At 38.3% G+C, this 72,089-nt stretch overlaps 4 protein-coding genes and 1 pseudogene across 6 annotated transcripts in view; all 5 read right to left on the reverse strand.

The window, feature by feature from the left end:
- Positions 1-18,204: 18,204 nt before the first annotated feature.
- Positions 18,205-29,036, reverse strand: LOC146682514 (uncharacterized). The gene is made up of 13 exons (XM_085446945.1): positions 28,823-29,036; positions 27,465-27,728; positions 26,827-27,105; positions 25,770-26,069; positions 25,106-25,207; positions 24,968-24,985; positions 23,268-23,410; positions 23,082-23,191; positions 21,582-21,724; positions 20,776-21,036; positions 20,315-20,593; positions 20,040-20,193; positions 18,205-18,296 (listed from the first exon to the last, which is right to left on the reverse strand). The coding sequence occupies exons 1-13, from the start codon at positions 28,884-28,886 to the stop codon at positions 18,281-18,283; spliced, it is 2,133 nt and encodes a 710-aa protein (XP_085303071.1). The 5' UTR covers positions 28,887-29,036; the 3' UTR covers positions 18,205-18,280.
- Positions 29,037-31,202: 2,166 nt separating this feature from the next.
- Positions 31,203-35,688, reverse strand: LOC146682515 (major histocompatibility complex class I-related protein 1-like). Its single transcript, XM_085446946.1, has 5 exons — positions 35,643-35,688; positions 34,331-34,600; positions 33,548-33,826; positions 32,660-33,080; positions 31,203-31,227 (listed from the first exon to the last, which is right to left on the reverse strand). Exons 1-5 carry the CDS (start codon positions 35,686-35,688, stop codon positions 31,203-31,205), a joined length of 1,041 nt encoding a protein of 346 aa, XP_085303072.1.
- Positions 35,689-39,784: 4,096 nt separating this feature from the next.
- LOC146682516 (stonustoxin subunit beta-like) lies at positions 39,785-45,255 on the reverse strand (annotated as a pseudogene). The gene is made up of 6 exons (XR_014917745.1): positions 45,059-45,255; positions 44,271-44,768; positions 43,246-43,345; positions 40,787-42,208; positions 40,321-40,612; positions 39,785-39,866 (listed from the first exon to the last, which is right to left on the reverse strand). The product of XR_014917745.1 is annotated as a stonustoxin subunit beta-like (transcript).
- Positions 45,256-49,968: 4,713 nt separating this feature from the next.
- Positions 49,969-53,873, reverse strand: LOC146682517 (major histocompatibility complex class I-related protein 1-like). Of its 2 annotated transcripts, XM_085446237.1 has the most exons (6): positions 53,653-53,873; positions 52,450-52,710; positions 52,050-52,328; positions 51,632-51,934; positions 51,138-51,239; positions 49,969-50,746 (listed from the first exon to the last, which is right to left on the reverse strand). In XM_085446237.1, exons 1-6 carry the CDS (start codon positions 53,723-53,725, stop codon positions 50,697-50,699), a joined length of 1,068 nt encoding a protein of 355 aa, XP_085302363.1. In that variant the 5' UTR covers positions 53,726-53,873; the 3' UTR covers positions 49,969-50,696. The 2 variants fall into 2 exon arrangements, with proteins under 2 accessions (XP_085302363.1, XP_085302364.1); XM_085446238.1 differs by lacking the exon at positions 52,450-52,710.
- Positions 53,874-63,260: 9,387 nt separating this feature from the next.
- Positions 63,261-72,089, reverse strand: part of LOC146682518 (major histocompatibility complex class I-related protein 1-like) — a 10,871-nt gene continuing 2,042 nt past the window's right edge. The window contains exons 2-5 of the mRNA XM_085446947.1: positions 66,781-67,053; positions 66,151-66,429; positions 64,671-65,000; positions 63,261-63,520 (exon numbers count right to left, since the gene is read on the reverse strand). Coding sequence (XP_085303073.1) covers positions 63,261-63,520; positions 64,671-65,000; positions 66,151-66,429; positions 66,781-67,053 — 1,142 coding nt within the window. The remainder of the gene's footprint in view (positions 63,521-64,670; positions 65,001-66,150; positions 66,430-66,780; positions 67,054-72,089) is intronic.

Below are 72,089 nucleotides of genomic sequence, written 5' to 3' on the forward strand. Positions count from 1 at the left end.
GCAGGACAGTGACGGACCAACAATGACCATCGGGCAGCAAAAAGGGCGTGCCAGAAACAGGAGGAGTAACTGAGGTCAGGAGGCACCTCAGAATGGACAAAACACCAGGAGAAAATAAGCTGAAGGCACAGGTGTCGGGGCTCGGCCAGGAGCCGACCTCTGAGAAGAGCCGAACAGCAAAGCCGCAAAAGGCCGTGGAGCAAAGCAAGGAAAACATCAATGGACTTGAATCTGAAGTGGACGGAAAAGATTGTGAGGTTTCTGCCCTCAGTAAGAGCTCAAGGCATCAGAGCAGAAAACTGAGCGTGGCTCAGGAGGAGCTGGCTGATTATCGAAACCATCAGACTTGGAGTCCCAGACACACGACTTGAAATCAGGCTCAGGACCTCAGCAAGGAGATGAGAATAAAGCAGAACAAGCAGCAGTGACAGCAGCTGAACTTTGACCTGAACAAAATCTTGAATTGGCTGGGAGAAACAGAGGAAGAGCTGGAGCAGCAGCGTAGACTGGAGCTTGACACTGACATCCAGACGATTGAGCTGCGTATCAAAACCCTGAAGGAGCTACAGAAGCAAAAGGGTCAAGCTAAGGAGGAGGGCAGGACCCCAGGGCACGCTTCAGGCCGTGGTTTACCCAGAACACCAGAACAGGAAAGTGATGAACACAAACACCCACACAAACACATCCATCCACATGCACTGACTCAGAATGAAGAGAAACACACATATGCACAGATACACTCGTTGATTGAGTGAGAAATGACACACACACGTGCAAAAGGAAAAAATAAAAAAAAAACGAAATGCTGATTCAATTCACTGAAGAGTGATCCACACACACACACATTTACAAGCTTGTGCAATAAAGAGTGATACACACACGCTGATGCAATGAAGAATGCTTTACTAACAAATGCTGCACACGAACATCCAAATATGGAGTCGGGTACAACTATAAGAACTCATTGATTGTTTATTGGTTAAAATGTATTTCATGCCACACAGAGGGCATCTGTGTAGATGTAGGGGACAAGGTCTAAAGTAGTTTGGTTGTGAAAACAATGTCTGTGCGTGATGTCTGTTTATGGCTTAAGGCCTCCACTGAATTGTGTACTGTGCTTCACACAGCCTGATAAGGAGCAGTGGTACAGAGTGAAAATGATGAGTGAACGGTGTGAGTTTGATTTCGGAGAGAATATGAAATGGTTGTGTTGATTTGACTCAGTTGTTTAAGTTTCTGCCAAAGCAAAACATTTGTGTGTAACCAGTGTCTACTATTGAATTAAGTTGATCCAACATGTATTTGTCAGTGAAAAAAAAAGAAAGAAAAGGAGTTATGGTGCCTGTATGCCTACACAATATAGTGTGTGAAGTTTTAGTTGATTTTTGGGTTTTGTTTGACACTAGGTTGATTCTATCAGTGAGGTTTGGATTGTTCTCTTTCTCTAAGAGAGAGAAAGATGGTTTGAACTTTGGACATGTTTCCAATGGGCCCCAGTATCTGTTATTATATGAGTGTTTTATTGTTTACGTTTGTTTTTTCTTTTGTTACAGTGCACTGAGATAAGAACATCAGAGAGGTGTGATCCACCGGTGGTGACATTTTGGTATTTTGTGAGTTCCTGATTTAACAAATCAGCTCTTTAATCCAGGCCTGAGAGATTGAACTTTAAAGCGCTATAAAATATTCTTATTGAAAACAGTCGCAAAGTATTTTTTCTCCATGATTATAATGGGCTTGGGAGAAAATTCACTTATATGGGACACTGATCCTGAAGCCTAAAAGGATTGCAGCGAGTCAATCCAGTCCAAAGAAGGAAAAACAAACAAGGAACTGTTTCCTTTAAAATGATGACGTCATCTTGCTGGTGATGGAGCCTCGAATAGGCTGCGCGTGAGACTCCATTATCAGCAATATCTGGTATGAATGTGTGTGGAGGTATGCATGACTGGACTGTGATGGACTGACGACTAAAAGTTTAACTGACTTGATACTGAGACAAAAACGGTGCCGACTTTAGGATTATTGAATGTCCACAGACAATTCACCCAGCCTGTAAAAGAAGGGTGGATGTTTTGTCTTGCTTTGTTTTGTTTGCAAGAACAGAAGAATGACAGAGACTAAAGAGCTGTAGCTTCACAGCAGTGTGAACTGCAGACTTAACCCTTTGGTTGCTAATTTTGAGTTACTGATGTTTGCATTAAGAAAATTGTGTTTTAGTAGCTGTGTTTCAATTAATTTATCATATTATATGGTTGGGAATGTTAAATGCTAAAGTGAAGAAAAGGTTTGATTCCACTCATGACTGAACATGTTATTATTAACCATAGTGGGTCACTGTAAAAAGTCAATTAATTTTTTAGAGGTAAAGAACAAAAACAAACAAACAAACAAAAAAACCTCCACCGAGGTCTATGAATAACAGGGGAATGATAGACAGCCACACTCAAAATGGAGATATGTAATGATAAACACTGGTCCCCGTCTTTTGGGCGCTTTCTTGAAGTAGTCAACAATTTAAAAGTAAGATAAAATAACAGGGGCATGTGCTGAGGGGTGGTGCTGCACAAGAACAAGAGTAAAATAAAGAAAATATTGTTTTTAGTTTGGAGAAGTGCAAATTAAAATGTACCATTACACTCAGAGGATCAATATGAAGTTTAATATATGTTAATTTTGAATGAAGTACATGACTGGTGACTGTTCTGTCCTGAGCTTTTGTTTTTACAGCACCCGCTTGATCACACCAACAGTTTCTCGCCACCGAAGAGGGGTACTTGCAAAAAATAGAGAATGGGGAGGAATATCATCAAAACTGGAAAAAGGTAATCCCCAAAAGGGGGTGATAACGCCATAACTTTCACCTATGGTCAAATTCTTAAAATTTGACCCTGAACTTAAAAATTCTTCAAACATTTAGAGACAGAGTGGAGGCTTAGATAAACACATATCATAAACCACATAAGGCTGGAGCATTTGAATAAAAAAAAGTGAATTGATACACAGCAAAAAAAAAAAAATGTTGATCATATTAAGTATGTTTATTCAAGGGTGTAGAGAAGATTATTATTATTAAAGACAACAAATGAAATAACGAAAACTAGAAGTGGAAAAATTTGCATTAACGGTAATAAAATCAAAACAAAAAGGAAGACTAACTAAAACTGTAATGAATGTTCACAAAATTAACTAAAATTAACTGGATTTATAGCAAAATCTGTTTAGTTGCATTGATAAGTATTTTCATTTTTTCTTTTTCTTTTTTCTTTTTAAGATAAATCAAGTGTTGGGACGGTAAAATAAACACATTACAAAAACAAAATTGTTTTTAACTAATTTATTTAAATTTTATAACATGTGCACTACAGTGCACAAGGGGAGTTCATTGATCACGAATGTGAAATTAACAACATTCAAGAGCTATTTAAGAAGATTACATGTTCCACTGAAATTTTTGTAAGCAGGATATTAAAACTGATCTACAGTTTTATGATATTGTTATCATAAAACTGTAGATCAGGGATCAAATTAGAAGTCACTGACACTTCACTAGCTGTAAGCCATTGGTTCAGGAACAAGTGATTGCACTGGGCTTTCTATTTCACAAAAGTCAATTTATTTATGATATCTGAGGAAGTACTGTGATTTTTTTTTTTTTATTTGGAGACACAAAGGAACATTTGGCACTTCCCACATCTCACATATGTTTTACTGTTGCACCCAACCATCTACAACGGAAATGCCTTGGACTCTTAACTATTTCAGGCAAGTGGAGTGAACCATATTTTGCTACACTCTCATCGGACGGGGGCTTCCTTTTATTGATCTTTGGAGAGAGATCTCAATTACTGGTACTATTCAAGCCTTGTTCACATGTTTGTCCCAGGGTTCTCAGCCAAGAGGAGCTTAAACTCCAGATACTGTGAGTTCTTTTCACACATTGAGATCACTGATAACTTTTAGCAACGACGTGATCTTGTAGAAACAATTAGGTGTTATGGATTCAACTATAATTGCGACTCTTATTTTTTACTTTACTGAAAAAGATTTCTGCATTTTACCCATATTTTATTTTTAACTCAAAATCGAAAATTCTAGATTCTCCTACATGTTGGTTTTGCACCAAATAGGATGACAGATTTTAGGTGGCCCTGTGTTTTCCTCTATTACATCTGCCACTGCATCTCGATAATCTTTGTGTGGCTCTTAGTGGGTTCTCACCCTTCCCTACCTGGCTCACATGACTCTTATCTTTTGAAAAATCTATGTTTGAATCTCCCTCAATAATTCTGCTATGAATTCTCTCTGCCTTTGTCAAAAGTTGTCTATTAGGAAACAGTGAAACAAATATAAGTACAAAGTCCCAATGTGTAGAGCACACATTAATAAATTAGTCATGTTCTCTGTGAAACTAAATAAGCCTAATTCTTAAAGACCCCTCAAATTATTTACTAGATGTTTATTTTTTGAATAAAATAAAAATCTGAGTTTAACAAAACATTTTAAAGGTAAATATCAAGCTTACCTTTCTTTCTTCCATAAAATGTGCTTGTGGGCACGCCAGCCATTTTGAAAAGGTGGGAAAAACAATTGACAAGGCCACACCCCCACACATGTAATATAATTTTAAAGGTACTGTTGTCCTCTCTAAGAAACATCAGGACTTAGAGGAGTGACAAGTAGAGTATGAGAGCTACAAGCAAAAACTAAATGTGTACTACATTGCGCAAAAATGAATTACTGGGCCATCAGGGGGTTATGAGGGACATTTATGACACGAAAAATCCCACAAACCTTAAAGTGCACTTGAAAAGCTCACACAAGAAGGTTAACCTAGCTTACCTAGAAGACCTCATCAGGGGGAGCACTCTCCCCCTCCTTGAAGAGCTCCCCCACTCAACCCGCATCCCCCGAAAACAGCTAACCCCAGATAAGGCAGCGTGATGTATCCCGAGATAACAGGACTGGGACATCTAAATAAATGTGTGAAACAATCGCCTTCAAAAAGGTTATTAATCCACTTCAACCAAAATTAGGAACACTCGGTGCGGCAAGAATTAATAGCTATTAGTCTCAACACCCAAGGATAACCAGAAGAGCATGACTGATATGATGGAACTGAGATTTTGTTACACTTAATTTTTGCAAAACACAAATAAAACTAAATTGAAACTAAGGATTTTCAGAAAATAAAAACTAGACTAAACTAGCAAAGAATTGGTAAAAACTAATTACAACTGGTAAAAATTGAAAATCTGGAGTTGAAACTAAATAGAAAATAACAACTAATGAAAATGGCGAAACGTTTAAAACCCTGGTGCAGAGATTGGCAAATCTGACCAGGAAATGTATAAGATGGATTGTCAGGACAGTCAGCGTTAAAGCCACTTTCAGTCCATACTAGGATGGCATTGGACATCTTCGGGGCAGGAGAGGGTTGGTGTGACCGAGGTGTGGTTTGGCTTGTTGTATGTATATTTGAGATCATATGGCTCTGGATGGACCAGTTACCAGGGCATGGAAGGAGGACAGACTCATTAAAGGAGGAGAAGGAATTTCCTGGGATTGGAGATCCTCTGGGTGAGTGGTTGATTAAAAGCATGCATAAAATAGAAGTTATCTGTTGTTATTGATTGGTAATAGATTGATAATTGGCCACATTTACAGCTGTATTGACTTGTTGTGGACGTAGTCGACTTCAGGTTTAAACACTCTAATTAACAGGTTGAAAATAGTGACATTAAAGGAAGAGTATGCAGCGCCACCCTGTCAGACGCCAGTGATGATGGAGCTCACTGATGAATCAGGTGAGCTGGATTCATGGCTGATTCAAAACTAAGATCCCCCTGCTGTGGTTAGTAAGGGGAGAACAGGGGGAAATAAAATTAAGAGTAAAAGAGGCATTTACAAACGTTTATGGGTCAAGTGAAACGGGATAAAAGGGGGTGTTATACTGTTATTTTAATATCAGCATTATTATTGTAGGAGAATCATGCAACAAGCATTGCATCGATGATCGTTTATTGAAGCTTTTGACCTTGTACTAACATCTGTGTTCCTGTGATTGTTATAACCTCTGATGAATCTTTATTTACAGGTGTTAGGATAATGATATAATTTTTCATTGCAGGTGTAACCATGATCATTTTTATACATATTGCAACTTGTTGCTCATTGTAGAGTTGTGCTCAAGTTAATAAGGGTTAAAAGCTACAGTCAGCGCGAATGTCTGACTGATCTATTGAGGGAAAAGGCTTCGAGCATAGAAGGCCGCACGCGCTTACAAAACACTGATATCATGTTATTCTTTGTGATTTTTTTCTTCAATTATGTCTTTAAGTTTAGTTTAAGTAGTGGCAGTTAATTAAACGACATTTATTAAAATATTAAATACCTGAGTCAGAACATTACACGCGGATCACCTTAAGAGTCTGGGAAACTTTGTAGCTGCCTAACTTTTTTGAATGTTCTAGCTCCGTTGATTTGACACATTGGAATGTGTCAAAAAAGGGGGGGGGGGGAAGTGGAGCTTTAACATCAAACAAGGATTATTTGAACATTTTATAACTTCATTTGTGTCTTTAATACCTTAGGTATGGTAAAGCTTAAGCTAATAGCGGTCCGAGAAGACGGACCTTTTAGAGAATCAGTGAAAAAGTATAAATCATCACTTTCATGTTTAATCATTACTCATTGAAATGAACTGAGTAGCGTTTAGAAGATTTGTTAATTTCTTTGTCTTTTGTTAAAAAGAGGGGTTTCAATAATTTTCAGACATATCTTGCAAATGTGCTTATAACGAGTTGGCACTCGGCCTTTTGAAGGTCAGAAGCTTCGTTCGGCGTGACTGTCCGGACTGATAAAGTGTAGGAAATGCCTTGAGTGCAGAGGGCTAAATGCAAACACACTTACACACACATAGGATATGATTAGAATAAGTCCCTGGGACATTCTGAATGTTTTAGGCCAATTCTGAGTCACTAGAAGGTCAATAGATAACAACATTAGATTATTAGGGTTAGGAAGAGAGGTGTTTTGGTTTTCTGTCTCTTACAGGGAAAGGAACAGACACCAGACGAGGTCACAGATATGCGAGGATCCTCCGCAGCAGAGACAGACACAGTGACTGCCGAGACATCAACTGGGTCCAAGGGTCATGGCGTTTGGGCTCCAGCTAGTCACCACAAAAGGATGGATCCCATAAACACAGCAATAACCATGAAGGGTTTGGCGGAAATCCGGGAACACCAGACCAACGAAGTTCGAGAGGCTTTTGGGGAAAAAAAAGGGGGCACCTTCCTGTTCCTTTTTCTGGAGGATACACAGATCGTTGTTTGAAATCGGGGCAGAATAATCCCCTGATCTGTGCCACGACTGAAGGGTTGTCTAACCCCTAAGGTTGAAGAATGAAGAGCAGGGGATCACCCAACTGGACGACACTGGTAGCTGCAGCAATAAAATAAAGGCTAAAAGCTGTGGGAGACCTGGGGAGTGTCATCTGTACCCGCTATTGTTGGAATAATAGTTTTTCTAGCATCTGAACTGCGCAAACACAGAGGTCATCCCACATATGGTTCGCCCCTCAGGGGGACAAAGGACCTCAGGAGTGAGAAGAGATGAACCCGGCCACACTGAATTGAAGGGTGTTGGTGAGGTCATTATTCTAATGACCTCATCAGGGGGAATTGTTAGATTATAATATTATTTTATGCCATGCTATACCCCTAATTAAAGATTGTGAATTATTATGTAATTTTAGTTTGCATTATTCTCCTGAATTAGAAGAAGCTGATAACTATTGCATTAGTTAAACTGATGTGCATTATATTAAACTGTTGATTTATTGTGAATGAATGATATTGTTTTATGATGCATTATACTGCTGAGTTATAAGAAATACTGTTTGCAGAAAGTCATCGCCTTATTTGTCTGATTAAAAGAGAACAGAACATGCTGGAGTTTTCTGCCCCAGCTCAGCAGGAGCAGATAAACGGGGAGCCAAGGTCGTAGCTTAGGTGCTGTGTGAGAGAAAGCATGTGAATGTTTAGGTTTTATGATAAGGTGGAGACACCAGAGGCTATAAAAGTTTGAGCAATGCTCCACCATTTTGAGATTTTGAGGCTGTCTGCATTAGTGTCCATCTCCCACGCGTGTGATCATTAAAACCATCATTTGACTCAACCCGACCGGACCAGTGTTGTTATTGTGGTTTTTCTCTTGTCTCCATCCCCAATATTTTTGAACCTTAACACACTATAGATCAACTTACCTCAGAATATATAAAGCATATAAACAATTACAGCAATATGATGCAACAAACACAGCAGTACTAATAATCCTAAATACTCAAAGCTTCATAGAACTGAAACAAACATTTATTTTTAGTTCCATTCTGCTGCTGATACATACTTTAGGTTTCTGAATATTAAACTTGTTTCTGCCTTTCATAGTGTGTAACTTGAAGGCCCTGAGTACTTTCTCCTGCACTGAAAACACTGGGATGATAAAATTATTTGAACATTACCTAATGAGACTGATTCAGGACAGACAATTAGTTATTTTAAACTTTTCTAGCAGTCCTTCACAAACAGGAAACAGTCTGTCTATTCTCTCCATCTGTCAGCTGCTGCTGGCTCTTCCTCCTCCTCTTCCTCACACACTACTGAGTTTGTCCTGGTGGATCATCAGGGGTGCAAAGCCTCACAGATGATGTGCAGCAGTGGGTCCCTCAGTCTGTCCTCACTCTGGACACTTGCAGTTGTCACACATGGAAACCAAACGTGTGATAAGCTGCAGGATTCAAACACAAGTGTAACTTATAAATACATGTTCATATTACACAATCAGAGAGAAAGAAACAGAGAGATTGCAGGACAGACAGACAGGTGACAGTCTCAGGTATACACACTGCTACAAAACAGCACAAGAGAAGGAGGATTTAGTGTTTGTGTTATTACAAGTGCTAAACAAGAAGAGTTCCCAGATGGTACAGTGGACACATATGTGACTCCTGTGATTAAAGCATCTTTCTTTCAGCTTAACGAGTGAACCGTCAGCTCGTTCAAACACACATTAAAGTCTGTTTGGCTCGACACCACCGAATAGAGGCAGCAATATAACATAGCTAACATTAACAGTGCAGTGAATCCTGCTTGTACCGTGATATTCAGGACTGCAAACCGAGCAGCATCACTGACTTTCAGCTTGTTGTGTTTGTGGATATATGACTGACTTTAATTATCCATAAAATCATCACATTCTCTGTAAGATTAAGGTCAACTATTGAACGGCGTATATTTTAAAGTAAAGACTTTAAAACCAAGTGAACGCTGAAAGTACAAACATTGCTAATGTCACATAATTTTGCTGACATGTGGCCAACAGTAATGTTTTAATGTTCTTCGTTATTAACCCTTTAAAGCTGGTCGGAGCGGGCACGCTCTGTTTTGCGTAACTATTTTTAAATCCCTGTAGAACCAGTGTTCCAGATTAACTGGCGCTTAGATTAACTGGATTGGGTCGAACAGATGTGTGGCAGACTTGCGTTTCAGGAGCTGCTACCGACAAACCAGCAAAAAAAAAAAAAAAAATGCCAAATGTGTCATCTGTGACCAGAGGTGGGTAGTAACGAGTTACATTTACTCCGTTACATTTACTTGAGTAAGTTTTTGAAAAAAAAATTACTTTTAAAGTACCTTTTTTGCACTATACTTTTTACTTTTACTTGAGTACATTTGTAAAGAAGAAAAGGTACTTTTACTCCACTACATTTGCAAAATTCGACTCGTTACTTTTAAAAAAAAAAAATTTGTTTAACACATTAGATAACATGCCGCCAGTGGAGTTTCCGGTAACTTTTTTACCAATGAGATGTGGCCATGCAGTCACATGACCAGTTTGAAACTGTGGTGGGCAGAGCGGCCCAAGCGTTTCAAAGTAGGCACAAGGGTCTCCTCTGCTGCTTTCCTATTGTTCAGGTAAACTGCCAGTTACATTTTTCAGGCAAATTTGGGAAGTGATCTCAGACCTCTGATGCCGTCAGAATTCAGCCAGTAGCTTTCAATAAAAGGTTAAATGTATGAAAATAAGTAAGATGAAATATGAGTTATAGATATATAAAACCTCACTGCTGATGCCGAACGAAACCTGAAGAATATATCACAGTGTCAAAGTTACTAAACATTACTGTTAATGACTTTGCTTGTAACGTCTCTTCATGGATGAAGTGAATCTGAAAACACTCCCAGTATGATGCTTTAAAAGAAAGATGTCCAATCAAACAGAATTGCCTAGAATATGTAAAATGTTATAATGTTGTTGCTGTTTTTAGGACAAAAACAAGCTGTCTCAGTCACCATGTATTGATCAGCCCGATCAGTTTAAACCTGCTATCAGTCATCTCCTGCTATTCATTATCAGCTGCTTTCTATTTTCATGAACACACTCAGTTTCACTGCTCTCACTTCATCATTTTCCCCCTCCTGGTGTCAGAAAAATGATGAGTTTAAAAAACAGTTGAATGTATCAAAGTAGAGACAGCTCAATGACCCACTCACTCTCCATGGCCTCATTATAAATCACTTTAATGAAAATTCATGTGAGGGTAATACTCCTAACACCTTAATGTGGTGACTTTAATATAAGTACATTCTGAGTTGAAGTATCCCACATGTGAATAAAAATATTTTTAAAAGCCTCTGAATATGCGAGAGAAGCTCACAACCTGATGATGCCAGAAAGTTCAAACATTGATTTATAGTTGGTGTGAAGGAGCATCTTAATTCAAACAGAAAAGTGTTATTGGTGTGATGACTAATGAAGACAGGAAACCACAGAAACACAAAACCTTGTAATATGTAATGCTGAAGTTAAAGGTTATTTTGATCAGTGTTCTTTAGGGTTATTTAAAAGTATTTCCTTGGACATTAAAAGCAGTTTATAGAGTTAACCTGTAGGAAGACTCCATGTCCCTCAGGTTCGAATTAATCATCCCCTTTTGGGCTGCAAATGTACTGCACAAGGGCCACAGTAATAACAGAAATTCAGTTTGACTTCACCTCACACTGTCCTCATACATTTCCTGCACTGCCCTCACATACTTCTCTGCCACTCTTCACATCCTCATATTGTTTCTCTCTTGGCACAACAGAGTCATGTATAGAGTTACTTAGATAGTTTGGCCTACATAAACATAAACATAGACAAACAGAGCTGAAAAAAATTGAAGTTGGGCCTGTTCATACAATACAAACATCCAACTGAGTACTAATTTACAGGAAATGTACAGCAACCTGTGCACCAGTGGTCTATAAGACATTATCACGTTACATGTGGAGAAGTTTAATCAGTAGTATTTATAAAGTATAAAAACATTAAGCTGTGGAAGATATAAAATACAGCCAGAGTCAAACGGTCATTTTGAAGAGTGGGTGGCAGGGAATATGGAGAATATCATATGACACAAGTCACTCAAGAAAAGTGTGACTCACACAGAGAAGTGAAAACTGCTACAGAAACCCAGGGTCACGAGTAACTGTTAACTCATGTTCACAAGTAAACTACATAGTAGTCGTGTTTAAATGCTCACTGGTTGCATTTATCTAAATGTGCAGTGGAAGGTAAATTAAGTTTATAGATATAAATCCAGATTTATTCAAAAGGAGTAAAATGATAACTTTTTTCCTTAAAATAATAACTAATAATAACTTTTTTTAAATCTAGAAACACATAAAGTCATGACACTCATTCTAGATGCACAGTAGCACCTTTGGATATTTTGCTTTTGATCTGTCTTTTAAGGCTTTATGTCTGTTTTTATGGTATTTTAAGCATTTTAAATCACTTATAATATTTCTGTTTCTAAACTATATTGTTTTGTTTTTTTAATTTAGCTTTCAATTATGAGAGATAATAAATCTCATATCCATCACATCCAATGACAATAGCAAGTGTCTATTCTCTCTTGAGTGCAGGTATTTGAGTGTGAGTCCTCTTGTACTCCTGGTTTAACTGTCTGGTGCATTTAAAGGGTTAAAGCTGAATCCACTTCTTCCCACTTTCTACTCATATCTGTTTCCACTGTTTTGCTTTGTTTTTAGAAGTTTTTATTTCTTTCGCCTCGCTGTCCCTCGTATTATTCCCTTCATAAACTTTGGTAAGTGACAGCTTTCAGTGGTTCTCTGTTCTCATCTCTCTCTGATGATTTAATTGGATTAGGCTCCTGTGGTGGGGCGTGGTCTGCGGTGCCATGCAGGGAGGGCGGACGCACCTGCACGGCATCCTTAATCATGCCCGCCTAGTTAAAAACACGGGGACTCAGGGGTTTGGGTGTGTTGTGGTGTGACAAATATTGAATAAAATGGCTCAAACCTATGATCCCTGGACCCGCCGTGTCTCAGTCACACCACAGCTCCTTAAAAGGCTTTTTACAGCTCTTTAGTAATATAAAAAAGACTCTTGACAAAGTACACAATGAGCTTGAAATAAGGAGGTGTTTGCATAAAAAGAAGTCCTCTGACAAATCAGCACGTGGCATGTGAAGCCTACTCTAACCCTACTGCTGAAATAAATGTTACTTAAAACATTTATTTCACTGTATTGCGTCTTTTTATTTTTATCTTATTGATAGGTTTATAGCTTGTACCTATCCGCTGGAACGTTGAAGACAATATAATTACACTGCAAAGCAAGACACAAGTAGGCAAGCTTCTTCATGTTTCTCGTGCACGGGAGAGACCGAAGAGGCGCCGTTCCCTCGCCTGACCCGGTTGCTCTCGTCCGTTCTCCCGTACCACTGTTCTTTTATTGAGGTTACATGAATATACATAGGTTCATTAACATATGACGTCTACATACACACAAAGAGTATCTTGCCTGTGTGTGTGTGTGTGTGTGTGTGTGTGTGTGTGTGTGTGTGTGTGTGTGAGGTCAAGATGTGACCCTGTGAAGACTCCCCAAAGCTGGTGCCAGGACGTCTGGGTCCATCTAACAAAAGGCTCTTATACTTAAACAGATATATGTGTGCTTGCTATACCATAAATCAATAAGAAAAGATAAACTCTCCTAGGGAGTATGTGATTTATACCAAGGACACTCTAGAGGAATGAATGCACTCCCTTCTACACAGAGTTGTTACTTTAGGATGAAACATTCTTTCAATCTACAAATGATTATATACTTCTAAGCATATGTGAGTAAATGTTTCTAAGCATAAATGACAATCAACAATACAAAACCTATCACTTATACTTATACTTTTATTTAGTGTCACCTGCTACTGGATGCAGTCAAATCATGTTAGATATGTTATGATATGATATGATATCTTTATCTTTATGATATCTACCAGATTATTTACTGTTTTTAGTCAATGAACCCAAATCTACATCGTCAATCCAAGATGGCGCCAGTGTGCACGGCATGCTGTCTGGTATTATACTCTCTCTGTGCTGCCATGATGTCTTTGCGCTACTTATCTATGATGAAACTCTTTGAATCTTTGGCCGTTGAATCACAAAACGCCTGATTTGAAATGGAAACCAGAGAATTTTCCTCCGCTTCCAACAGACATTTCTGACTACATACGCCGCCTACCATTTACCCTTCCATACAGGAAACACTTAACTAGATGGGGTAAACGGGGTTATATCCATGTTTGCATCAAGGCTTACCTAAATTCACATGAAGTGATTAATCATCATGCACTTATGGATATTCTACCTTCTTCCCCTGCTCTCTGGGACCATTCTAGCTTCAGATTGTTCTGTCATGACCAGATTTGCCCTGGTGGACTTCATGCTCACTTGGACCTACCGTTTGAGCTTCCACCTATTCAGAGTTGGGTGCGGTCCTTCACGCGTCGTGGACACGCGTTGAGGTGCGAATTTGTACGCGTCAAGTTAGAGGCGTCTGGCATGTTCTTGGTCGCGTCTATCGTGTTCGGTGTGAACACACGGTTATGGTATGACCGTGTTTTAATTGTTGACAATTTCAACATCCATGTTTGTTGTGAGGATGGTCCACTAGTTAAGGACTTCCTTGCTCTTATTGACACTTTTAATCTCATTCACATGCTTGATCTGGTACTGTCTTATGGTCTGGATGTTTGCATCACAGATATCAAGGACTCTGGAATTTCAGATCATTTCCCAGTTATGTTTTATATTGCAATAGGCAATGTGGGGTTGAACAGTGAGCGTCCTTTGCACCAGATGCGCATGATTAATTTTCAAACCATTGTTCACTTCTCTGCTGTGTTTACTAGACATCCAAATTTACTTTCCCCTGAATGTGAATATCTCTGCCCCACTGCAACCACTGTTTAACTGTCTTCATGATGTCAAAGTCTGGTTATCACGTAATTTTCTCTCCCTGAATGAAAATAAAACCGAAGTTATTGTTTTTGATAATCATACCCTTAGGGCCAGCTAACTGATACTCTTTTTTCCTCTTGCTAGCCTTTGCTCCCACACTGTAAGAAACCTCTGAGTATTTTTGGATAGCTTTTTTAAATTAGAAAAGCAAGTGTCCACAGTGGTTAAAACCAGTTTTTTATCAGTTATGTCAGATATCCAAAGTGAAGCCCTATCTTCCTCTGAAAGACCTTGAAAAACATTAATGCATTTATCACCACTAGACTGGACTACTGCAACTTTCTCTACTTGGGCCTCCAACACTCTTCTCTCTGTCGTTTGCAGTTAGTTCAAAATGCTGCTGCACGCCTTCTAACTGGTACTAGATAATATGATCACATCATTCCACTTTTAGCTAACTTGCATTCGCTCCCTGTCAAATATATATTTTAAAATTCCCTTGCTCACTTTAAAAACTTTTAAGCAACTTGGCACCTAGCTATCTAACTGAACTCCTCTACTTGTAAACCTCCCAAAGAGCACTAAGATCTTCTAATCAGATGCTCTTAGTACAACCAAGGTCTTGACTGAAGTCCAGAGGTGCTTGTGCCTTTAACACTGCAGCACCAGACTCTGAAATAACCTTCCTGTTGATATTTGTTCTTCAAGTCTATTTGGTCTTTTAAATCACGTCTTAAAACTCACTTTTTTATTTTGGCTTTTGAATCAAACTAGTTGACTATCATCTGGCTTGCTTTATATGTTTGTCACATGTGTTGTTTGTTGGTATGTTTTGTTTGTTAATGCTTTGTCTTTATCTTTAATTGGCTTTTTGTCTGACCGTGAAGCACTTTGGTCAACACTGTTGTTGTTAAAATTTTGACTTGATTTTGATTTTATTCTATTTAATTTTGATTAATTTTGATTAATTGAAACATCTGAGGCTTTGGGACAGCCAAAATGATATTATTAAGATGACTAAAATGAGTGTCAATGCAGCTGGGACTGATAAACTGAAGATAGATAACTGCACAAGGGTGTAGATTTGGCATGGGCGGAAGGGACATGTCCCCACCAATATCCAGCAATTACTGAATTGTCCCCACCAATAATTTGATCTCTTCCAGTAAAGAAAAACAAACTCGATAGAAAGAAAAAAAAAAAAAACAATCTGTCAACGTCTCATTCACCCAGCAGTGCAGAAAGAGTTAAATTACGTTTTCTACTAGAGTCCTACCTCATGTGACAAATATGGCCAATGTGATTGGCTGTGCCTTTCAGGGAGCTCTATTTAGTTTTAGCTGCGGCAAGCCTGCACTGCGAGGAAGAGAGGAGGATGGCAGCAAAAAGGAAGAACCTGGATATAAGAAATTATTTTTCAAAGAAACCTGTAAGTCACCTAAAGTCAAGCTCTAAAATGTGTCCGTCATAATAACGTTACAGGTTATACTAGGCTTTGGCCCACATCAGTCTAAAATTGTATGTAACCATGAATAACACATTGCCATGTCCACCAGGAGAGACTGGACTGTATAGATATAAAACAAACATGCCAGCAGTTTATCTCAGTTAACGAGAGGAGCAGGCATGTGTTTGGCTCCACATAGTGGACATTGAGTTGTTGTGTGGGCACCAGTAGTCCATGTATGTTGCTGTAACAGTAGTTCATGTTTACAATAAAAAATCCCAGCTCACTGATCTGATCGGGGCAATAGTGCCTAAAATGTTGCATAATTTTGCTGAGAGATCTTTTACTTTGTGGTAATCTTAGATGAGTAGTTTTATGGACAAAAACCACCAGGTCATTCAGTGTTCCCTTCGTGCTAATGTATAAGAGATGTTGGTGTATTATAACTGAAGTAATGTTGTTAAGTCCTTAAAGTCATATTCTTTTATTGTCATGACTGTATTTGAAGGTGTTTTTATTTTTGTATGATACCTGATTTATATGGAATATGGCTGAAGTAAACTAAAGTCTAAAATACTTAGTCAGTAATTTAACATTATATAATTCACATATAAAACTATGAATTGTAATTTTAAATGGTTTAAAAGCATGTAGAATAGCATATGTGGGCAAGTATATTTCTCCTTTTTCTATCAAGAAGCAAAAACAAAAAGGAAAAAAAAAGAAACAGGATGGTTGAATCATCCGTCCCCACCAATGCCAAAACCAAATCTACGTCCTTGTAACTGCATGTCATTTATATTAGCTATGGTCCATTTTACTATGTTCTGGCTTAAACCAGTGGACCAGGGACATGAGACTTAAAAACCACAGTTATAATGGAGAATTGAAGAACATGCTGTTTAACAGGTATAATTGTGATTATAGTGAGTAGATTAATTCTACCACTACTCCTACGGTTACATGCTAAAATATCATCTTTTTAAATTAAACAGGGATTCAACAACAAACCTCTGTTCAGATATACAGAACAATATTTTTCTTTCCGGGTATTCTTTATGTGTGGTTGGAACCAAGAACTGCTGTGGCAGAAGTCCAGAAACTGTAGAAACAAACTCTTATATCAGTGATATATTTTTCATTTTTTCTTTTATCGCTAATCTGAACAGTGTCAAGCTGTTTTTACTTGCAGCTTCAGACAGTTTGCTATCAGATCATCGCTGATACTCCCATCTGAGAGTAAAAATGTTATTATGTCATATAGCAGTTGTCATTTTATACAATTCCTCATATAGAACTTTACCTTCTGAGCTAAAACAAAAATATTTTCTATATGATATCAGTAATGTTCAAACATCAAGTTATTTAATCAGTTTGTTTGTTTAAATACATGAGAAAAAACACAGTGAGGAAGTTATAGTGGGATCAACAGTTTTCCTTGTTTGAATTAGGACGTAGCCAAAGGTGGTCAAAGATCAGGATCATGTGACCTCACAGATCAAATGCAGGAAATCCCGGGTTAGCCATTTACACAGAAGAATAAAATATTAAACTGAGAACATTTCATTTTCAAATGACGGTCTGTTGCTGTAATCCTTCAAATGTTTTGGTGTTATTTGGAAAATACTGCATGCTTTGTACGCTGCCAATGTCTCAGTGAAATATCACACTTCAGGTCTAACAAACTGTCATTGTCAGATGCATAACAATCAATAAAGTTGAAACATTTACTTTTGCTTTTTAGCAAACACGTACACACAGCAGCTAAATACAAATATATGACCATGCACCAATTTACAGCAAGTATAGCAGCCTGTTCACAGTGATCATTATCCGTATTTTATTTATTGATTGGTGTTTTTAACATGTCTTTGAACTATGGAATAAACTGAAGCAGCTGGAGGAAAGTCATACAGAGAGTGAAGTGAAGAACTCTTTGCAGGACAGTCAACTTTGTGGATTTAGTCTCTCAGACTGCTCAGAGCCATCGTCAGGAGCTAGAAGATAAAAAATACACAGTTTACAAATATTTTATCCTTTTCAAGGAAATGATTTGTAGTGATTGTTGTTTTCTGTTTGAATACATGACCCTGCTTTCCAGCTATGAAAGTGAGAGATCAGTGTTATTCAAGTGAGCAGAATATGTATCATGAAAATGATGTAGAACATTTAGCTGAAACAAACCAAAATAAAACATATCAGTTGTAATTTGTTTTGTTTTTTCATTAATTGCACAGATATCTTGTGTCCATTTCCTTTTTAATTTACTTGATTATTTTCTTCTCACGTCATCTTTCTCAGGGACTGTGATCATCTCGGTGTGGCTAATTACTTTAGAATTTATGTGTTTGTATCCAAACTGATCTGGCAGTAAGATTTCGGAGATGAATTCAAAAACTAAACTCAATAATTCCCAAATTCAGATTTCTCACCTTTCTTCTTTTTGTAAGCTACAAATGCCAAAGCTGTGATGATGGTGACAGTTAGAACAACCACTGCAGCACTGATGAAGGTCACAGTGTCAGCTGGCTTCTCTGCTGAACAACACATGGCAGCATTTTATAATAGTAAACAGAAAACTGTGCCGATACCAAGGAATGAGTGAGGAATGACCTGATATGATTGAAACAATAAATGACACAAAACCATTACTACTCGGTCAATACAGATTACTCAGACATTAGTTACTCTTCTTGTGCACGCTGAAGTTGTCATGGTCCTGAGTCTGATGACCCAGCCGTTTGTGTTTGTTATTATTCTATGTTCTTGTTTTTTATGGTCATGTATTCTGTTGCTATTTAGGTTTTGGTTCTGTACTCCCTCTGTTCTTGTTCAGTCAGTTCTCTGTGTCTACATCTTTGCGTGTGTGTTGAGATTCCTGTGTTCTGTATTCAGTTTTGTCTGCTCCTACGTCTCATCTGTGTAATCAGTATCAGCCGTGTCTCCTAGCTGTTTCCTCTTGGTCCTGTTCACCTCCTGTATTTAGTGCCTGCATCTTCCCTTGCTCATCATAGTGTCGTTCCTCATTCTTCACTGTGTGTTCCGTGTGGGTTAAATTGGGCTTAATCCAGTGTTGGGAAGGTTACTTTTAAAATGTATTCCACTACAGATTACAGAATACATGCCCCAAAATGTTTTTGTAACGTATTCCGTTACGTTACTCAATTAGCATAACGTATTCTGAATACTTTGGATTACTTAATGTATTATCATGCTTTTTACAACTACATGAATGTACTATTGCTGTGTGATTGATTACTATTACTGAAGGTTATTCGCCCTACCAATACCAACTAGAATTTTAAATCTTAATGTAAAAGCAGTAACAGAGTAACAGTAGTGTGGACATTAGGTAAGGCTGCACTTTTTGCAGCGATCTCATATAGAAAACTATTCCGTGCGTAAATAAAACAGGTCTGCGGCTCCGAACCTTAGTAAAGGGACCTCTGGCTAATACGCCGGGTTCTGTGTCAGGCTAGCTTCACTTTGTTGTCTGGGTCATCTTTGCTAGTGAGAGACAGAGAGAGGCGTTGAAAGGCTGCTCCGACAGAACTTATTGTTTCGGAGGAAAACACGAACACAGTGTACAGTCGAGTCTTAATAGCTTACTTACAACTGGGCTCGTCAGGCACTCTACATGCTTCCATCTCCCGTTTCTGGTCGGTGACAACTCTCCTTTCCCTCCCTCCCTCGCGCTCACAGACACATAACGGGTATGGCAGTCCATTCTCCCTGCAGCACGGACTACACTGCCCATGAAGCTACATTCTTTACAGTTATGCCTTTAACACTTAATTTTTTGAATATTTTTTTTACAAATATTTCTTCAGGTCATTATGCGGGCCGCAAGTAGAGGTGACATGGGCTGCGAGATTGAGACACAGACATTAGAGCATCTTAATGCGTGTTTTGTTTGGGTTTCCACCAGCGTGGAATTAAAAATAGAGAGGGCATAGCCTAATATATGAAACAGGAAAATGCCGCCATGTAATCCATTTATTTCAACAAAGTAACTGTATTCTGAATACCACCCTTTTAAACAGTAACTGTAACGGAATACAGTTACTCATATTTTGTATTTTAAATACGTAACGGCGGTACATGTACTCCATTACTCCCCAACACTGGCTAAATCATGTTTTAACCCAAACTTACACTACACTTGCATAGACTCATGTTTATGTATCAGCAGTAACAGCAAGCATGAGACGAAGAAAAGAAATGTTTAGTTAATAACTTAATAATATCAAGCTGCAGTTTTATAAACTCTCCAGTCTTACCCCAGTTGGTCCTGATCACTGTTTTGTCCAGTTTGGTGATAATGCACTCCGTCTTTCCTCCAGAACATCACGGCTCTGTCAGGATAGAAACCTGTAGCTTGGCAGCTGACTGGAGAGGAGGGAGTCTTTTGGAGTAGAGACACTGAGGGAAGGACTGTAAAGAGATTGGCAGTTGGTTACGTTTGTCCTTTAATTTTATTTTACTCTAATTTTGAAGCAAGAAACCCATATGAAATTTCTATTCTATTACATTTCATCAGATTGTGTAATTCTACTTGCTGTCTGCAGAAACCTCTTCCCATATCGCAAATACTCCTTTAAAAAGTCAGGGCACTGATAAACTAAAAAGTTTTTATTTGATTCAAATTGATGTTCATGAGCATCAAATCTCATTTTGGTGAGGACAGCGTGTGGTTTAGGAGCGATCCATGTCAGTGTCTTTAGGCCATATGCTAGAAAATCTTCTCTATCATAACCATACTGGTCATATCCATTAATCTCTCCAGTCTCATCATCCCATTCACAGCCCTTCATCCTTTGCAAAATATGAACACCTGAAAAGACAGACAGTAACTGTAACTGTGATAAACCAGTAAGATGTTAGCACAGCTTATACCTGAAACTGCACCTCTACCACAAATAAGCAATTCAAATGCAAAAAAATTTTTTAAAATAAAAATTAAAAAACGATTTAAAGCAAATCGTTTCAGCAATATAAAGTTCAACAAATCTGTACCTTTAGTTTGGTTCAAACGTTGCCTCAAAGTCTCAATTGTACCCTTAAAGAAGTGATGACTTTCATTAGATTGTAAATTATACCACTCCAGGTGCTGTGGATGATCCTCAAAGAATTTAATCCAGTCTTTCTTTGGTGTTGCTTCTCTTACACTGTTGGAGTCACCTATCTGAACGTCATCAACAATTGCAACAGCTACAAACTCTGGGATGCTCTGAGCTCCTGGGCTTTCAGTGAAGAAATATTTCAAGGAGTGTTTTACTGTAAAATTAGGAAGACTTTGAATTAGGAGGGATCCCTTTTATATGCTTTTTTGTATTATTTAAGGAGGTTAAATATGAACTAGAATCAGTTTCAGATTTAGCATTGACTTCAAAAGTACAAGGGTGAAAAGACACTGAGAACCTACTGAATGATGAAATAATCTTAGTGTTGTGTACAATTTAATTTTTGCTAATATCTCTTCTGTAACTCTTTATTCCTACTACTCCAAACATTACCTGCACATACAGAAAATCATACCACATTCTAAAATCCAAATCTAAAGAATAAGTACATTCACTGACAGTATTAATATGTCTCCTACATAGACTGACTGTGACATTTCAGGGGTGCACATCTTCCTTTCACCAATAGAACAGAATGCCTTCATTGTTATTGCACTAACATACAGCTTCTGTCATAATGAAACTCCAGTCAGTGGTGCAGAAGACAGTGAAAGATAAAAAGACCAAGTTTCTTGCAATTCAATTTCCTATAAACTGGGAGAAATATTTTTTAAAGTAAAACTTGAAATATGATCTTACCTGGAGATGCAACGTGGCAGCAGAGGAGTAATATAAGCACACTATTTTCACACATTTTCACATTCACTAACACAAGAAACACAACAGACAAAACACAACTGGGAGTGGTAACGTGACTTATCCAAAGTCCATGTTCTGTTAGGCTGGGCCAAAGTTATCTGAGTCAAAAAAAAAAAATCATTAAACAGACTGCGTGCCTCCTACAGTCTCCTGCAGAAATAATTTAATTTCTATGTCTTATTTGTAATTATAGGATCAAACCATGGGTGATACTCAACCTGGACTGAAATTACTCTTTTTAAATTAAGGTACTTTAGATGGCCTTCTTAATTATTGAAAGCTGAGAGTCAAATATGCATTTTTGTTGAAATGGTTGCCATTGGTCTAAAATGAAAGCAGCCAGTGTACACATGTGTAAAACCTTTTAATGCCAATGTGAATTTAAAGGATGCAAACACATGCATAACATTTTTTGTCTTTAAATTTGTAATTTAAAAGTCACATTGAGCTAGTCAAGCTCATAATGCTCTCGATGGTGGAGCAGTAGAAGTTAGCAGTCTCTGGTGTAACTGGGCCTGACGCAGCTTCATGAGAAAGTACAGCCTATGTTGTGCTTTCCCTACCTGGTGGGAAATGTTTGTGGACCAGGTAAGGTCAGTCAAGATATGGACCCCGAGGAACTTGAAGCCATCTACCCTTTCTACTTCCTCTCCATTGATGTAGAGGGTGGAGTACTCTTGAAGTCGATTACCATCTCCTTGGTCTTGGCTGTGTTCAGATGCAGGTTGTTGTTGTCACACCATCACTTCAGATGCTGAACCTCCTCCCTGTAGGCTGAATCATTGTAGTTGTCAATCAGTCCTATAATGGTGGTGTTGTCAGAAAATATTATAATGTTGTTACTGGTGTGGATTGGAGACCAGTCATGGGTGAAAAGTGAGTATAAGAGGGTAGTGAGGATATACCTGTGTGGGATGCCTACATTCAGAATGAGGGTGGAGGAGGTGTGCTCTCCCCAAAACTGAAGAAGCTTCTCGGATGAGAGTCCGAGAATGTCACAGCCGAGGCCGCCTCAAAAGGGAAAGGACTCAAATGCTGGGCGCCGAACAGTACGCAAGTAGTTTCAGTGACAACGTTTATTTTCTCAGTAAGTGTTCACAATCAGGAAACTGGAATGTGAGTTTAACAAGTGCTAAATGTCACAATAACCCGAAGCCTTTCTTTTTGGCCCTAATTTTTTCTGCACCTTCTTTCCTTTTTTTGTTCTCCATTTTCTTTAGTTCGTCTATAAGATTGCTAAACAAGGGGGAGGGTGCATCCGACCTCCTCGGCTGTAATTGGTCCAGCCCAGAGTCGATCATGACCAATTGGCCAATCCAACACCTTTCATTATTTATACCCTTCCAAAAAAAAAAAATTGATCGGCCCATAAAAACAAAAAATAGCCAGCGGCCCACCGGGCAAATGCCCGGTATGCCCGATGGCCAGTCCAGCTATGGCGTTGAGGCAGGCAGGTGAGTCGGGTGAACAGCCCATGGGACTGTCAGGAGGTCCAGCGTCCAGATTGGAGCTCTTCGGCAGAGATTTGTGTCTGGCAACTTGGTGCGTGGCTATGAAAGAAAACACATGATGAGACAAGGTAGTTTTCAAGGAGTGTGCGAAATCACAGTGGTGGCCTGCACTAACTAGGGTTAGCTGAGAATCTGGTGAAGAGAGGTTGAGTGCGCTGGCCTTATGAGTCCCCGGCTTCATTACCCACAGGTGCGAGCAATCAGCAGAACACAGAGGCCCCTTCCAGGGGTGGAGATGCCGGCTCGGAGGGAGACACACTAGCACACACCCGGACCATGACAGAGAAGCTTCTTCAGTTCAGTTCAGTTCAGAGGGGAAACGTCTTCAAGCAAATTAAAGCAGTCCAGACGCTTTTCCTTCCAAGCTCCTTAGACTACGATGACCTGGATGACTGAGAACCTTCACAGACAAAGTCTCCCATCCTGACATTCTGGGGTCTATCGGACACTTTTTTTTTCCATGGCTATGATTTCTATGTAACATTCATACATATTTAGTTGGCCATCTGGCCGGGGTCTGGAATGCTGGGCCTCCCTGCTGATGCAGGACCAGGGACGGTCTGCTTGTCTCCATCCCAGGACAAAGGGCAACATCTCTTGGGTATGGGGGTGGATTGCTCCTCTGAGGGTGAGGGTACCTGGACCTGGGTGTATAGAGTATGTTTGGGGACTATGAATGGGTGTACAGTGTTCATTTCTGTTTGTCTCCATGTTGGGCGAGTGCTGAGTATTTGTATATGTGTGCATGAAGGCAGGAATGCATGTTTGTGTCTGTGTGTGCCTGTTTGTTTATGTCTGTGTGTCAGGTGGGGTCTTAGATTCCACCTCTCTGGGAACATCTCAGGCCCTCCTGTGGGAAGCTCCTGCTGTGCACTGAGTTCCTGACTGTGGTCTGGGAAAGAGTACTGTAACTTTTTGTTGGTAAAATACAGTATATAATGACGAATTTTGTGCAAATTACTTTGAAGTATTAAGTCTGTGAAGGTTCTCAATCATCCAGGTCATCGTAGTCAAAGGAGCTTGCAACGAAAAGCGTCTGGACTTCAAGTAACTTAAAGAAGTCCAGACGCTTTTCGTTGCAAGCTCCTTTGACTTTGAAGTATTAACTAAAAAAAGTTACTAGTTACTTCTTCAAAAAAGTAACTGACTTTTCCAAACAACAAAATTATATGCAGCTATTTATCTAAAATGCAGCCAAGGTGGATTTTTTTTAAATAAACATTTCAAACCATTTACAGACCAATCAGGTGTTCTGCATCAAATAAGATGCCACACAAATTATTTGTGTCACTCCAAAAGATAATTTCAGCCCACTATAAGATAAGGGGGGACATTACAAGCCTGATACCTGCAGGCCTGAACGGTGTAACAGCTGTGACATTCAGCAGTAGCCTCAGTGTTCTGACATATTAAAGAAAAACTATCGACTACACTATACAACACACTAACTACACACTCCAAACACGCTAAATGTCACAACTCTCTCACATCTCAAAACTCGCTCTCTCTTGCTACGTCGCTTCAAAACATTCATTATTTTTAGGCTATTTTTCCTCAGCAAATCAGCAAACTTAAGAAATATAATTAATAAAAATAATAAAATGAACAAAAATCTTCTTTGGTCCTAACATGTTTCAGTAGTGTGCTGTGTTTGTCTGTGCAGTCTCTGGATTCAGTCTCTCAGAGATCAAGATCAAGTTCAAAGGTGTTGCCCGGAGCTGTAAGTTTCAAAACACACTGTTAGTCCTGATATTTTTGAACTGGCTTTTACATACAGTGTCACTGAAACCAAGAGCAACAAAGAAAACTACTTACATGGTTCAGTATCGCTTTCTGTAATAAAGAGAAAAAACAAATATTCCAGAATACATGATAAGTTCAGATAAGTTCACTTTTACACTCTGTACTAGACCATCAGCAGACCATGACCATCAACTCATTTGAATCACTCACTTTTCTTCTTTTTGTAATCAGCAAATCCAATAGCAGCACCGAGGATGAGAACAAGAACAACCACTGCAGCAATGATGGGGATCATCATGCTAGAAGCATTTTCTGCACAGTAAAACAGAGATGTGCAGGGGAACAGGTTAAAACCAAAGTCCATCCATCCATACATCTCCCCAAATGTGAGGCCAAAAATAAATAACCAACTTTTATTAACAGCTGTAACACTTTACATATTTGGAACCAAAGATACACAAGTATTACTATATACACGCATTTAAAAAATAAATTTTTAGGATCCCCATTAGTAATTTCCACAGTAGCAGCTTTTCTTCTTGAGGTCAACAACAAACAAAACCAGAAAAAAAAAATTAAATATTACATTTTAGACAATCCACAGCATCAGCAAACAAAATGATTTAAATGTTTTTCCTTTCACCTTTCCTAATGTTTTCCTCTGTGTTGGTTCTGATCACTGCTTCATTCAGTTTCGTGACAATATTACTCCCCAACACTGGCTAAATCACATTTTAACCCAAACTTACACTACACTTGCATAGACTCATGTTTATGTATCAGCAGTAACAGCAAGCATGAGACGAAGAAAAGAAATGTTTAGTTAATAACTTAATAATATCAAGCTGCAGTTTTATAAACTCCCCAGTCTTACCCCAGTTGGTCTTGACCACTGTTTTGTCCAGTTTGGTGATGTCCTTGTTCACACCAGAGAGCTGAAACACACAGTCGTATCTGCTCCAGTCTTCAGGGGTGATTGATGAAACATTCAGATCAACACTCATCTGGAAGGTCTCATCATTGTTGGGGAGGATCTCTCCCAGAGCCACACCTTCATGCAGCTCCTCTCCATCTTTCCTCCAGAACATCACGGCTCTGCCAGGATAGAAACCTGTAGCGTGACAGCTGACTGGAGAGGAGGGAGTCTTCTGGAGGAGAAACACTGATGGAAGAACTGGAGAGGGAAGATAGGAGAGTGAGACAATGGTGATAGAGGGTAAGATTTCACAGTAGCATTCGAAAATAACTATGGCTAAAACTCAAGGAAAGCTGTGAAAAAGCAAAAATTAATCTGTAATTCAAAACAGACTGAGGCATTCAAGAAAAAAGAATCACAAGCTTTATAGCAGCTGCATTGTAACAATCTTTAAGCTAAATTAAACCCCAAGCACACAGATATATGGTCACTAAGTACTCAAATTTCTTTAACACATGAGTTTACTTTAAAGCAAATTCAATCCATACCTTTTCACATCACTGTTTTTGTTCAGCAGTTTGAGCAAAAGAAAAAAGAGAATTACTAAAAACCATTAGAATATGCTAAATAAACCCTACTAGTGTAGCCATGAAACTGTCATGTGATGTTTCTGGTTCCGTGTGGGAAGCTTTTCCCAGTGTTCAAGTACATCTTCAGATGCTCTGGTCAAATCTGAGTGAGGTCATTTTCTTTGTGTTTTATTGCGTTTCTATCAGCGTCCCATATCTTGTGGTGCAAGTAAAAAATAAATGACTTTAGTCCACAAAATAAATCATGTATATTTTTTTAGCTTCAGTTTCTGATTTGTGTTTGTAACTCTCTATTTTTTATAATTATTTTTTTTTGTTCTCTTCCCCACTCTGTGGGTTTACATATGTCTAATCAATGTTCCCCATATGCTTTGTGTGCGTAAATAAAGAGCCAACAATAGCCAATAAACTTTTTGTGATTGTACCTTTTTTCTGTGAGAAACCTTTCTTATGGTCCACATACATCTTCAGATACGCTGGACAAATGTTTGTGAGGTCATTTTCTTTGTGTTTTATTCTGAGTCGATCAGTATCCCATTTCTGTTTGGTAATGACAGCCTCTGGTTTCCGTGCGATCCATGTCAGTGTCTTCAGATCAAAATCCATAAAGGCTTCTCCGTTATAACCATACAGTAACACACCAGTCACTTCTCCAGTGTTTTCATCCCATTCACAGCCTTCTATCATCTGTAAAATGTGCACAGCTGAAGGGACAAACATAAAATAAGATATTGCAGTGAATCTGCAAGATTTGTGTTGTGCTTATTGTTCAAGTCAGGTACTCTGTCAACCTTTTATTTAACCTAACCAGAGTACTACAGTATGTTAAAGTAGGTCTAACTATTGAAGATTGCAAGAGAAGAAGCATAATCTAATTCAATAAAGGTGTCATCTGAAAGAGGTCATAATCAGAAAAACCTTTTTAAAACTTTTTAAAGGAAATTTTTAAATCTAACCTCATATTAAAGCAGGAAGCACAAAATGTAGTTTTTTTTTCATCAGTCAGTTTCTATGATTTATAATGATCTGAGATTAGAAATAACAGAAAATACTACACCATCACCTTGGTTGAACTGCTGCTTCAAGCTAAAAATCGTGTCTTTGAAAAGTTTTGGTTGATCCTCAAAACACTTCTTGTTGTACCAGTCCCGCTGCTGAGTGTTGTTTTCTAATAGTTTCTTCGCCCAGTCCTGCTGTGGTTGTAATGTCTTGCTGCTGCTGTCGCAGTAACCAGTCTGGATCCCATCAACCATTAGTACACCCACAAACTCTGGGATGTTTGGAACCCCAGAGGATCCAGTGACAAAGTACTTCAGTGAGTGTTTCACTGTGGGACAAGTATGAGTCAAGAAGTAAATAAAGCATGCAAACATTCTCAGAAATATTAAACATTCAGTCTTCTTTTAGCTGCTTTCTTTGTGTTTGTCACAGCAGGCTGATCTGCTTCCATCTCACTCTGCCCCTGCCATTCTTTGCTCTCAATGCTCTGCATGTACTAACTCCTCTGCATGTGTTGGTGTTCCTTTACTGCCATAATAATGTTGGTAATTGCAACTGACTTATCACGTTAGCTTGGTAATGTGGGAAAAACATAAAAAACAACGGCTTTGTTTACATAAAACTCTCTTCTGGGAAAAACGATAAGCATTTCAATCGTTTTATTTATTACTTTTTGCAATATAATATCTATATTATCAAGTTAGGTTTGCTGTTAGCCAAATTTACTTTGCTCATATTGGTTTGCTAGTGATAGTTTTCAACAACATTAGTTTCTACTACCTGAATAATCAGACAACGTTACTGGGCAGTTGCAATGCTGATCCTGGACCAGCAGTCTTCTGATGATAGGAAGAAACCGACAGAGGAATATCAGATCGTGCAACTCCCAACTTCAGCTGTAACCTCCAGTCTCCCTCCTGTCTTCTCCAAACCATCAATCACAGCTGGTCTTACTTACTCTCCATCTTGTAAACCTTTCCCTTTCACTCGTGCTGCCATTTTTCTGTCGCCTTCACTCACTCCTTTTACGCAAATATGATCCAGTCCGTATAATTTCTTATTTAATTTACAGTGTGGTCAATACCAGAGGTTACAGGACTGTGTAGCGTTATTTTTATTTTCATAAAGAGCTACGATCTGGCTTATCTATATTGGATGTGTCTGTCACAGCACTGACTGAAAAAGATGAAGAATGACCAACATCGATCTAAAATAAATGTCTGTAAACGAATTAAAACATTATCAATATTCAATATTTTAAAATGTCTTCAATAGGCTACATCAGACATGAAATGTACAATAATGAGAGTTGCAAACGTTTCACAACAACGAAATTAAAAAAAAAAAAAACGAAAGAAAAAATCGAAACAGGCTGCTGAGGTCAAACTGAGATTAAAGATTTTAAAGTTTTTTTTTCCTCACCCGCAAATAAACCCGAACAGAAGAGAAGCAACGAAAATATCTCCATATGGACTTTATCCTTCATGTTGCGGAAGTATATTGAGGCTTAGGAGCGCGTGCTCTGAAATCTAGGAAGTGGTAGAGTGACGTATTTTCAACAGCTTAATGGATTCCCGCAAAATTGGAGAAGGGTCTGCAGCCAGGTGCTCTTGAAGACTAGCGCCCAGTGTTAAAAAAGACAGAATGTGTTTTCCTTTTTTTTTTTTTTTTTTTTTTTTAAACGGTAACGTTTAAAACATTCTCACGTGCTAATTCTGACCAATCGTAGCAGTCCATTTCACTCTCGTTGATCAGCACAATTTTAACCCTTTCACGCATAGTGGTCACTACAGTGGACAGCTATTCATAGGCTGTTTTCTTGTATTTGTATCAGTGTTGATGGTATACTTGCACATAAACACAACACAGTGTATATTATTCATTCGTTTGTCAAAATCATAAGTCAAAACATATGTTGTCCATTTAAGTGGACATGTAAAAACATGAAAAGTACATGTTTAAAAAAAAATCAAGTTCAAAAATCTTTTTTTCATGCCTAATGATGAATAAAAATACTTATGAAAAAAACTGATTAAGGTTGTCATAATTCATGCATGAAAGGGTTAAATCACTCTCTCCTGAGCAACCTCTGAATCATGGTCAAACTTTGTATACACTGTCAGTGGGATTTTTTTTAATGAACTTTATTGAACAAACAATGAGTACAAAACATACAAACAGATGAAGTATACAAAAGAAAAGGACATGAACGCACAAAACCAGGGGTAAAGAAATAATTATATGAATACATGCAAAAATTCACATATTTGTATTGTTTTGAGGGCCTTTTTGTTGGTGGAGTCTGATATTGATTTTATGTACAATTCCACATCCTTTAGAAAATGACAGCAATATGATGTTTTATCAGAAAACTTACATTTATGGATAAAACATTTAGCTAAAAGTATTAACAAATTTATTAAAAAAACATTTATCGCTCTTCTTGGGGAACTTAAAGAAACAGAATAAAACATTTTCTCATCGTAAACTCCCTTAAAATATGGACAAAAACAAACCTGCTAAATTCCTTCCAGAATCTCTGTCTAGAAGAACAGTACGAAAAAAGATGTGTCACAGTTTCTGGATGATCCCCACTGAAAGTGCAATTATTATTTATGTCTCTTTTAAATTTTACAATGTGGTGACTGGCTGGGTAACATTTATGAAGAGTTTTAAATTAAACTTCCTTCACCTTATTTACAGTTAGATATTTATGGGGGATCATCCAGACTGTCTTCCAGTTGATATCCGGAACATATCGATTTCAGTACGATATTATATATGGGAGAGAAACGATATCTTCTTGGAATAAACTACATATTCTCTTATTGTTCCTGGGAAAAGCAGATTTTTCCCACTGCTGACTCAGCTGGATCGGGGAGAGGTAGATATTGAGCTGTCAGTGTTTTTATATAACATTAAAGTACCTGAGGAAATGACACCAAGCACCACTGAGAATTCCACTGACTGTGCAAGTGTAACAGTGTTTATGTGGTATTATTCCACTTGCCACAAATGTCAGTGTAATGGGGAAACAGCGCCCCCCCCCCCCCCCCCGCCCCCCCTCTCGGTGTGGCTGGCTGCAGTAATCGCTGCCAGTCTGCCGTAGCCATACGAGAGGTGAGTTGTATTGTTCCGCACACGATATAGCTAAGTAGTACAGGCACATAAAACATGTTTGATTAGCTGATGGGCACCGAGTCTAATAAGTGCTTAGCGGACACATGTCCAGCATCAGTTTTATGTACTTTTCATTTGTTTATTATTGTGTAAAACTGTATGCTAAAGCGGAATGCTAATGAGATGTTCTGCCGTAATGTGCTGTGCGGAGTGGTGTGTGGCGAGCCTGTGCACTGATAATACACCATTGTTTCCATTCAGGAAATAAAGTGGCAACGATCGATCAGAGACTCCTTGTCTTTTTAAAAAACACAACACAACGCAGAGTCGAGGAGTCTGTTTGGGCCGAACTGTTGCAGCGGGATGAAGCAGAAACCGGTTACACAAGGAATTTGTTGTATGTAAGTAATTGTCCCTCTTTATTAACAAGCTGAGCCACCAATAGGATCCCATTTTGGACCCAAGTTTCTCCTCCCGGTGGGACAACAATAATTAGACAACAATGCAAACAGAATTTGTAAATGTGAAATTTGAAATGTGAAATGTTTGTATGTGTGGATCTCGTTTCAGTTTCTCCAACAGTTCAGCAGTGTTGCCAGGCACTGTTATTTCCAAAGAAGAAAAATCACTGGTATTCTTTATAAAATACATAAACTGTATATCAGAGTAAAACAAGTTGTACTTACAAGGTGAACTTGAGTTTCTGCCTGAAATAAAAAGAAAAGCAATCATTTCAGGCATTTGTTCTACATTACAATCAAAGTTTCTGTCATATATATTCAAAAATAAAAGTGTCTAATATAAACAATACCAAAGAAATAATATAACTGAACCATGCACTGCTGGTCCTGGTTCATTGATAAACTCGGCTCCTTTGATTCTCTGACCTTTCCTCTTTTTGTAAACAGCAAATCCAACAACAGCAAAAAGGATGAGAAGAACTGGAACAACCACTGCAGCAATGATGGAGATCATCCTGTCAGAGGGATTCTCTGCTCAGTAAAAACAGAAAAACAAAATCAAATCTGCAGATGAAGCAGGTTAGAATAAACATATTTACGAGTAATATTAAAATAAAGTAATATTTAAAATATCCTGGAAGAGTAGTTGTAAAACAGCTAACTGATCATTTGTTCTGTTTTGAATCTATCTGATAGTTTTCAGTTTGTTTAGGTAAATGAAGAGTAATTTGTCACATATTTGATACAAATCTCTTAAACTGACAGCATATCTTAAAAACATAGAAGCTTGCATTTGCCTGTAAAAATCTTCTAACCAGATATTTAGTCTGGATGGCTTTGCTGAAAAATCTCTGAGTCATTTTTGAACAGGATATATCCTTCAGTGTTCATATTAAATTAATATGTAGTGTGTGCAATATTTCTAAATTGAGAAACATCTCTCTGGGTGATCCTAAAAAACTAGTTCATAGATTAAATACTTCTCGGCCGGATTACTGACATTCATTATTATCAATTTCCCCTAAATATTTCCTAAAAAGCTTTAAAAAGCTACAGCGAGAATATTGACAGAGATGAGAAAGAGAAACAATATTTCTCTCATAACATACTCTCTACAGTATTTACAAGTAGAATGGGAGACAGAGCCTTCAGCTTTCCGGCCTCTCTTCTGTGGAACCAGCTCCCAGTTTGGATTCAGGAGACAGACACTATCTCTGCTTTTGATAAAGCTTATAGTGAAGGCTAGATCAGGTGACTTTCTATACCTCCTTTAGTTATGCTGCTATAGGTTCAGATTGTTCTAGGAAGTCACATGATACACTGTGATGCACTGAGCATTTCCTCTTTACTCCCCATATATCACTGTAACATGTCATCACATTGTTCTCTTCTTTCTACGTTAGTCTGTGATTTATCTGCTTCATGCTCTCTTATATCTCTTCTTTTCTCTTTCCCTCACCCTAAACCAGTCGATGCAGATAGCTGCCCCTCTCTAAGCCTGTTAAAGTGTTGCTTATAGACAGTAGTTTGATTGCTGGGGTTTTCTTCTTTTATTCTGATTTGGTGCTATGTAAATTAACCTGATTTGAAACTTTTGCAACAATGGGTTTCTTAATAATAATAATAATAACAGTAACAGTTTATATTTACAATGAAAGAGAGAAAATGATTGTAATACATAATAATTAAAAAAAATTCTTCTGTTCCTCCTGGGATTAAATATAGGACAAAAAAGTCAAGCATTATATTCGAGACAGCAAACAAAACGTTTCTCTCACCTCTGACAGGTATTATTTTTCCACAGTTGGTTCTGATCACTTTTTTATCCAGTTTGGTGATGATGTCATCGCCGTCAGAGAGCTGAAACACACAGTCGTACCTGCTCCAGTCTTCTGTTGTGACTGATGAAACATTCAGATCAACACACATCTGGAAGGTCTCATCATTGTTGGGGAGGATCTCTCCAGGATCCACACCATCATGAATCTCCTCTCCATCTTTCCTCCAGAACATCACGGCTCTTTGAGGGTAGAAACCTGTAGCGTGGCAGCTGACTGGAGAGGAGGAAGACTTCTGGACGAGAGACACTGAGGGAAGAACTGGAGAGAGAGAAAGAGAAGAAAATATCAAAAGGATAAAAAGAAGGATTTCATTTTTCCAAATCTGACAATGTTATAGCATCTTGATAACATCTAATAAATAATTGCAGACATTTATTTGACAAACAAATGACACATTAGAGCATCATCAGTCAAAACACTGTCATACATACAAGACAAAAATGTATCTGGGAAAATTAAACAATAAATAGAAAAGAAATAAGAGAGTGGTTGCTGATGCATGTCGTTTGAAAATTCTACTTGTGCCTGAAAATGTTTCTGATCAAACTGTTGATAAAATCTTACAAATGTACAGGAGATCCAGCCCAGTTTCCGTTACTTTCTAAATCATTAAATACGAAATCAGCTTAAACTTTTCTGCCATTTCCTTGTATTATTAGAAAACGATGCAACACAAAATAAACACCACAGCATCCTTGAAGCTACATCAGGTTATGTGACTGTACCTGTTCTCTGCAGGGAACGTTTCCCACTTTCCAAAGACATCTTCAGCCACTTTGGACAAGTCGTACTGAGGAACTTGATGGTGTATTTTATTCTATTTTCGTCAGTGTCCCATCTTTGTTTGGTAATAACAGCCTCTGGTTTCAGTACGATCCACCTTAATGTCTTTATATCAAATTCAAGAAAGTCTTCTCCATTGTAAGCATACCGTAAAAAGTTGACCATCTCTCCAGTGCTTTCATCCCATTCACAGCCACTTACACTCTGTAAAATGTGGATGCCTGATGAGACAGAAAGAAAACAAAGACTGCAGTGAACTGCATTAATGTTGTTCATTGTATGAGGCACTACTAATCTCCAAGATTTGAGTATTAATAGTTGAATAATTTAATCAATTGAAAAACATTGCAGATTCAAATTAACGTCTGGTTATTTGTGTTTAAAACAAAAAGGTTTAGAAGGACAAGAGAAAGAAAATGATTCAGCAGAGGAGTCATCTTAGAAGAATGTAAAGATAGAGATATGTATATTTTCTTAAGATTGTTATTATTATATTATATTATTATTGTTAAAATAAGTAAAATTGAAATCTTAACATTTTTTAACACAAACTTTTGTATTTTTATGATGGTTTTAAGGTCTCAAATAAGAAAGAGGCCAACGAAATTAAAACTTGAAATCTTTCATGATTAACAAAAAACTTTTTGTTATAAAGTCTTGTTTTGCTTTGTTATATCTAATGTTTTATAATGATCTGACATGAGGCATAACAGGAAATACTTTACCTCCAGGTTGGTTGAACTGCTGCTGTAAACCAAAAATCCAGGCTTGGAATAAGTTTGGCAGAGTCACAAAACACTGTACAGTCAAAGACTTCAGCTGCTTGGGGTTGTCATCTAATATTTTCTTTGCCCAGTCCTGTCTTGGTTCTAGTATTTTTTTCCTGCTGTCACAGTAACCCGCCTGAATGCCATCAAACACCATTTCACTCAAAAACTCTGATATGTTTGCGACTCCTGACGATCCGGTGGCCACATGCTTCAGTGAGTGCTTTGCTGTGAGACAAACAATATTGTTTTATAGTTAAAAATATGCAAACAATGTCAGCAGCCTAACAGAGGTGTAGTCCACTTTGTTTTTCTAAGTGAGGACAAAAAAAATATTATATTTAGGTTGATCATTTGAAATTCAGTTGTTACTTTAAGAGTATTTCATGGATTAAATAAAGACCTAATCAGTGATCTAGTATATCTAGATAACGAGTGCCAAATTTAATACGGTCCAGTCAAAACAAAAACTGCTGTTTCATCTCATTAAAGAGATGCAGTGTCAGTTTTGTGACTGACAGGCCAAATTAGCATGATGATGCACTTGCGAGTCTTTGAGTGTCTACCAGAAGTGCGCTAATGTGTAGCCTATACACAGATGCAGTTAGTTTATTTCAGTGATTACATAAAAGAACAGCTCATAGTAGTGGCTTAAATATTGACCAGATGAGGCCACGTGTCCAGTGGCAGGTAAGATGAATGCGAGAAGAAGAATGATGGTAAAGAAAAATCAGTACGGTTTTCTATACAGGTAAACTCATTTGTTAGAAATGTGTGAGGACTTATCCAGAGGAGAGCTGTATTATTACATTGTTATTACTTTTCCACTATTAAACACAAATAGTATATGTGTAACAGCTGTACTATAGAAGAACACAAGACATCTGATATCTGTGGTAATGAAGATAATGTCTAATATGTAAAAATGCGGGGGGGGGGGGGGGTGTTAAGCTATGGAACTTATTAGTCTATTTTACATATTTTAAGATTCAGACATTAAAATGAAACACTAACACTGTCACATTATCAGCTCGTTATCAACTCACAGAGCTTGAAGGAGAAGGGGGGAGAAAAAATAAAAATGCTACAGTGCCAATAAAATTCCATTGCTAATCCACGTCCTGTTCCATCCTGTTCTGTATCATTATTATTCCACAAAGTGAATATTAAAATTTACATTGGGATCACGGTAATTATCGACGCTTACTAAACACGCTGCTGGAGGTCAGGTGAGCTGCTGTCAAAGCTTCAAAATTTAAGTTTTTCTTACCTGCAAATAAATCACGGCAGAAGAAAAACAGCAAAAATAACTTCATTTCCTCGTTATTCTGAAAGCAGCATTGGTAACCGTGAATTTGGTGGACGTTGCTTTTGAAAGCCCGACAGAGTACAAGGTTCAGATTCCTCCCCTCTCCTTCTCTGTTGCATGTCCACTGATATGGGATTAATAACCTGCCATAAATTGAAACTGGAAGAAGAAGCTTTGATGATTTAAATAAGTCTAATTCCTGTAAGTCTTGTAGTATGCGAGAAATTTTATTGTCTCTATGTAAACATTAGGAAACCAGAGTTCCGGAGACTGTTAGGATATCTATTATGTATTATTCCTGTCAATGTAACATTTGGTGCAGTATTGTCAGCCTGCAGACACGAGTGATCCAGTGAAAAGTCACAATACAAACCGTTAATACTTTTATGGCCAGAATTAAATTCCCCTCACTGACACAGCTGTTTGTCCATTTGTGCTACTTAATTGTATATGACGTTAATTTAAAAAAAAAGAATACATATTACATATACATATGCATAATACATATACATACACTTCATATCTCGGAAAAGATAGGATCGTGAAAGACCCCGATTCCCTCCCATTTTCGTGCCATTTTGCTGTGCTAAAATAAGTTCATATTTGCCTGATGGTAATCTTTTTTATAATATTTTAGACTTACCCCAGTTCCTTAAATTAGACTAAAATGTCTAAGCTACACAAAAGCGACACATTTGATTCTAAGGACAAAAAATGTCAGTTAATGCCTTTATATTATGACTCTTTTTCTGCACTACGTGCTTTCAATGTTTACGTTCGTCCACCAGATGATGCTACTTGTTTTTATTATTCATAGCAGCTTGTGGTTGGGTGTCAAGTTTATAATTAGGTTATGATTAGGTTTAGGCTGAGGGTTAGGATTAGGCGTTCATTTTTAATGGTTAGGGTTAAGGAAAGCATTATGTGAATGAGATGTCCTCACAAAGATATGAAAACGAGTGTGTGTGTGATGTCTAACTTATTTGTCTTAGAAGACCATTCTTTGAATTAAAAACTAATTTAATAATAATAAATTATGCTAACCTTTTGGATCTGCAAAAGTTATCCCGGGAGCAAGAACGAAAGTAAAAGACTGTACAGCATACAGCAGACTCTGGAAATGATTGTGCACTCTGAGAGAGAAAACTGCTCTCCAGCCTCCTCTGAGGACTCGTCCATGTCAGTCACAGAGGCAGAAAGAGACCAGCTGGACTCCAGCTCTGGCATATGTGAATATGGATAAAGGAGCAACAGGATGGACTTGTCCATCTCCACATTTTGGTGTCCCCACACAAGACTATGTCCTTGCACCCAGAGGTTTAGTCTGGGGACACTACACAGCTTTGATGAGTGACCATGAGTGACCCAAAGTCCAGCTTTGCAGATCCCTCTCATCAGTAAATGTAAGGGCAGTGTGATGTTTTTTGTCATAAGGGTCAAATGCATTAGCATTTTAAGGCTTAAAGAAAAACAGGCAATGACACAAACTTATGGGACAGAGTGCTCTTTGAGATTCTATGAAAGCGATCACTTTATTTTGAGTTTAGCTGTTGTTTATTTAGTCAACAGACGGATCATCTTCCTTTAAGGCCAAAGACTTGTATGACCCGAGTAGCAGGAAAATAACACCAACATATAGAAGGTTGTTGGTTATGACTTGTACACAGTAGCTGGCAGTGGAATGGATACTGTCCATAAAGACCTGGAACAATAATAAGGGCAATGTTTCCTTCTTTTTTTAACATGATCATTGTTTATTTACCGTTATAGTGTTTCATAGTTCCCCCCCCCCCCCCCCCCAAGTTTTTCTCGTGCCATCATCCAAATAAAGGATTGCTTTTTGTTAAAAACTGCAACTCCTCTTCAGTGTTTGCTTCTGGGTCCGTTCAACAAGACACACTGGCGTACCCCACGGTGACAGGATAATGTAATGATGGTCAAATGAAGCTTTCTGAAGCATTGAAGCTTGTATTGAAAAACGGTTCATTACTCGAAGCTTTTCAACACGGTCCTCTCTGGTGACATCTGGTGGCCAAAAATATGAAGAGCAGCTTGAATCCACAAAATTAAACCAACTGCTTCTCTGTAGCGTTGGCAATCGCTACAGAGTGGAATTCTGTCTGATATTGGGCCACCGTTGTGTTGCTTTAAACGTGTATTTTTTGGGGTGACAAAAATGTCATTTATTTATTTAATAAATAATTTTGACCAGTAAACTTTCCTTGTTTAAATATTTCTTTGCTTGTGATTTCTTGATGTTGGTAAATACAATAATTGAAAAAAATACCACGTTACATGTAATATATATATAATAATGTACAACACATTATGGAGTATACTTCTGCTGTGAGGTCCCGCCTCCATGTACTTATGCAGTTAATCGCTAGACGGGTATATTTATAAATAATATTACATTAGGGAAATTTTCCTATACATATTTTTGACCTGGGGGTAGAATTGATTGTGAACTGGAAAGGGAAAATGCTTATGAACTTGCAAATTAAAAACATGATGCATTTAAGGTAACCCTTTTCCATTTGTATTTAAGAAGAACATTTGTTCCACTGTGCGATGGTCGAACCTGTTCCTTTTCGTGGAGATAATTTCTCCTGCCTTAAGGAAAATCCATTCACATGGCACAGAGGAGGCTGGAGTGTACAGAAACTGGTAGTGATGCAGTTATACAGTCTAATTGGGCCCCACAAACTATCAGCTAAAGAGAATAAATAAATTAAATTGCTGCACATTTTGCAGACTAACAGTTTAAGATTATTTAAAACATAAAATATATATTTTTATAACATTAAATGTAAAGTGTGAAATAGAAGTTTTGTCTAAAGTTATTTAATGATATTTATATTATGAAAAGCAGATTTTTGATATTTTAAGTTTTTCCCGTTGTCAGATAAAATAAACACGCACAAAACAAAAGCAAACAACAAGAACACGAAGCTGGAAAACCCACCCGATTGACCAAAATCAACTCAAAATACTCCCACACAACAGAAACTCCTCTATTCCTCGCTGGCTCCAAATCTCTCAGTGGAATGATCAGTGGTTCGCTATCTGTTACCATCAAAACACCACAAATCCCGCGAATGATTCACTTCCTTATAAGCCATTGAATCAGACACCGAAGCAGTTAGGTTCTAAATGAAGCTTCGGACGTCACTGATCACGTGACTCTGGCCAAACGAATCAAGCTTCGACACAGTGCTTCTGAAGCACTGTGTTGATTTTTGTGACACACGCACCGGAGCGTCAGCTTCAAGCGGACCATCACTAGGATAATTCAAGTTTAGCTCTTTAATTCGTTAGAGACCTTCAACTGGGAGTCTCTTTTTCGATATAATTTTTAAAGAATTCAAATTGTATTTATAACATAAAATGTAATTTTCTCTGTAGCAAATCATGGATTTCATAAGCAACATACTATAGTTGTTTAGAAAAGCATAATGGCAAAAAATTATATATATATATATATATATATATATACACACACACATATTTTTATTATCTTCATTTTAGATGTCAAAAAAGTATTTGCAGCTCCCAGTGTTTTCTTTTCTGTGGAAACCAGGTCCAAATGGCTCTTTGTGTGTTCAAGGTTGCTGAACCCTGGCTTAGGCCCATGTGTGGATGGCAGTGGTACTTACGATACCTATAGCAGAAATACTGGCAAATAGTAAGGGCAATGGTTGTTGATGCAATAGATGTGCTTAGGATGTCGTGATATTACACAGCAATACTAATCTGTAGGTGTTATAGAATGAATAAATCCACAGACAGGTTTTCTTTGAGAGTTGTATTTACAAAGCCTTTTATTCAACCAGGTCAGGATAACAAAGACAAGAAGCAGTCAAAAATTTAGATTACATTTCTCCTCAACCAAGTATTTACAAATATGGCACAAAATATCAGACCAATTAAATCTAGGTCATCACCGTGTGTCATACAGAAAGCATGTTGCTGTTTTTGTGGAGCGTAGACACTCCTTGGTGTGTAGCAAGCAATGAGGAGACAGCAAAGCATGGACAAAGAAGCTGTATCAAAGCACTTATTATCATACTTCGTTTTTGCATTGCATACCGGTCCGTCACACCTTATTGCTCGGTCACCCTAGAGTTGGCCAATGGCTGGAGGTGGAAGTGCGAGCAATGCTCAATCAGCACTTCTCCCTCACCACTGAAGCAACAAAGCAAAGGTGAGACTTTCCTCTACAAGTTGGTCTTTGTTACAGAGCGCTTTACTTCTTTGTCAGTAAACAGGTATATGCAAAATGTTTTCCATCATCTGACTAGCTGGACACAGGACAACATAATTGGATGGGTAATAGATGTAAAACCCTGGGTAAACAGACTCTGAGAATTTGGTTTCAAAGGTGTACAGATGAACAAGTTTGTCACTATTAGAGGAAGCATCGTAGAAGGACAAAGTGCCTGCAGGCCAATCCAGATACACACCAACTCTGCCCAATCTAGTAAGAGAAAAAACCTTCCTCACCTTATTATCATGGTATGCTACAAGCCTTTTATAAAATATGTCTACAAAAGGGATGAAGGATTCCACTTTAGACACAATCTTGTAAAGTGCGTCTCTCAAAGGAACAAAGGATTCACTTTTATCCACACCAAAATACCAGGATATCTTGTTACATCCAAGCTCTAAATCATCCATTCTTCCTTTCCTTCCAATTTCTTTGTATGCAACAGCTATGCCAACATCACTCAGCATATAACCAGCACTCCACTCTACTTCCCAATAGTGGCGACCAGTCAGCGGCTGTTTGCACAGAACCTGTGTATGCTTATCAAATCTCTCTGGGTGATCTGGATAGGTTTGCCACTTCCCACATGTTGCCTTCTTGTTGTCTTCAGATAGAGTGAGGTAGTTATTTGCAGTGTCTGGGTCCAGAGTGAGATGACAGTAATCTGAATGAAAGGCAAAAACACAATCTTTTAGGAGTCATTTACATAATCATCCACTTCAGTCAAGTAACTTCTAATATTAAAAAAAAAACTATTTGGTTTTTGTTGATAATTACAACAATGACTTTAAATATTTGATGATTTTGAAAACTAGCAACCTCAGAAGTAAATACTTACTCCAAAGAAAATGACTTCGCTTTTTTATAGTTCTGGGATCCCGAATCTTGGGCTTTGAAAAATGATCAGTAATCATTCTGCCCTCCTTGTAATGATAAATGGTGGCTCCTTTGTGATTCTGGTGTTGTATAGCTGCTACAAGGAAACAGAGCTGGGTGCTGCTCTCGTATGCTCTGTAAAGATCCATGAAAATGGCTGCTACTTCTTTCATATGATCCAAGGTATTGTTTAAATAATACCATGGGTCTTCATTGGCCATTGCATCAAGGTTGAGGTCAGCATCTTTCAAACCGGTGAAAACAAAGCAAAATGCATGATTTACACCTGTGGCAAGTACTGCTCTATCTAATTCTGACTTATTTTGAACAATCTTTATTCCCTCCATCCTCCCTAAAAATGACCTGATGATGTTGATTTCTCTCTCTCTATAGTCAAGGCACTTGCTAAGATTTCCCAGATTGTATGGTGACTTGTCTAAGTCATCAAAAACGTCGTTCAGTGAGCTCTCATCCGCTCTACCTTCACGAATGGAGGGAAGCACTCTTTTCAGAGCTCGTTGGAGGTGAGAGATTTTATCACTACACAACTTCTGAAAGTTTTGTAGGTACTTTTTAATTTGTGGGAAATGCTTCACCACCACCTCATCCAGAGAGTCATTGCATCTCTCTTTCATCTCCTTTAGAGCTTCCAGAGTATCTTCAATCCTCCTTAGTGAGTCAACGCTGATGTCTTTCTCCAGCTCTGCACCTCCATACCCTAATGTCTTCAGTGGCGTCAGCCAAACTTTTATAGGAACAGCATTTTCACCCTTTTCCTTCAGGGTCTTTGGCAGTTCTGCAATGGTCTTCATTGCTTCTTCAAATGTTGTAGGGTTGCTGTCCAGAATGAAGTCTCCAAAGAATTTACAGGAGAATTTCTTGCTCAGGTCTTTTTCTTCTTTAGTCAGCTCAACTTTAAGTTTCCCGTCAACATGGATATTCTTTATTAAAGCATCCATGCTTCCCTGGATGTCCTTAACTTGGCTACTGTCTAACTTCTCACTATCAAATGCAAACAAGGCATTGGCCCCATAAAGGATACCAGTGACTATATGTGTAGCTGAGATACTTTCTATAATTTGTCTCTGCGGTTCATTTATGGTGCCAATTATAGATGCTGATAAGTTTCTGAGGCTGGTGGTAGCTTGGTACTGAATAGTCACTCTACTTTGGTTCTTGAATTTCTTTTTATCGGTCAGATATTTGCCAGATCCTCCAACTTCTACACATCCACTAAGAAAACTGGCCTTCAAAGAAGGTTCTAAACCCAACAAGGAACATCTGGATTCAATGGAGTCGCAAGCAGAAGTTTCAAATGTGCTGCTTCTTTGAGGTCTCTCAACTGTGTGCTCTTGTAGAGTGCGATCATCCCACAAGGTGAAACCTAAAGAAATGGCAAAATGTTAGTTATTTTATGAAGGTTTTGGTAAAGTCAGGAAATAATGTGCAGCTCATGATTTTATGAGCCATTATTATCATCATTATGTTACAAGATCATAACTGTATTTTATGTGTGACTATTGTTTTATTTCCTCCCTGCTTAAGAGCAGTATTGCTTATTCTAATTTGTATTTTCCCAAGCTGACTTGAACTTCCCATTGAGTTCAGGCCAGCTTCATGTTTTGCAAGCAACCCATTTGATCTTTGGGGAAGACATCTGCTTATAATACTTTCCTCCTGTGTTTTATGGAGGCAGGTAAGAAGCCTCTAGTCTTTCATTGATTTTAGCATCTTCAGCTTATAATAGATAAGTGCCTTAAGACAAATATTGTAATTTGGCACTTAACCTAACATCATTTCTATAAATAAACATCAGTGACACCTGATTTTGTTTTGCTAAGATTTAGTGATAATTTATTACTTTCCATCCAGTTTTTAAAATTCTTAAGTCATGATTTACATCATCATTATTATTACTATTATTATCATTATTATTCATCCATTCGCCTCTGCTTATCCTTTTTAGGGTCGCGGGGGGGGGGGGGGGGGGGGGGGGCTGGAGCCTAGCCCAGCTGTTCTAGGGCGCGAGGTGGGGTACACCCCTGTACAGGTCGCCGGTCTGTCCCAGGGCCAACACTCACATTCACCCCTGCATTCACACCTATGAGCAATTTAGATTGTTCAATTAACCTATCCCCACACGGATAGGAAGCTGAGGTACCCGGGGAGAACATGCAAACGCCACACTGAAAGACCCCGGCCTCATGGTGGTATTGAACTCAGGCCCTTCTTGCTGTGACAGTGCTAACCACCGTACAGTGCTGCACAACAGTGCTGCCCCCATTATTATTATTATTAGGAAAAAATATTAGTTTCATCAGCAAATACCATTAATTTTGATCTTTAAGACACCTTGAACATGTCCAAGCATGACATTTTTAAAAGCAAACCATTTATGTTTATAATAAAGACAAAACTTACCACATATTGGCTCATCTGTTAATGCATTGTAGAGCATTCCGAGATCAAAAGGTCGACCCAGACCAGCCACTGTCATCGTATCTGAAGCCATGTCTCCGACCTGATGAAAAAACTATTTATCATACACCTTTAAATTCTGCATTCCAAAGAGAGAACCAAGCAGCAGTGGACTGTTGCTCACTGACAAAATATACCAAGACATACCCGGAACAATCCAAACATGAAGGCAGCTGCTGATAACAAACATAAGGTAGCTCAAATATGAAATTTGAAAATTAAAATGAGTAATGATTTTTCTGACCATATTGCTTTCATGACTATTGCAGGTCAAAATCACAACAGATACAAATTGTATTCAACTCCTAGCACTGCGTTGGCATCAGGTTTAGGTTATTAGTTATTATATTATTCGTTTTATTTTGTAACAGATGTAATGACTCATATTGGTGTTTGTTAAACTGAAAAGTAGTAGAGTAGGTGATGATTGTTCGTGAAGCAGAACAACCTTTGCAGGAACCAGAGTGGTAAGGGATACAGCAGCACATGGCAAGATTTGTACACATACAGATTTGTACAAGCCACTTTTGGCTGCTCACTTGTCACAAAGATTCACAACAGTGGATAGTGCCACACCACTACTGGATGCAATGCTAATCCCAGGGTCAAACATCTGATATGTGATATCCACCTCTGTTCTATATGGAATAATTAATGTCAATGAAACGAAACACATACAGTTGCACATACAGTCCATGCGCAACTGGTCACATACAGTCCATGCATGTGCGGCAGTACAGTCAAGGAAACTTAATGATTTTATAGCGATGCTGCCTGTGGAAATTTTACCCCCAGGATATCTAAGGGTTTAATATTATTAAGAGAAGGACACACAGGTTTGAACAGAATGAATGACTGCAGCACACCCACTATTGGCCTAAATGCTGGCCTAAAAACAGCATTACATATGCTTCAAACAACAAAACAAAAGAAAGAAAAGAGAAAGAGTGGATTAGGATAGGACTTACCAATAATGCAGGGTCAATAAAAATGTCTTAAAAACATTTAACAGGAAGCTCACACTGCTACTGGTCCACCTTCCACCTTCTGTTTTTCTATCGAGAAACAGAAGAGAAATCAAATTAGTAATCAATAAGAGTCACTATTAGTCTGATTCAGTGTATTAGTGGCAGCTTGGTGTCAAATTTCAGGGGATTAACAGTAACAGCTAAATGTTATAGATACAATTCAAATTTAATTAAAGTTACAATAAACAAGATTAGCAATGAATAGGGGAAAATAGATATAACAGCATGTCTATAAAAATAAATAAAACAGAAACGAATCCAAAAAGTAGCTGCCAGAAAAGACATGTTAAAATCTGTGCATCCACCCCAGGCAGAGCCAAAGATGACGTCAGCTAAAAAAAAGACTTAACTTTTAGAACCAGTGTTCAGTCGGTAGGTGACCAAAAATCCAGCTTCAGCCCTCAGATACGCGGCAATCACCAAATCACAGTATGGGGCCTCGGGAAACAGTAACAGAGAATCGGTGTTAGGTTAGATAGCGGATCTTCAAAGAGAAAAGGCCCCGATGTAATGGAGGCCACAGAGTCATGCAAATGTAACCAAAGCTGGCAGGCGTCAATAAACACATGCTGCCGAATGAGGTGGACTGGCAAGCAGACACCCAGAGATAAAACGTTTGCTTGCATAAATATAACAAGTGGCAATAGTCAAACTACGCAATTAGCCACAGTATATTTTCACTGTAACATATGAATATATGAAAATATAGGGTGAACTCATATACATACGGTGCATTAATCCAGCAGAAAACGGAGTACAGCTGCCCCTGAGATGAACACCCGGTGCCATAATTGCTCCACGTTTCGTACTTATTAAACAGACAATGCAGCGAACACACTGCGTTGCACACCCAAGTTTACAGCAATGTAAGCCGGCAGCTCCGCGAAAATCTCCTCTTAAACTCGGGCGCCGAGTTTAAGAAACCGCCCTCGGTGATACAACTTCCACCGTCATACAATCTCAACAAATCACAAGCATTCTTCGTCTTCTTCTTCCATTTTAACGGCAGGTTGCATCCATAGATTTTGCATTACTGCCATCCCCTGGATTTTACTTAGATCACATCTAACTGGGATTGCCAGGCTTCTACCGTTCTACCTTTAAAAGCCGGAGAGCAGTCAAATGCTGGAAGTGGAAGCTAAATTGGCTAGTCATTCATATGTATATTAGGTTGTTACCTAGGAATTCTGGAGGGAGGGGAGTGGGGGTGTGTGATTGAGGGGGTGGGGGAGTGGAGTGTTTCAGTTTGCCATCTTAGGGAGAAATCAACACACATGGGTGTAGGTCCTTTGTTGCTGAGATTTATTGATGAAAACAGTACAAAAAACCAACCATTTGTACACATATTTACAAATAATAATAAAAAGTGAGTGAGTACATTACAACATTTTCAGCAATCACTCACAATCCTGACACTGCCATGGTATCTGTAGTCTGCATTTACCACATGTGTATCTGTAGCAGTGAACACATCGCACAGTGGCCTGATTTTTCTTGCATCATGCAGGTCCATGAACCAATGAACATGCTCCGTTTGCTGTGCATGTTGAATAGTCCATTCTTGAATGCTATGAAGCATGTCAAGAGTGATGAAACACAGGAAGCTCTGAAGGCGACTCGAGATACTTCTCCTGGCCTTAGCCGTTGGCTCTCCATCTGCAGCGTACGCTTCTATTGGGGTGAAAGGGAGACAGGTCCCCACATGTTCTTCACGCCACACTGTGCCATCTTTCGCTGTCTCAGTCCCCAAACAAGCTCTCTTTTTTGGTGGAGAAGCAGTCTCCTCATCTGCAGTGTGAACAAATTCAAATTGTGAGCAATGGAAAGGTCAAACAAAATCACAAATGCATGCATAGATACTAATTATAATTCCAGTATCTCCTCCTCTGTATCAGAATAATGTCTGATCAATTGTGATCAAGGGTATATATATGATACAATCTCACTGCACTTAGCCTAATCCTTCATTGCCCTGAAGAATTCTGTGGTGTACGTCTCCAGACTCTGTCACTTCTCTCACATGTGCTCAGTGTGAACCTGCTTTCATCTGTGAAGAGCACAGGATTGTTGCCCTCCTACGACTTCCTCCACATCTCCTGATGCACTGGCCTGTCTCCTGCTAGCGCCTCCATGCTCTGGACACTACACTGACAGACACAGCAAACCTTGCCACAGCTCACATTGATGTGCCATCCTGGATGAGCTGCACTACCTGAGCCACTTGTGTGGGTTGTAGACTCCGTCTCATGCTACCACTAGAGTGAAATCACCGCCAGCATTTAAAGGTGACCAAAACATCAGGCAGAAAGCATCGGTACAGAGAGTGGTCTGTGGTCACTACCTGCAGAACCACTCCTTTATTGAGGAAGTCTTGATACTTGCCTATAATTTCCACCTTTTTTCTATTCCATTTGCACAACAGCATGTGAAGTTGATTGTCAGTGTTGCTTCCTAAGTGGACAGTTTGATTTCACAGAAGTGATTGACTTGGAGTTATATTGTGTTGTTTAGTTGTCCCCTTTATTTTTTGAGCAGTGTATATATTTCCACTAAATTAGATTTTTTATTTTTTTATTATTATTATTATTTTTTTGTGGTATTGAGAAACCTCTATGACAACAGCTCAGCAGATCAGATGGATCCTGAATCTCACTCAAATTCACTCAAATTCACTTTACATTAAATATGAACTTTCTGCAATTTCTGATATTATTTGTGTGTATTTGCATTAAAGTTAACCTATTTGAGACACAGGTTTTAATAAAGAAAATTACTGGTCAAATAATGTTCAGATAGTGCCTAATCGTTGTCGTAATCAATGGGGCTTTACATAAATTTTGTCAAATTTGGGCATAATAGACATTTTTGGATATTACATCCTCGTATTTAATATGTTTGCTGAGCTAAAGTATAGAAGATGAAATATCCCAATATCTTATTTATAAAGCAGTTTTAATCAACTCTTGCAAATTTTTTTTCACAAAATGAAAAAGAATTAGAACTAAAACACATTACAAAAAATGTAAGACTACATACAGGTCCTTCTCAAAATATTAGCATACTGTGATAAAGTTCATTATTTTCTGCAATGTACTGATAAACATTAGACGTTAGACTGTATTATTTTATTGTTTTTCTGTAAAGCACTTTGGTATGCCTAGGCTTTTAATGTGCTCTATAAATAAAGGTTGTTGTTGTTGTGTAGATTCATTTCACACAACTGAAGTAGTTCAAGCCTTTCATTGTTTTAATATTGATGATTTTGGCATACAGCTCATGAAAACTCAAAATTCCTATCTCAAAAAATTAGCACATTACATCCGACCAATAAAAGAAAAGTATTTTTAATACAAAAAAAGTCAACCTTCAAATAATTATGTTCAGTTATGCACTCAATACTTGGTCGGGAATCCTTTTGCAGAAATGACTGCTTCAATGCGGCGTGGGAGGCAATCAGCCTGTGGCACTGCTGAGGTGTTATGGAGGCCCAGGATGCTTCGATAGCGGCCTTAAGCTCACCCAGAGTGTTGGGTCTTGCATCTCTCAACTTTCTCTTCACAATATCCCACAGATTCTCTATGGGGTTCAGGTCAGGAGAGTTGGCAGGCCAATTGAGCACAGTAATACCATGGTCAGTAAACCATTTACCAGTGGTTTTGGCACTGTGAGCCGGTGCCAGGTCGTGCTGAAAAATGAAATCTTCATCTCCATAAAGCTTTTCAGCAGATGGAAGCATGAAATGCTCCAAAATCTCCTGATAGCTGCATTGACCCTGCCCTTGATAAAACACAGTGGACCAACACCAGCAGCTGACATGGCACCCCAGACCATCACTGACTGTGGGTACTTGACACTGGACTTCAGGCATTTTGGCATTTCCCTCTCCCCAGTCTTCCTCCAGACTCTGGCACCTTGATTTCCGAATGACACACAAAAGTTGCTTTCATCCGAAAAAAGTACTTTGGACCACTGAGCAACAGTCCAGTGCTGCTTCTCTGTAGCCCAGGTCAGAAGCTTCTGCTGCTGTTTCTGGTTCAAAAGTGGCTTGACCTGGGGAATGCGGCACCTGTAGCCCATTTCCGGCACACGCCTGTGCACGGTGGCTCTGGATGTTTCTACTCCAGACTCAGTCCACTGCTTCCGCAGGTCCCCCAAGGTCTGGAATCGGTCCTTCTCCACAATCTTCCTCAGGGTCCGGTCACCTCTTCTTGTTGTGCAGCGTTTTCTTAAAACAATGAAAGGCTTGAACTACTTCAAGTGTGTGTAATGAATCTAAAATATATGAAAGTCTAATGTTTATCAGTACATTGCAGAAAATAATGAACTTTATCACAATATGCTAATTTTTTGAGAAGGACCTGTATATGAAACACTCATGAGGTAGCTACTCTGATATGAACTGTTTGACAGTTTAGCAGCAGTAATGGCAAAGGATCACATACACTTATTATTCATTTTATTGTTAAGTTAAGTTACTGTGTTGTGTTATGTCATGTCGTGTTGTGTTGTACATAGTGCCAATGTGGGACAGTTTTCCCATTTCATTGTAGTATTGTACTATGTATGAGTGTGCAATGACAATAAAGAGTTATCATATCTTATCTGTCTCCTGTTTACAACTCAAAAACATGAAATACCACAAAAGCTGCATTAATATAAGAGGTTTAAATCTCTTAGTGCTATGTACTCTCTGTCACCGTCTATGGAAGTAATTCTATGGAATTAATGAACCCGTGGAAACGAAACTTGACTTAAGTGAGGATAAGCTGTTTATTCAAAAACTGGTGAGCAATACAAAGCAAAAGGCAAGAGGAAACTAAGGCTAAACTAACTGGACTAAACACTGGACTAAACATGACAACATGAACCCTGGATATGAACCACTTAAACACGATTACCTGAACATGACACATAAATAACAGATAACCTGACAATGAACAAAGGAAAACTCACACACTTAAAACACAGAGGGGTGACGAGGGAAGTAGAAACACATGGGAACAAAGCTGGGACGAACCAGGGGAAACAAAACTAAACACAATGAACACAAAACGAGAGACTGTCAAAATAAAACACACAGCAAGACACAGGCAGGAACATTAGAAGAGGATTGACTGGGGAGACAGAGGAAGGAAACACAAAGAGGGAAGGGAGACAAGTCATGGAGGGAAAGAGAGAGAGCTGGAGAAAGAAGGAGAGATGCAAAACGGGCTGTGAAGAACATACATAAATACACACGAGAGACAGGGGTAACATGGAAACACAAGGGAGGCAACATTAAATAGAAAAGGGAAACAAGACGCAAGGACATACACACCCACAGACCGAGAGAAAGCGAGGGACACAGGACAACGACACAAAGGAAACCTCAAAAACAAGAAATTACAGGAAAACTTTGCAGCAATAACAAGAATAAATTCCGGACTGACTAGTGAAACTTAAATCATAATAGCACAGAAATACTCAAACAAAATAAACTCAGTCCAAGACCCAGAACCTTGACAATATCAGGAATCTGTATGCTCCCAAAGCCAGAAGGCAATTTACAACATTCAGAGTGAGAAAACTATGAATCCATTTAAATCAGTGATAGATAAAAATGTTCAAATTCTGAAGATTAAAAAAACAACAACAAAAAAAACATCAGAGAACATTTTTATTAGAGCATCAAAGCAGAGCTCACATCTGAAGCAACATTCTTTACTTAACCGAAATAAAAAGTATATGAACTATTTTTAATCAAAATAAAATTTAGAATTAAAATAAAAGAAACACAAATAAATATATAAAATTAATAGGAACAAAATCGAATTGTAATGTTTCAACCAACTGTTGCCAAGTCTTTGTTCATAGGGGGTCATGTGATTCAGTGCATCTTCAATCTGGAGAATTTTCATACAACTTTATAATGAAATAATAAAATGACAAAATTTCATTTCCAAATGAGAGTCTGTTGCTGTCATCCTTCAGATATTTTAGTGTCATTTGGAAAATACCACATGCTTTGTACGATTCCAATTTCTCAATAAAATCACACACTTCAGTTCTACCAAACAGTCATCATCAGATACATATCTATCAATAAAGTTAGTTTTGCTTTGTAGAAGACTTGTGATACTGCTGCATCGATACTATGACTACATACTGAAGCAAAATAAAATCACAAATGCATGAAATGTACACACAGGAGCTGCATACAGATGTCTGACCATGCACTAATTTACAACAAGTGCAGAAGAATGTGATCATTACCTGTGCCTAATTTATTCACTGGTGTTTTTAACATATGTATTTGAAACACTGAGGCGACAGCAGCAGCTGGAGGAAAGTCATACAGAGAGCGGAGTGAAGAACTTCTTAGGACACTCAGCTTTGTGGATTTAGTCTCTCAGACTGCTCAGAGCCATCGTCAAGAGCTGGAAGATCAAAAGCATACAGTTTACACATATTTTAGCCTTTTCAAGGGTGTAATTTCTAGTGATTATTGAATACATGGCCCTTGCTTCCCAGCTATGAAAGTGAGAGGGAGATCAGGGCTGTTCAAGTGATCAGATCATGTGTAACAAAAAAGAACAAGTCTGTACTTTGTTTTACAATTAAATAATGCATATTATATCTCTAATAAATGTTCTACATTACTTACAGGATGTAGAACATTTAGCTGAAACAAACTAAAATCAACCATATCTGTTGTAATTTTGTGTCAATTTCCTTTTTACTTTGATTATTTCCTTCTCACCTCATCCTTCTACTGCCCTATAATCATTTTACTTGACATGAACTTGAACTAAACTTTAGATTTCTCACATTTTTTATTTATGTAGGTCAAAAATGTCACAGCTGTGATGATGGTGAAAGCTAGAACAATCACTGCAGCAGCGATGAAGGTTCCCATGTCAGTGGGCTTTTCTGTTGAACAAAATATGACAACACTTATAATACTGAACCAAAATGTGTGCAGTTACTAAAGAATAAGTGGAGAGAAAATCAAGGACCCGATAGTTGATGAGTCTAACATCGCTAAATGTCACACAAAGCCATCAAAACGTCATTACTTAAGCATTAGTTATGCGCCTTGTGCACTCTAAAGTAGTGATTCACCATAATGCAAATGGTACTTCATTACTTTAACCCAGTTTGAGATGCCATTTTTACGCCAGACTTATGCTACACTTGTAAAGACTTGTCTTTATTGATCAATAAGAATGGCATTTAGGAATTAAATTTGACAACTAAACTGTTTAGTTAACAACTTCATAATATCAAACTCAGTTTTCAAACCCTGCAGGATCCAGTCTTACTCCAGTTGGTCCTGATCGATGTTTTGTCCAGTTTGGTGATGATGTCCTCATTCACACCAGAGAGCTGAAACACACAGTCGTACCTCTGCCAATCTTCAGGTGTGACTGATGAAAGTTTCAAATCAACACTCAACTGGAAGGTCCCATCATTGTTGGGGAGGATCTCTCCGGGATCTACACCTTCATGAATCTCCTCTCCATCTTTCCTCCAGAACATCAAACCTCTGTCAGGATAGAAACCTGTAGCGTGGCAACTGATTGGAGAGGAGGGAGTCTTCTGGAGGAGCGACACTGAGGGAAGAACTGGAGAGAGATTGGCAGTTGTCACATTCTTTTTTGAATTTTATTTTACTTTTAATGCAAGAAATCCATATTAACTTTCTATTCTATTATGTTTCATCAGATTGTGTAATCCTACCTGCTGTCTGCAGAAAGCTCCTCCCATACTGCAAATACTCCTTTAAAAACTCAGGGCACCGATGGCCTAAAAAGTTTTTGTTTAATTCTAATCGAGTTTTTTGAGCATCCCATCTCAGTTTGGTGATGACAGCCTGTGGTTTTGGAGTGATCCATGTCAGTGTCTGCAGGTCCAATGCTAGAAGGTCTTCTCCATCATAACTGTACAGATTGAACCCATTAATCTCACCAGTCTCATTATTCCACTCACAGCCATTCATCCTCTGGATGATATGAACACCTGAAAAGAGAGAAAGTAACAGTAACTGTGGTAAAGCAGTACAATGTCAGCACAGCATAGTGAAACTGCACCTTTGGGACAAATCAACATTAGAAAAGTAACAAGTGAAACAAATCAGTACCTTCAGTTTGGTTGAAACGTTGCCTCAAAGTCTTAATTGTAGCCTTAAAGAAGTGATGACTGTCATTAGATTGTAAACTATACCACTCCAGGTGCTGAGGATGATCCTCAAAGAATTTAATCCAGTCTTTCTTTAGCTCTGCTCCTCTTACACTGTTAAAGTCACCTATCTGAACTTCATCAACAAGTGCACCAGCCACAAACTCTGGGATACTCTGGACTCCAGAGGTTTCAGTGGAGAAAAACTTCAGGGAGTGTTTTACTGTAAAATTGGCAGGACAAAATCAGATGACATTTGTATTATATGATTTCTGTACCATTTAAGAAGGTTAAATAAAAACTAAAACTTGGTTCAGATTCATCATTTTAATTAATTAAATTAGCACCTTTAAATCTCAATCTTGAGTGAGAGAATGGCCATTCAACAGGGCACTGATAGGAATCTCTGAAGATGAACAGCACAGTCAATTTTAAATACAGTCAAGCAGATGTAACCAGATGTACCCTTGACCTTCTCCAGAAAAGGAGAGATGTTATAACCTTATCTCCTATTACAGTGATTGCCCCTTGTCTCTTCCACCCATCCTCAAGGACACAGAACAAAAGACTTCACCTGTTGAATTTCCCCCGACTGAGTGTCACCAACTTTCTCAGAGTTGTAACTGTGTGTGTGCAATGAAGTTAAAGCTGAATGCTCTTTCATATGTGCACCTTTTAAATGGCCCAAAAGTGATATTGCTAAAACATGTAATGAACACATAAAAGAAAAGAAACATTTTCACCACATTGTGTAAGTTAAAAGGATAAAATAGAAAATAAAAGATCAAGTAACCTGCTTTTAGAATAAGTTAACATTTTTTAAATAACTTAACTGTGTGTATAATGTTCTGTACTGATTTAATAACACTCTGTAGTGCTTTCCTTTCAGCTACAGTCCAGTTTGTGAAAAACACAAGGATGTCACAAGAGAGGATACTTTGAACAAAAGATCTGTAAAAGCATAGCCACAGCTGCTGATCTAAAATTTCTCTTCTATATGCTCAAATATCTAAGTTAGGTGTTGTTAGTAGTCCATGTCAGGCGTAAAATGGCGACAGCTCATAGCAAAAGTAAAAGACCAAATCTCTTACAATGCAATTTGCTGTAAGTCAAGAGAAATATTTTTAAATAAAAACTTAAATAAACTTTGAATAAAATATCTTACCTGGAGATGCAGCAGGAGAACAGAGGAGTAATATAAGCACACACTTCATCTTTTTTTCCATTTTCACATTCATTAAAACAAGAAAAACAACAGACAAAAACAACTGCAAGTGGTTGCGTGACTTGTTCAAGTTCTGTTTTCTGTTAGGCTGGGGTGAAGTTGTCTGAGTCAGAAAAAATTAAACATTAAACCGACTGTGTGCCTCCAACAGTCTCTCTGTTTTTACCATGGCATGCACACTGGATTCCACCTGAAAGCATAACAAGGACACAAAACAGGACACAAACTCTGGTTTCAGATACTTTAGAGAGATTTATTTTTTTATAAATACTACTTCTGTTGCTTCAATTGAGTTGCAAAAGTCAGCTTGGTTAATAAGAAAAAGAAAAAAACCCTGCAAAAATGTTAAACATTATTATTTAGTAAAACTACATCCCCTATATACTGCAGGTTTCAGGCAACTGAGTTACAAGTACTTATGCAAATAGATAATTTAATATGTTTTATTTCTTATAATTATAGCATCAAACTCGAAACCTGCACTGAAATTAGACTGTTTAAATGGAGCTACTTTAGATGAACAACTTAATGATAGAATTATGAGGACACACATTTGTGTTTTGGGGGATTTTTGTGGAAGTTGTTGCTATTAGTCTAAAATGAAGGCAGGCAGGTTACACAAGTCCAAGATCTTTTAATGCCAATGTGAATTTAAAGGATGCAAACTGCATGCATAACATTTTTTGTGTCATTAAATGTGTAATTCAAAGTCAGATTGATATTATGATTGTCACAAATGGTGTAGTTTTACCTAAATTATGATTCTTCCCTAAATGAACTGATTGTGAGTTTTACTCTACCTGAGCAGTCAAAGCGTTTTATACAACATGCTTCATTCACCCCTTCACACTTTCGATTTCTTTTTATGCAACATTCATATACACTATTCATATACACTATGCTCTCCACTCAACAGTACCAATGCCACATCAGCTCCACTAAGGTGCTATTGAAGGCTCTTAGGGTTCTGATGATCTTGTACAGTTCCAGGAATTCCAGGATCAATGTGTGAGCCACTGTCATAGGCTTTCTTGTAGTCCACTTAGGCAGTCTACAGGTTGGTCAGTCTAGTCTACAGTCTCGAGTGACTGCTCTACCTAGCAGGAACTGGTGTTCTCCGCTGGTGTTACTGGTTATTCCTGTCTTGGCCCCACTCATGTATTGAGCTATGTGTCTATTCACCAAATACACTTTATTTACAGCATAAAAATACCCTGATCAGGGAAGAGAATGATTCAAAACAAAACCTAAAGACCCAAAGGTCCCAATCGGGCTCCGCCACACTTCTTGGCTGTTAATGACCTTGTAGTACCATGTCACCCTATTAGAGCACTTCGCTCTCGCTCTGCAGGCCTACTTTAAAAGTAGAATGGGAGGCAGAGCTTTCAGTTTTCAGGCCCCTCTTCTGTGGAACCAGCTTCCAGTTTGGATTCGGGAGACAGACACTATCTCTACTTTCAAGATTAGGCTTTATATTGTACAGTATATATATATATATATATATATATATATATATATATATATATACTGTACAATATAAAGCGCCTTGAGGCAACTGTTGTTGTGATTTGGCGCTATACAGGGAGTGCAGAATTATTGGGCAAGTTGTATTTTTGAGGAATAATTTTATTATTGAACAACAACCATGTTCTCAATGAACCCAAAAAACTCATTAATATCAAAGCTGAATGTTTTTGGAAGTAGTTTTTAGTTTGTTTTTAGTTTTAGCTATTTTAGGGGGATATCTGTGTGTGCAGGTGACTATTACTGTGCATAATTATTAGGTAACTTAACAAAAAACAAATATATACCCATTTCAATTATTTATTTTTACCAGTGAAACCAATATAACATCTCCACATTCACAAATATACATTTCTGACATTCATAAACAAAACAAAACCAAATCAGCGACCAATACAGCCACCTTTCTTTGCAAGGACACTCAAAAGCCTGCCATCCATGGATTCTGTCAGTGTTTTGATCTGTTCACCATCAACATTGCGTGCAGCAGCAACCACAGCCTCCCAGACACTGTTCAGAGAGGTGTACTGTTTTCCCTCCTTGTAAATCTCACATTTGATGATGGACCACAGGTTCTCAATGGGGTTCAGATCAGGTGAACAAGGAGGCCATGTCATTAGTTTTTCTTCTTTTAAACCCTTTCTTGCCAGCAACGCTGTGGAGTACTTGGACGCGTGTGATGGAGCATTGTCCTGCATGAAAATCATGTTTTTCTTGAAGGATGCAGACTTCTTCCTGTACCACTGCTTGAAGAAGGTGTCTTCCAGAAACTGGCAGTAGGACTGGGAGTTGAGCTTGACTCCATCCTCAACCCGAAAAGGCCCCACAAGCTCATCTTTGATGATACCAGCCCAAACCAGTACTCCACCTCCACCTTGCTGGCGTCTGAGTCGGACTGGAGCTCTCTGCCCTTTACCAATCCAGCCACGGGCCCATCCATCTGGCCCATCAAGACTCACTCTCATTTCATCAGTCCATAAAACCTTAGAAAAATCAGTCTTGAGATATTTCTTGGCCCAGTCTTGACGTTTCAGCTTGTGTGTCTTGTTCAGTGGTGGTCGTCTTTCAGCCTTTCTTACCTTGGCCATGTCTCTGAGTATTGCACACCTTGTGCTTTTGGGCACTCCAGTGATGTTGCAGCTCTGAAATATGGCCAAACTGGTGGCAAGTGGCATCTTGGCAGCTGCACGCTTGACTTTTCTCAGTTCATGGGCAGTTATTTTGCACCTTGGTTTTTCCACACGCTTCTTGCGACCCTGTTGACTATTTTGAATGAAACGCTTGATTGTTCGATGATCACGCTTCAGAAGCTTTGCAATTTTGAGACTGCTGCATCCCTCTGCAAGATATCTCACTATTTTTGACTTTTCTGAGCCTGTCAAGTCCTTCTTTTGACCCATTTTGCCAAAGGAAAGGACGTTGCCTAATAATTATGCACACCTGATATAGGGTGTTGATGTCATTAGACCACACCCCTTCTCATTACAGAGATGCACATCACCTAATATGCTTAATTGGTAGTAGGCTTTTGAGCCTATACAGCTTGGAGTAAGACAACATGCATGAAGAGGATGATGTGGACAAAATACTCATTTGCCTAATAATTCTGCACTCCCTGTATAAATACAACTGAGTTGAATTGAATTTTAGATACAAACTGAAGACATCAGATATATCAAGCAAGATATATGGAATAATGCAGCGGAGAAAAACATGATAAATAACTCTAAACATGTCATAGTCCTGGGTCGGTGACCCAGTGTTTTCTGTTTGGTATCATTAATCTTTGATTTCTAGATGTGTCTTTGTTAGTTCTTAGGGTTTTGATTCTTAGGGTTTTGCTATTCCTAGCTTTGTCCCTCCCCCGGTGCTCCGTTCATGTCCCTGAGTTTGTGTTTGTAAAACAGTTTGCGTTTTCCTGTTTTACTTTGAAGGTCTGTGTCTTGTCATGCCCATTAGGTTCAGCTGTGTGTCATTTCCTGATTACCTTGTGTGTAATCATAGTGTGTGTCTACCTATGCTCGTCATCAGTTCGTCTGTGTAACTCGGTGTATCTCTGTGTCTCTCTGCATTCTCTGTTCATCGTTCTCCATCCTCCATCCTCCATCCCATGTTTCTCCCCAAACATTATAGGTTCAGGTTTGTTTTCTAGTTTTCAGTCTAGGTTATTTCTTAGTTCCTTACTCGTCATCCTTGCTTCTGTTTGTCATCATCCACTGTAAATAAAAGCTCACGCCCATCCCTCCCTTGGTCTGCATCTTGGGTCCTCCTTTACAAACACCACACGACTGCTGCCGCAGCTGTGACAAGACATGTCTTATGACATATTTGGATTACTCAAATTAGCCACTCTTTGTTGACAGCACTACAAACCCTTGGCCTTCTCTCAGTGTGCATCATGAATGGTTTTCACTTCACGCGTGTGCCTTGTCAGGGTCATTTGTGGAATTTCTTGCCATTTTTAATGGGGTTGAGACCATCAGCTGTGTTGTACAGAAGTCAGGTTGGTACACAGCTGACAGCCCTATTTGACAACTGTTATACTGTCATATTATGGCAAGAACAAATCAGCTAGGTAAGAGAAACGACAGTCCATTGTTATTTTAAAAACTGAAGGTCAGTCAATCCAGAAAATTGCTAAAACTTTGAATGTGTCACCAAGTGCAGTCACAAAAACCATCAAGTGCTACGATGAAACTGGCTCACATGAGGACCGCCCCAGGAAAGGTAGACCAAGACCAAGACCTCTGCTGCTGAGGATAAATTCATCCGAGTCACCAGCTTCAGAAATCCCAAGTTAACAGCACCTCAGATTAGAGCCCAGGTAAATGCCACACAGAGTTCCAGTAGCAGACACAGCTCAACATCAACTGCTTAGAGGAGACTGTGTGAATCAGGCCTTTATGGTCAAATAACTGCTGAGAAACCACGACTAAGGAAAAGCAACAGGCAGGAAAGATTTATTTGGGCCAAGAAACACAAGGAATGGACACTAGACCAGTGGAAATCTGTGCTTTGTTCTGATGAGTCCAAATTTGAGAGCTTTTGTTCCACCCGCTGTGTCTTTGTGTGACACAGAAAAGGTGAATGGATGGTCTCTACATGCATAGCTCCCGCCTCCAAGCATGGAGGAGGAGGTGTGCTGGTGACACTGTCGGGGATTCATTCAAAATTGAAGGCACACTGAAACAGCATGGCTACCACAGCATCCTGCAGCGACATGCTGTCCCATCCAGTTTGCTTTTAGTTGGACCATGATTTATTTTTCAACAGGACAATGACCCCAAACACACCTTCAGGCTGTGTAAGGGCTACTTGACTGAGAAGGAGAGTGATGGAGTCCTGTCTCCACAGTCATGAGATGGTTTGGGATGAGATGGACCGCAGAGTGAAGGCAAAAGGGGCCAACAAGTGGCTCAGCATCTCAAGCTCAAGCCCAGCATCTCTGGGAACTCCATTTCAGGTGACGACCTCATGAAGCCCATTGAGAGAATCCCAAGAGTGTGCAAAGCAGTAATCAAAGCAAAGGGTGGCTATTTTGGAGAAAATGTAAAACACATTTTGAGTTATTTCACACTTTTTTGTTTATTACATATTTCCCAGATTTTGTAGCTGCTGCTTTACCTAACGAAGTAGAGATGGCTTACCGTGACAAGAAAATGTAGCTCAGGCAAGACTGGATGAGCACCATATTAGATGATCATTGGAACAGCAGCACACAGAACTGTAAACAGATCTTTAAATCCGAAAGTAACAAGTTTCAGGAACGCTTTAACCACACTGGAGGTACGTCAGAAAAAATGTTTTTCCTGGCTTGATGTCAAACAGTTGTAGCTATACAGGTTTTTACAGAAGCACAAAGTACATTATTGGTTATCAACAGTTATGATGGAGAAGACTTTATATCTTTGGACCTGAAGACTCTAACATGGATTACTCCAGTGCCACAGACTGTTGTCACAAACCCACATAGCAAACAGGTCTGGCCCGGATCTGGTGTCAAGCCGGCACTGCTGGCTGACTTCTGGCATGGTAAGTGGTATGTCAACCAGATGTGGGCCAGACCTGGCGTAGATGGCACTGTCTATGTGATTGCATGCCACATCTGGACAGATTGTGGTTTGGTCTATGTGGTCCAGACCCATAGAAAACAGGTCTGGCCCGGATCCGGCATCAAGCTGGCACTTCTGACTGACTGGTGTCATGGCAGGGTGTATGTCAACCAGATGTGGGCCAGGTCTGGCAATGATGGCAATATTTATGTTCCTATTTTCCTATTTTAGTTAAAAGACCCAAATGCCAAGTTGCAATACTATACTGCTGTGGTAGCCAACATTTCAAATGCAGATTTGACAGGTTTGTGAGTGTACACTTTATACAAAACCTAGTTTTCTCTGAAAAGAGATTCATCATGTTGCTTTTGCACTATTATGTTCTGTCATATGTTGTTATTACATGGCTTGATTAACTTTGTGGTGTTTATGGACATCTTATCACCACTCACACATCACAAACACTATATTCTAATATCTGTTTACTTCCCACCGTCATCTTTGAAGAAAGAAACTGTAAATGGCTAAAGAGTCAGCATTCACCTGTAATGAGTCATTCACATGTGAACAATGACTCAGTGGGGATGTTTCCATTGGCTGCCTCTAACTTTATTCCAGCTTTGCTACATTTTTAAAACAGCATCCATTTGTTTTCTATTGAACAACGACATCTACAGATTTTTTAGAAATTTACTTCAAACATGTAATTTTCACTTTTGGAGTCACTGTTTTCTGATGTTTAGGTACACTGAAATTTTAAACTTGCTGTGTGGATTTCTTATACTTCGTTTTTACTGACTTCCTGATTGTATTTTTAAATCTTATCTTGTTCTAATATGATACATAATCAACTGGTGAAAACAGATTTCATGAACAGAAACACATACACACTAAATGTGCAAGGATGAACGAAACCTGTAACAAACGCATGCATACCAACAGTTTTCATTTCGGTGAATCCTCAGGCTCAGTGTGTGTTTTCCCATGTTACCACCAGAGGGCAACACAAATCGACATCTCTGCCATAAGGAAAGTCCCAACTGAGGAAACAGGCTGTCAGTGTGTTTCCACACCTCTGGCTTTTCAGAGGGTTTGTTTTTTTAAGGAAAACATTAAATTTGGCAGTGAGATTAGTCTTTTATTGTTTTTTTTTTCGTTCTAGGGGAGTTATACGTATCAGAGGAAAGGTAGCTTCAGTCTTGTCATTGTCAGAATAATGATCCAGCAAAATAATAAGCAGATATTCATATACAGTGGCTTGCAAAAGTATACGGCCCCCTTGAACTTTCCCACATTTTGTCACATTACAGCCACAAACATGAGTCAATTTTATTGGAATTCCATGTGAAAGACCAACACAAAGTGGTGCACACGTGAGAAGTGGAACGAAAATCATACATGATTCCAAACATTTTTTACAAATAAATAACTGAAAAGTTCAAAAGTTCAGATCAACACTCATCTGAAAGTTAGGTTTCAAAAGCAGTAATGATTTGGCAAACATTGCTAGATTCAATTCACTCAAGAATGCATTTGTGTACAAAAATTCTCACCGCTATCTGAAACGGTTGGAAGTCACACACATGCATTATCATGTGTGTTATAGTGTATCATCATAATCCAACTCAATTGGCACTTGGTGGTCAAAACAGAAGCTCTTGTGATCTTGTTTGTATAATTATGACTGGATTCCTTGTTAAGTTACATTCAGTGCCATGCTGCATTAATAAAAGTGTGATTTCACCGTGTTGAACTGCTCTTGTCTCTTAACAAAGGGTGCAAATATTTTCTAACTTCATGCATAATTTGATGTAAATGGCAATAATTCACCAGTGACCCCCCAGGTTCTTGCAAACTGGTAATTATTTTAACAGGATTAATCTATATAAAAGTATAAACTTAAATATAGTGTTACATCTTTAGTACTTAGAAACAACTTCCTTGATGCTCCCCGAAGAGAGGGAGCATGTAATCTGTTCTGTTTGTCTGTCTGGTCACACCATATGTGAAAATCAGTAAAAACTTTATATTACGCACAATTTTGATGGATCGTGTTCATGTTGCCCCTGAAAACAGGGGAAAGAATCACGAGAGTGATTTTGACTTGCTTCTCTCATGCAGTTGTTTATTGCAATGAAAATGAACATAAATATTTCACATCCTGTACTGCTCAATGTCACAGAGTGGAAGGAAAAGCTAAATAATAAACCAAAATACTAAAGTGGTTACTAAACATATATCGGAACATGTTTCCTCACCAAATGGATAATAATAGCAACATTTCTAGCTCCTGCCGTTAGCTCAATGGCTGTTATACAATACAAAACTGAGGCTCAAAACCGCCGTGACTATGTGCACAAAACAAACTGTAATATAATGCTTCTAAAGCTTACAAACAATGAAGAGTTACATCTTGATGCATGCTCAATCATCCAGGTAAGTAAATTTCCAAAAGTTGATTCTGTTCATCTGGGGATAAGGGAATCATCTCAGGTTTTTACAGCTTATAGAAAGATTTCAGCCAATTCAGCATGTTGTAATGAAGACATCAAACAACAGCAGTAAAGTTTTAGTATAACCCTTGCCATCCGTGGGGCGCTGCGCTCTCCGAGTCCTCCTGTTTGTTCAGTGTTTTTTGGAAAGAAATGTTAGCCAGGGCACCTGAAGTGCAGAAGCACTCAGAGAGCACAACTCCTGCTGAAGGGCGTGGCCTTGACCTAGACACAGTTTTTACAAAATTACATCAGCTTAAGCTGTCATTGCTGTCAACCATAATGACATGTCACACAAAATTTGAACATGAGATCTTGAAAACTGTGGATGCTAGGCTGAAAACAAACAGAAGAGAAACAAGTTTAACCAATCACAGACCCCCACCTTCAGGGGGTAGTTTACCAAACATAAAGAGTCCAGAAATGCATATCGCAAATAAGACTGATGTTCTGCTGCTGGTTAATGGTGTTGGCAATGGAGGATATATATGTTGCTCACCATGTCCACTCCTTTATGACCAGCGTGTCAACATGTTGTCCTTCCAGCAGGATAACACGACATGTCACAAAGTGAGTTCACGAGTTACTGTGTCTGTAATGCCCTCTGCAGTCATCGGCTCTCAGTCTAATAGAGAACCTTTTGAGATGTGGTGGGAAGGGAGACACGACAGTCAGCCTTGTTGATTTAGTCGCTCTGACAGCTCAGATCCTTTGTCAGGAGCTGAAAAGAAAAATCAAAAACCTTCAGTCTGGATTTCTCTTTATCTGTTTGTAAAATGTTCCGCAGCTCAATAAGTAAAAATGAAAACCTCTCAATTTTTCAGTTCAAGTGAGGCAGAGCAATTGAGCTAGACTATAAATGAGAAAGAGAAACTGCATCAGCAAGAATTCATTAATAAAAAATAATTATCTTTTTCACTCTAAGGCACAAACAGACATGGGTCATGCATGCGAAGGTTAACCTGGCACCATGTTTTGCTGCAAATCATAAAAAAGTCACAAGTTGTTTTTTTACATAGTGACAGATACACTGTAAAGATACACTGTAAAATCTAATTAGTTCCCTTAAAAAAATTGTGCAAAGTCGTTGCCTCAAAAAAGTTTACTTAAGAAAATCAACTTAGAGCAACTTATTCATTCAGAGTCTAGGTTTGGATATCTTTTTTTCCGTTAATGAATAAAACAATTTAAAAACTGCAATTTTCTTTTACTCAGCTTATCTTGGTCTAATATTAAATGCTTGATTAAAACCAGAGTGTTTGATGCATCACAGTATTAAACAGATCTATATGATAATAAAGGAATCTGAAGCAAATGTCTTGAAAAAGGATGGGAATAAATCCATTGGTAATATTATTAAAATCCTTGTTTTAAATCCAGAGTGCATGTCACAAAGTGAGACAAGGAAGGGGAACTTACAAGATGTTGGCCGTCTGTCTGAAATTAAAAAACAAAAACAAAACAAAAGGCAAATGAGTTTTTAACATTTCGAAGTGCCTGAAAATCTCGTGTTTTCCTCACATAAATTCAGAAAGAACCATGTGTAATGTAAAAAGTACAACAGAAATAATCTAACTGAGCATTTCCCATCTGCTACTGATTGACTGGTGAACTCAGTTTCTTTGAATCCCTCACCTTTCCTCTTTTTCCAAACAGCAAATCCAGCAGCAGCAATGAGAATGAGAACAACAAAAACAACGACTGCAGCGATGGTGTTGAACAGCATGTCAGAGGACGTCTCTGCTCAGTAAAGAAAAACAAATGAAAATAAACATATAGGATAAAATGTGCAGTTAAAGTAGTTTAAAACAAAAGTATATCGATCCATCCGCTCTAATGACATAGATAACAATATCACACTGGGTCCTGCAGGAAAAAAATGACAACGGGTAGTGAGAGCAGCGGAGAGGATTGTGGGGACCTCTCTTGCCTCCCCAGGAGATCTACTGCGCCTGCCTCATCCGGAAGGTCCTCTCCATTACAGGTGACTCCACTCATCCCTTCAACAGCTTCTTCAGTTTGCTGCCATCAGGAAGGATACTGAAGAGCCTCCGGGCCAGAACCCACAGACTGAGAGACAGCTTTGTCCATCAAGCTGTCAGGATGCTGACCAACTCTGCATCGAGAAGGGGGGCCAGAGGGTACATCTTTCGCCATCTTACAATGCTGTGATTGCAGCCATTCCCCAACTCTCTGTGAATGGTACTCATGGCCATTCGAGAATCTGTGTCTTTGATTAGTAGTCGTTGATCAATGGTCATAAAAATTTGCATACTAACAATCATGGAACTAACCCCCCAGCCCATTGTTCATTCAGTGGTGCTAGTTTCCTTCGCTGTGCAAATGTACTGTTTATAAGGTTGGAGAAACCCGCAGTCAGCTGAGACTGAAGAAGTCACTTGGATGAGTGACAAAACGTTTCTCCCACTGAAAATGTCCGGATGAACAGAATCAACCTTTTGGAATTTACTTACCTGGATGATTGAGCACGCATCAGGACATTATTTTATTAATATTTTTGAAATGATAGCAGCACAAACGAAAATTTTTGCAGCACAAACCAGCACAAACGTAGCACAAACGTTTGATACCACTTTTGTTGGATTTGAAGAAGGTGGGGGGGCCAACTTCACTCACATTTGCAACTGTTGTGATTTGATGCTAGAATCGAATTAAGTTAGAATATTATTATTAACAAAAGAGAGAAAATTATTATATTTTACAATCACTGAAAAAAATAGAAAGATTTTTTTCCTCTGTTAGGATCTCCATTAGTTATTCCTACAGTAACAGTTATTCTTCTTTGTGTCCAAAAAATAACAAGGCAAAACAATCAGAAACATTATAGACAATCAATCCGCAATACGGGCAAAAAAAATGTTTCTCTCACCTTCATCAGTGTTAAATATTTTTTTGCCCCAGTTTGTTCTGATCACAGTTTTATTGAGTTTGGTGACAAGGATGTCCTCACCACCAGAGAGATGAAACACACAGTCGTACCTCCCCCAGTCTTCAGGTGTGACTGATGAAATATTCAGATCAACACTCATCTGAAAGGTCTCATCATTGTTTGGGAGGATCTCTCCAGGATCCACACCTTCATGGAGCTCCTCTCCATCTTTCCTCCAGAACATCAAGGGTCTGTTAGGATAGAAACCTGTAGCGTGGCAGCTGACTGGAGAGGAGGGAGTCTTCTGGAGGAGAGACACTGAGGGAAGAACTGGAAGAAGGAAAGGAATTCAACCAAAACCTAATATTCAAAACAGAGTCGTTAGAGCCAAACAATCATCATCTTAAGTCATGTCAAGTTTATTTGTGTAGCACTGTTCAGACAGAAGGTAATTCAGAGTTCTTTAGAGAGGGGAGGATAAATACAAGAGACATTTAAAACATCTAATGTATATGATCATATAACACATATAACTTTTCATCACCAGCTTCCAGCAGCTGCATAAGGCTACAATATGACATCTTTTAGACTAAAAATAACCCGAAACACTCTGAGATATAGTAATGAAATTGTGAACACAAGAATACTTAATACTTAATGAAAAATCACGAGTTTCAGTTTATGTCAATAATAGTCTTTCAACCACAAACATAATAAATATTATCTTAATCCATCCATCAATTTTAACATCACCAGAAGCCAAATTCACCACCAGGTGGAGCTAAAAGAGAAGCTGCAAAATGGCTCACTGTTTGGAAACCACTGATGAACTACAGCATCACTGCATTAAGATCTTTCACTGAACAAGCTGACCTGCTGACTGTAAATTTTACTCACAAAAACATTAAATTACTGTATAAATGTTCTCAATTAAAAGTAAAAAGGAGGTTATTAAATGGTACTGTTTAAACTTCCTGTTTCATTTTGACAATTGCTTTTCTTGAGACATTTCACTAATTTCCTCCTTATCTTGTTAGTCCTCTTGTCTGTTATTCAGAAATCAGTCGCAGTACATCATGCTGGAGGATGTCTCAGTTCCTAAAATGCATATGAACAAGAAAGGAGGCTGGAAGAGGAGCTATAATCAAAATGGCCATGGTGAGAGATGGCCTCTTCTTTTGTTGTTTCAATTATTTAAGATGATCAGACTTTCTGCCCTTCACTGACTCTGTGTGTGATTGAAGGCATGATATCTTGTCACATTGCAGAGAAGCCCTAAATATGTATATAAGATGTTTTTGATCCAAAACCTAAAACTGCAGTTATCAGGAAAACTTCATATCAGTTTTCATACCTTCTAAATCATTCAATTTTAAATCTACTTAAACGTTTTTGCCATTTTCTCTTTCAATGATAACTATTTTTCAAAAGATAATACAAAGTAAAACAAACACTACTGCATCAGGTCATGTGATTCTACCTGTTCTCTGCAGAGAGCTGTTGCCACTCTCCACGTACATCTTCAGCCACTCTGGACAAATCTTAGTGAGGATTTTTTCACGGTCTTTCATTCTGGTTGTGTCAGCATCCCAACTCTGTTTGATAATGTCAGCCTCTGGTTTCAGTGCGATCCACGTCAGCGTCTTCAGATCCAATTTAAGAAAGTCTTCTCCATCATATCCGTACTGTAAAAGCCCCGTAACCTCTCCGGTGTTTTCATCCCATTCACAGCCTTCTATCATCTGTAAAATATGGACAGCTGAGGCGAGAGAGAAAACAGAGATTACAGCGAACATCTCAAACTCAGAGGCTATAAACTGTAAGAAGCACAATAAAGACATAATGCAAGACATAAAACAGAGACATGATCTATAATTTTTAAAGTTAAAACATAACATTGTTAATACAAGACTAAAATTGAGAACAATTATTTTTATGAATTATTTTATTCTTTTTAGGGCACACTAGTGAGGTTTGATGATTACAAAATGTATTATTATACCTAATAAATAACTAATTATGCTAACAATCTTTTACATTAATCAGTTTTGTTTATGCATATACATGATTTATGATGATTTGGCAAAACAAATAACAGAAAACACTGCACCTCTGCTTTGGTTTAACTGCTGCTTCAAACTAGAAATCCATAATCTGAATAGATTTGGCCGATCCACAAAACAATAATCAGTGAGCGACTCCAACATCTGAGGGTTGGTATCTAATATTTTCTTCGCCCAGTCCTGTCTTGCTTCCAGTATCTTGTTGCTGCTGTCACAGTAGTAAGCCATCTGAATGCCATCAATTACTGGGAAACCCACAAACTCAGAGATGTTTGGGTTTCCAGAGGAACCAGTGTCAAAACTAACCAATGAGTGTTTCACTGTGGGACAAAAATGTTTATAATGTTAGTAAACAAATAAATGAAAAATATAAACATTAATCAGAAATAGGATTAATTCGGTATGAATCAGACTCCACAGCAGGTGTGTGTGATCAATTATGACGCATGTACAATGATATATTTGTACTTTTGAGTACTTATAAATGTGTGTACCCAAACCTGAACAAATAATGAAAATTAATGTACCCATTTATGTTTAGCTTCACAAATCTGATCATTGACACTTTCAAAAACTTCACTGTGCATAAAAAAGTCTATGAATATTTGTGGCATTCTTTTTGCTAACTTACAGAGCATTAAATGCCAGTGCACAGATCACCTGATTATATCACCTGATTTATTTGGGAGGGATAACAAATGTAAGCTGCGTTCAAGTGCTGGATTTCCCCCAGATTCCTGTGTTTTATATTTATTTAGAAAATAAAAGATTCATTCTATTTATCTTGATGCATGCTCAAAAACCCAGGTCAGAAAATCCCAGAGTTGATTCTGTTCATCTGGACGTAGCATTCTCAGAGAAAAACTCATCCAAGTGACTTCTGCTGACTGCAGGTTTTCCCAACCTTAAAAGCAACATAAGAACCTTCGATCCTGACCTTTTACCATTCACAGAGTTTGGGAATGTCTGCAATCATTTATGTGTGATCATGACAGTCTGAAAAAAATAATTGTGGCTTATTGTCAGGAAACAGTGCGAGTTTCGGTTGTTATGCAACTTTACTATTTATAAAATTGGGGGAATCTGGAGTCAGCTGAGACTGAAGAAGTCACTCGGATGAGTGATGAAATATTTCTCCGACTGAAAACGCTACGTCCAGATGAACAGAATCAGCTGTTTTATTTGAAAAAACAAACAAACATAAAAAATACAGATAAGGCCAAATATTCCAGATGTCCACCACATTAACACACACATTTGTAAAACATTGTATGTGTTCAGATTCCTTTGTATGTGGACTGGAGCACACATTTATGAGCACTGAAAACTGCACTGAAATATTAATACTCATTTGTAAATCTTAGTTAACACTTGTGTATGACATCATATACATTTGTAACCCTGCTGAGACTAATTTAACACTTTACAAATAGGACAGTTTAAGGAGGAAATACTTCACAAAATGTCATTTCTCATTATACAACTTCGACCACTGCAAATTAACAATACATTACACATACTATACAAAGAGCGTGTGTTACATTTCTTCAGAGCCCAACTGGTAAGCATAAGGAGAAGTAAACAAAATGACAACTCATAAAAGTTAGCCATATTCAAGCTGTAATAATAAAGTAAACTACTTTTAATATTTAATGTATGATCTTACCTGGACATACCACATTAGAGCAGAGGAGTAATAGATACACATGTTTCATGTTGCTTTTGTGTTGCTGTGTTTATCGTGAGAGTCTGTTTTTTCTGCCTTCAAACTGGGTAAAGCCAGCCCCCACAGGAAACTACCTGATTTCAAAATAAAAGCTACTTTCTGAGGGTTGTGATTTTGGCATTAAAGGTCTGTAATAAGTAGGTCTGTAATAAATTAAGTTAGTCTATAATAAATTATAACTTAATAAATAAATACATAACAAAATACAGTGCCTTAAAAATGAATACATTTAAAATTACAAATAAAATAATATTAAAATAGCACATCTACCATCTCCAAACTAGTAACCACGTTTAAGAATAAGACTTGCACGGCCATTACAAGGAAATTATCAGAGCAGTCCATTCAGTTATACTGAAACTGGATCTAAGCAAAACCTGGACCAGATGAGCTGATGATAAACGCCTTCAACGAATGTCTCTTCAAACATATTAAGTAAAAGTAAAAGTAAAAATCTAAAAACAGAAACAGGGTTTTAATTACAAGGGAATTTGTAATTTAAAGAGACACAGTTTACAAAATACACTTGAATATGAAGTGTAAAAATAAACATCTATGCACTTTTCATAATGTTCCTATGAGATCATATATGACTGTGTTACTGTTAAAACTGAATTTTCATGTTTTAACTGTTTAGAGTGGAATTAAATGGAAATAACTTGTAACCTTCTGGATTGTTAAACTTCTGAGTGTTTTCGGATATATGCTTATGGTTCACTAAAATGAAGCTAACTGTTATTTTCATGTGGGATCTTTATAAACCTTTCCTAGATTATGTTATGTCACTGTGACAGTAATGTGAACTCAAGAGAGCCCAGGCAAAACTGGTTAAGAGAATTAAAGCCAGATGAGTGACAACACTGTATACATTAGAAGACATTTTTTTCCTACCTAATAAAGTGGCCACTCACTGGCCACTTTATTAGGTACACCTTGCTACTAGCGGGCTGCATCTCTTTTTTCCTTCAGGACTGCCTTAATTCTTTGTAGTTTAGATTTAAGAAGATGCTGGAAATATTCCTGGAGTTTTTCACCATATTGACATGTGACAGCATCACACAGGTCCTGCAGTCACATTGATATGCATGATGCATGCGCATTGATATCCATGATGCAAATCTCCCATCCCAACTTGATGGATGCTATTTGAATACAGTGAACTGACTGTCATGTTCAAAATACCAGTTTGAGATGATTTCAGATTTAGTATCACCTTCTCCTGCTAGAAACATCCACACCAACAAGGTATCTTCACACAGAGAACTGTTGCTCACACTGTAGCTTCACCTTTTTTTGCAACATTTTCTGTAAACTGTAGAACTGGCTTTGTGGGAGCCGTTTGATGTATCTTTCTTCCCAGTAGGCTGTTTTATCAGACTTTTTGTCAAAGTAAACCATAAATTTGACAAAATTAATGTAACTTTACAAAGTTACAGACTCAGTTATATTTAGTCTGTTCATGCCAGCTTCTACATGTGTTATTAGATAATAACCTAAACTTTAACTCACAGTGACATGGTGTCATGCCCCCATTTGTCCTTGGACAGAACTCCGTGGACTAAACGCTGCATCGTCTCTGAAGATCTGCATGCTCAGCTGCTAGCCTGCCTGTTTCCTCCGTGCTCATTGCTACATATTTTCCTATGATTTCTATGGTTAATAAACTTGTGAAATTATCTTGCAGTGTCCAGTGTTTGGGTCTTATTCTCTGCTGCCTGTGATGAATATTTAAAGGCACTGAAGGAAAAAAAGCAACAAAAAAAAAGATGTGTAGATGAAGCAGTTTAGAACAAAATGACGTAATTGTTTATTGGTGGACTTTTCAGTCACTTATACACTGCACGGTTTTCCTCAAGTTTTTGCTTTTTTCCACTGACTTGATGGCGGCGTTGCGCTCTACACCACACCTTCTTAAATATGTCCTCTCTATCTCTCCTTTAGAACGTCATAGCTTTATTAGAATCAAACCTGCAACGTGGTATCTGATTTAACCACGAGGGGGAGCCAAAGCGTCATTCATCACTAATTTTCTTTCTTAAAGTCAAATAGGTTTACTTTAATATGAATAAACAAATAATATCAGAAATTGCAGTCACACTGAAAAAAGACCACATTTTGGATTTACTTAATTCAATATTAGACATTGGTTGCACACAGATGTTTTTCTTTGGCAGTAACTTAAACAATTGAGTTAAATCAATGCAAGTTATTCAAACATGAGTCAATTTTGTCAGTTACACCCAAGATAATTACATAAATTCAAGAGATGGCCAGTAGAAGACATGAAATTAGGCTATAGTAGTAAAGTAAATTAATGTGAGATTCAGGATCCATCTGATCTGCTGAGCTGTCGTCATAAAGAGCCAGTGTAAATATAATCATCTAATTATAATCCTAATCTATAATCATAAACAGGCTTTTATTTGTTTGATTAGGCATTAATAAAACTGAATAAAGGTGTCATCTGAGGGAAAATACACAAAAGGGACCAAAACGCAAATGTAGTTTTGGACCACATGAGTTCAGTTTTTCCCCCAAAATTTTCTCAACAGTATCTCTTTTTTCTATCAGTCACTTAGTGTCCATAACCCACCCCTTTTGGGAATCGTGAATGTTTCAGTGATTAATACTGTTTGGTTTTACCTAAATGTAATTGTCTTTGTCACAAACAACAACAAAAAAAGTTTCTTTTAACTTTTAGAATTTTAAAATTATTATTTTATATTTTCCCCTGTGTAGTCCAGTTAGTTTTGCCTTAGTTTCCTCCTGCCTTTTGTTTTGTATCGCTCTCCAGCCTATATAAACAGCTCACTCTTGGTTTAAGTCAAGTTTTGGTTTCCACACATCTGCTTTTAGGTCCAATCATCAACCTCCACATAGCTCACCTTTTGTACAGATATATGCCACAGTTCCAGCAGTAGTTAAGGTAAGGAAACCAATCACAGCAGCAATGATGCAGATAATCAAAATAGCTGGTTTCTCAGCCAAACAAAGAAAAACAATTATTAAGAACAGGGACTATTTCCAGATATCCAAGCTGACTTTGGGTGAAAGGTAAAGTACATCCCGGACAGGTACACTATATTGTCAAAGGCTCAGTGAATTCCGCATGGTATTGTGATAGGATACCACCTGTGCAACAAGTCTAGTTATGAAATTTCCTCATTACTTCATTTTCAACAGTCAGCTGTTAGAGGTATTATAACGATATGGAAGTAATTGGGTATGACACCAACTCAACCATGGTCATAGAGCAAGGTCAGCAAAAGCTGAGATGCCTAGTGTACAGAGTGCAGACTGTCTGCAGAGTCAATTGCTACACACTTCCAAACTTTATGTGGCCTTCAGATCTGCTCGAGAACAGTGCTGTCAGGGACTAAGCAGTAAAGCATAGAGGACACAGTGGTTTAATTCAAAAGTGGGGTTTTATTTACCCCAAAACATGAAAAACATTTAACAAATCCAGAAACTTAAACAGACAGACTAATAAAAGAGGTAAAAGCGATAAACTTAACTCAAAATAACCACTAGTAAAACCTCAAACAAACATAAGACAAGATGAACTGACACATAAGGGAACCTATATACTGGCTTAGCTAAACCATAGGACACACAAGGGGAAGACAAAAT

Source organism: Copadichromis virginalis, linkage group LG22 (genome assembly GCF_057382275.1).
Source record: "Copadichromis virginalis isolate Kocher_CV1m ecotype Utaka linkage group LG22, C_Virginalis_male_GT1.1, whole genome shotgun sequence".
Classification (NCBI taxonomy): domain Eukaryota; kingdom Metazoa; phylum Chordata; class Actinopteri; order Cichliformes; family Cichlidae; genus Copadichromis; species Copadichromis virginalis.

Excerpts from the sequence above, each read along its gene's own strand:
- LOC146682514 (XM_085446945.1), bottom strand. The coding sequence starts at position 28,886 with ATGAAGGATAAAGTCCATATGGAGATATTTTCGTTGCTTCTCTTCTGT. Across the intron at positions 27,106-27,464 it reads GAAGCAGCAGTTCAACCAAG|CTGTGCACATTTTACAGATG; the intron begins GTGATGGTGTAG and ends TTGTCCCTTCAG. Across the intron at positions 26,070-26,826 it reads AGGTTTCTCACAGAAAAAAG|TTCTTCCATCAGTGTTTCTC; the intron begins GTACAATCACAA and ends TTCCCTCTCCAG.
- LOC146682515 (XM_085446946.1), bottom strand. The coding sequence starts at position 35,688 with ATGAAGTTATTTTTGCTGTTTTTCTTCTGCCGTGATTTATTTGCAG. Across the intron at positions 34,601-35,642 it reads CTGCCGTGATTTATTTGCAG|CAAAGCACTCACTGAAGCAT; the intron begins GTAAGAAAAACT and ends TTTGTCTCACAG. Across the intron at positions 33,081-33,547 it reads ACGTTCCCTGCAGAGAACAG|TTCTTCCCTCAGTGTCTCTC; the intron begins GTACAGTCACAT and ends CTCTCTCTCCAG.
- LOC146682517 (XM_085446237.1), bottom strand. The coding sequence starts at position 53,725 with ATGAATGTGAAAATGGAAAAAAAGATGAAGTGTGTGCTTATATTACTC. Across the intron at positions 51,935-52,049 it reads GAGCTTTCTGCAGACAGCAG|TTCTTCCCTCAGTGTCGCTC; the intron begins GTAGGATTACAC and ends ATCTCTCTCCAG. Across the intron at positions 50,747-51,137 it reads GACCTACATAAATAAAAAAT|CTCTTGACGATGGCTCTGAG; the intron begins GTGAGAAATCTA and ends TTGATCTTCCAG.